This window comes from Manis javanica, chromosome 17, assembly GCF_040802235.1.
Source record: "Manis javanica isolate MJ-LG chromosome 17, MJ_LKY, whole genome shotgun sequence".
Classification (NCBI taxonomy): Eukaryota; Metazoa; Chordata; class Mammalia; order Pholidota; family Manidae; genus Manis; species Manis javanica.
Window position 1 is genome coordinate 16,871,838 of NC_133172.1, and position 72,089 is coordinate 16,943,926.

The window sequence follows — 72,089 nt, forward strand, 5'->3', positions numbered from 1 at the left end:
TATTTCTAATTTTAGCTATTCTAATGCATATTTTGGTGTCTCATTGTGGTTTTAATTTGCATTTCCATAACTAATGATGTTGAGTATCTTTTCATGGGCATATTGGTCATTCTTTTATCTTCTTTTTGAAGTTGTCTATTAAATAAGACTGAAGGTTTTTGTTGCATGTCAGTACTTACCTCAAAAAAGTAAATAGGGCCCAAAGGCCTAAGTTCTGAATGTATTGGTTATAGCAGAGAAATACTAAGTAACACTTGGGCTACTGAAGAGGTAAGAATCTGAAGGACTGTGTTCTTGAATAATGGGAAGGTAGAAGAACCCATTGTTTTAAAAATATATGACCTATAAAGACAAGATTCTTAGAGAAAGGGAACATATTTCCTTTAGCTGAGATTTGTCCTTAAGATTCATTTCAGTAAAGAGCTACACAAAAATTTAGGGAACTGATGAAAATCAGTTAAAAAGAAAATGAATATAAAATATTTAATGAATAGGCACCTACAGGTTGTTAGCTTTCATTTCCTTTTGAATGTCTTTATTCCTGCCCCTCCCACTTCAAATGAAATATAGGCAAGAAAGATTACCAACAAAATGTCCTGGGAAATGTAGTTTGTAGCACAGCAAGTAAGGAGTTTGGCTTAAATCTAAAATGGGCACTGGATGATAGGATGATCAACTTTTTAGAGAGGCAACCTTGGGCTTATCCATATAAAATAAACAAAAGCCTCTCATAATAGTATTATATATAATAATGATACACATATGTATTAATACATAAAGGGTTTATTTGAAATTGTTATTTACTTTTCTGTTACATACATACTATCATTTCAACAACATAATAGGACTAGTTAACAGTAGCAATTAGTAATAATTATTAGTAGGACTAATTAAAAGATGTCTGAAAATATAACAGCATTTTTATAGTTTCTATTGATTCAGCAATTTATTTTTAACTATTTGATGTGTAAATTTTGTAGAACATATTATGTATCCTTAAAATACCTACATGTTAGACTTTTACAAAAGAGAATGGTAATATAGTAGGACCAATTAAGCATATATTACCTATATATAATAAAAAATAACAAGTTTCTTTCTATCCCTTGGTGTAGTAGGATATCTTCCTCTTTTATTTTCCTCTTCCAATAATACAGTAGTCCCCCCCTTATCCACAGGGGATACATTCCAAGACCCCAAGTGGATGCTGGAAACCACATAGTACATAACCCTATATATACCATGTTTTTTCTTATACACATCTACGATAAAGTTTAATTTATAAATTAGGCACAGTAAGAGATTAACAACAATAACTAATAATAAAATAGAACATACTGCTATAAAAGTTTTGTGAATAACTGAGATAAAAATTATGTGATACTGAGATGGTTACTAAGTGACTAATGGGTGGGTAGTCTCTACAGCAAGGATATGGATGAAGGTATGATTCATGTCCAGGGTGGGACTGAGTGTGAGAGTGCAGAATTTCATCACACTATTCAGAATAGCACACAATTTAAAACTTATGAATTCTTTATTTATGGAATTTTCCATTTAATAGTTTCAGACCATGACTGAACATCAGTAACTGAAACTATGGAAAACAAAACCATGATAAGGGGGACTTGCTGTACTTCTTCTGAACTGCCCGCCGCCTTTAAGACATCATTTTTTCCTATAAATTGGCAAAATGGAATACAGGCAAACATAAAATTCACTTAGACTTGCAACTCTGCTCTGATTAAGCTCACATTACACTGATTCTTGGTGTCAGCCCAATGTGATAACATCAAGTTCAATATCGTCTCAAGAAAAGCATCTGAGCACAATACACAAGATCTTAATTGCAAGCAGCATGTTTTTAGACTTGCTAGTAATTTCTACACCCCTGGAATGCCCTGCCTGATAGGAGTGTCTTGGTTTGCACGGGCCACAGTTAATGATGTAATTTACAATGGGGCATTGGGAAAAATTATCAGTTCTGATTTCTGGAGGAACTGAGACTAAACGTATGAGCTTTACTTTCAAGGAACTGAAGACTAAATATCAGTTTCATGCACAGAACGTGATCAAACCCCAATAAAAACTCTTGGTGACCAAAGGCTTGAGTAAGCTTTCCCATTAGAATTGTCATGTCACAGTCAGGAGGAGGTAATGCCATCCGTGGGTCCATAGGCAGAGATGACTGGAAGCTCCACATGTGATCTCCCGCACTCTGCTCTATGCATCTCTTTCTGTAGCCAATTATACTTTGTATCTTTTCACTATAATAAAATTAATCATAAGTGTACTACTTTCCCAAATTGAGTTGTTCTAGTGAATAACTGAACCTAAGAGTGGTGATAGGAACCCCTGAATTTGTCAAGAAATCTGTATAATTTACTATATCAGAAAATTCATCGAGAAAAACATGTTCACATCAACATATGATAAAATAGCTTCCAACAAACCCTAGCAGGCAATAAATTAGGGACTAAATGAATTACTTGTATATCACAAAGACTACTCTAATCAAGATGCATTACACTACATGCTTAAATAGATATGTGATTTCCATTAGACTGGAAAAATGAGGGAAATGTCTGCTATCCCCATTAAAGCTCAATTTCATTCTGAAAATTCCAGCTACTGCAATAATGTATATAAAATAAATTATGTAAATACTGAGAGAAAATATTCCTATATTTACATATGCCATAACCATTTGGCAGGAAACATAAAAGACTAAAAAGAAATAAAGATGAGTATCTGATAAGTTGTAAATGAAACTGTATCTAAATTTAAAATGTCAGCAAAGCAATGAACACCTTAACAGAGTTATGACACAAGCCACCTTGAGAGAAAATAAGTCCAATGTTTACCAATGTGTAATCCCAGAATATTTTAAGAATCCTGAAAAACCAATCAGATAACCTAAAATAGAGAAAAATGTGTGAATAAAAAAAGCACTGTAAAGGAAACATGAATGGCCAATACATGAAAAAAAATACTTGTAACCAGGGAAATTAAATACTGAAATCCACAGAGCTAGGGAAATACAGACACTCATATTCAGTGATTGGAAGGATTCAAAATTGGTGCAGTGATGGAGCAATAATCCCCCAGTATGTGAAGCTAAAAGTACATATAGCCTACAGCAACCGTTTCACTTCTAGATATGCACCTTAGAGAGATTCATCGCTTTTTAAAGAAATCAGAAAATACACAAAATGGTATTCAATATAGCGTTTTTATTATAATGAAAAAATCATTTATGTCCTAATCACTATTTAATAGACTATTTAAGCATGTTTAATATATACATATCAAAGACCAGGCTGGAATTTTTGCAGTCTATGGAAAAGCATTAGCTCTCCATTCAGGCAGGTAGTTTTTAGAATATGGGAGCTGGAAAGAAAATTGCCCTGCCTCACCCCCTCCCAACACAATCACTCACCATAACTTCTGAAATGACATCTTTGCAGACATTCATTGTGGTTATGGTAGCATCTACCAAAGTGGCTCACTTTCTAAAGGTGTTAAAAGATATTGGGAGTGAGAATTCCATAATGAAGTAAACTTGAGACACAATGTGTTAAATAAAAATATCTTTGTATCTTTTGACAGGCTCATAATGTGTACTTGGATTTTCCCAAAGTAGATTTTTTATGCTTTGCCTCATTTACACATTTTCCCAAGAAATCCTATTTTCAAATATTATCGAGGACAATTCCCTGAAAACAAACTTGTTGAGAATGTTGGGTGAAGGCCTTATGCTATAACACAGGTCTTCCGGAGGGATCTGGTACTTGGGAAAGGCCAACACACTGACCTATGAGTAAAGACTGATTTTGTCCTACATTTTAAATACCTTATTTAGAATTATGAAGAATAAAATATTCATAAATGAAGCTGGACTAGATTTTGCTTTATAGGAATTATCTTCATCTAGTTTAGTATCAGGATTATTTCAGCTGTGCAGAATTAATTGGTAAGATCTTGTTAAGGATTATCTATTCCTTAAGGCTTTCACCTGTACAATTATATTTTTTTTCTTCAACAAGGAGTTCATACACACACATCATAGTTTTTTGGCCTATTTGGGCTTTACAGCAGTCACTCATGATAATATACTCTTACAGAAAAAAGTAATACCTCTATATTTTTACATGTACTGGAATACATTTAGTATTACCCTATAATTAAAACAAAATTTCCTTGCTAATCTAGTTATGTCACCTTTATCATTAATGCCCTAAATGTATTCATTTTCTTTTCCTATTTAGACCTGCCAAAATCTAGTCATTATTAACACTGAGTTAAGTCTATTATTGTCCAGTCTCTTAATTTCCACTTTTAACTGTACTTTGCTTCTCTTTACCAGTGTTGGTTTTATTTTGTTCCATTTCTTGATATAAATGCTTACTAATTCCTTTAACACATTTACCTATGTGATTAGTCCTTGCACTGACTGCTGTGGGTAAGTGAAGATGAACCTGGGCCCACAGGTTCCTTAATGCATTAAAGGGCATTAATTTCTTGCTGAAGAGAACTTTGGTGACAACTGTGAAGTTTAAATACGCAGGCATTAACAATCATTTCTAAGTAGTCTATAATTTTTTATTTTAAAATTTTTTATTGAACCTTTCAAACATAAAAAAGTAAAAAATTAGAACACTGAATCCCTTCAACAAACCACTCCACTTCAGTAATTATCAACATTTTGCCAGTCTACTGTCCAGCTCTCTTTGCCAATTCTTTTTATTTTGCTGGAGTATTTTAGTGCAAATCTGGATATTTTATCATTTCATAATAGGTATGTATCTGTAGCATGTAAGTTTTATTTTTTTAATAACCATGTTATCATCCCTAACAAAATTAATATTTCTAAACATCTAATACTCACTGCATATCCACATTTCTCCCACTGTCTCCAAAATGTCCTTTCATATTTTCTTCAAACTAGGTCCAACTAATGCCCACACACAGAATTTAGTTGATGCCTCTGAAGTCTCTTTTGTTAAGTTTCCCTTCTTTTTTTCATGCCACTCATTAGAAAGAATCAGGTCAATTGTTTTGTAAAACTTACATATTCTGGATCTATTTGTCTGATTCCTTATGGTGCCACTTACTTACTCTGTTCATCTACTCCCCAAATTCTTGGTTTTAAAGAATTTGATGTAGAGGTTTGGTTCCTTCAGTCCATTACTTTGACAATAAGGCTTCATAGGTAATGATGTGTACTTCCTATTGCATTATAACAGGAGATGGACATTGTCTGATACTCCCACTTATCAAAGGGCTCAGAGCTTGACAAATCTAGTATAAAGTTTTCACTAGAAAATATTTTACCAAATAGTTTTAATACTGGTTGAAGATCATTTTGTGGACCCATTGTTCCATTCAGGAACTAGAAAATAGTGATTTTTCTAATCCTATCAAAATTTCTGTATTTAATTACTTGTTAGATCTTTTAAATTAAAAAAAACTTTCATTTGAGAAGCTTCTGGTGGCCCTGAAACATGGTTCACATGGAAAAACCAAAATGTGTATTTTTTGCCCTTATTTATCAATTTTCAGAATGAGTTGTTGCCCAAGCATCTCCCATAGCTGACCAAACTGTGCAGCTGAACCAAGTAAACTATCAAACTACTAATGAGATCATGTCAAAAAACCCAATTCCCACTGGTTGGAGATGGGATAATTTAAGCATCAAAAAATGTATCAACTATACAATTCACAATCACAATGTAAGTTGGTCACAGGGACAGGAATACAGAACAAATACAGTTAATGATCCTGTAACATCTTACTATGTTGATAGTGACTGCACTAGAGGGTGTGAGGACTTAATAATATTAGTAACTGTTGAAACACTGTGTTGTATAATTGCAACCAACAAGAAATTGTATATGAATGATACTTTAACTTAAAAAAGTATAGTGACTATAATGGAAATTTTTTATACAAGGGTTTTATGCACACACACACACACACACACACACACACACACACACTATATTTCCAAGTGACTCATTTCCCTTTTGCTATCTTTTTGATAGTTTCTAATTCATCTTGAACAGTGGTCAAACAATAGGAATTGTAAAACATTTATTTTTGGAAATTTATTATGAGAAAATAATTTCACTTTGATTCCTCAACAATTGCACTCTTAACCATCACTGATGCAGCTCATGATGAACAGCCTCTCATGTAACCTCCTAGATTTTATTCAGCATAAATTATCTTGTTAAGTACTAAGTAGTGACAAGAGGCATTTCTACATGTATTCTATAGGATATCCATTCATATGAGTTCACTAATGCTAATGATAATAATTATAGATAATATATACAGAAGACATGCTATGTGGCATTTCTCCAGGTCTTAACTACTTAATCCTTAAAACAATCCTATTATACAGCTTGGCAAGCTGACTCTAATTGGCCTTCAATGATTCTTGCCTCCTGATATTCTTGTATAATCATATTCCCTTGAGTATAGGATGGCCCAGTAACTTGCTTCTAACGAGTAGAAGACAGAAAAGGTGATGAGATGGTACTAAATGAAATTTACTTTGGTGATTAGATTACACAAGATGATAACTCCTATGATGTCAGCAGATTCTACTGGCTTCTTGGCTTGCACACTTTGATGAAGCAAGCAGCCATGCTGAAGAAGCCCATGTGGCAAGGAACTGAGGTCAGCCTTCAGCCAACATCCAGATAGAAACTGAGGACCTCAGTGACTGCAGTAGCAGTAATATAAAAATTTATGCTTAGTTGTGAGCATGAAATATTCTCTCAAAAATGAATTTGTTCTGTAACATAAAAGTTTTCTTGTATTAAATTCCATTATGAATTTTCTGATGCTGAGTAAGGTGTGAATGTTGTCTAAATGCCTTCTTACATTCCTTACATTTGTAAGGTTTCTCACCAGTATGGATTCTCTGGTGTTGAGTAAGGAAATTAATTCAGCCAACAACCATGTGAGGTTGGAAGCAGATCCCTTCCCTAGAGGAGCCTTCAGATGAGACCCAACCCTGGCTGAAACCTTGATTCTAGCCTTGCGAGAGACCCTGAGGCAGAGAATCATCTAAGTTATGCCCAGATTCCTGACCTATGGGAAATGTGAGATGATAAATATGTATTATTTTAAGCTTCTATGTTTGTGATAATTTACTACAAAGCAATAAATAACTAATACACATAGGTACAATTATCACCATTTTACAAGTGAGCAAAATGAGGCGCAGAAGTGTAAGTACCTTGTCCAATAACATACTGGTAATATAATAGGGAAATGGAGATGATGATAATGCTGGATATTTTCCTATGTTCATTACATTATTCTCTTGTATGAATTTGCTGAAGATAAAACAATGTTTGAATGGTGATAGGATTTTAAAGCAAATCTTTTTTGTAATATAAAAATTTATGCTTAGTTGTGAGCATGAAATATTCTCTCAAAAATGAATTTGTTCTGTAACATAAAAGCTTTCTTGTATTAAATTCCATTATGAATTTTCTGATGCTGAGTAAGGTGTGAATGTTGTCTAAATGCCTTCTTACATTCCTTACATTTGTAAGGTTTCTCACCAGTATGGATTCTCTGGTGTTGAGTAAGAAAAGAATAAAGTCTAAAAGCCTTACCACAATCCTTACACTCATAAGGTTTCTCACCAGTATGAATACTCTGGTGCTGGGTAAGTTGTGAGAGCAGTCTAAAAGGCTTTCTACATTCTTTACATTCATAAGGTTTCTCACCAGTATGAATACTCTGATGTTGAGTAAGTTGTGAGAGCAATCTAAAGGCTTTCCCACATTCTTCACATTCATAAGGTCTCTCCCCAATATGAATGCTCTGATGTGAAATAAGCTGTGAGTAACTACTAAAAGTCTTCCAACATTCCATACATTCATAGGGCTTCTCACGAGTATGAATTCTCTGATGGCGAACAAGTTGTTGCCTTAATCTAAAAGTCTTCCCACATTCTTTACATTCATAGGGCTTCTCACCAGTATGAATACTCTGATGGACAGTAAGTTGTTGGTATATTCTAAAAGCCTTTCCACATTCCTTACATTCATAGGGTTTCTCTCCAAAATGAATTTTCTGGTGCACTCTGAGGTCTGGACCACATACAAAGGATTTTCCACATTCCTTACATTCATAGAGCTTCTCAGCAGTATGAAGTCTCTGATGTCGAGTTAGGTGTGTACACTGCCTAAAGGTCTTCCCACATGCTTTACATTCATAGGGTTTCTCACCAGTGTGAATTCTCTGATGTCGAGCAAGTTGTTGATGTACTCTAAAGGCCTTTCCACATTCCTTACATTCATAGGGCTTTTCACCAGTATGAAGTCTCTGATGTTGAGTTAGTTCTTGTAGCACTGTAAAGGCCTTCCCACATTCTTTACATTCATAGGGTTTCTCACCAGTATGAAGTTTGTGATGTCGAATAAGGTGTGCACGCTGTCTAAATGCCTGCCCACATTCCTTACATTTATAAGGTTTCTCACCAGTATGAATTCTCAGGTGTTGACTAAGTGTTGAGCGACGAATAAAGGTCTTCCTACATTCCTTACATTCATATAACTTTTCTCCATTATGCACTCTCTGATATTCAGCAAGAAAATTATGCTTTTTGTATGTGGCTATTTTTTCAGAAGTAATTTTCACTTGCCCAAAATATCCCTCTAGTGGTTCCTTTTGCCCCTCAATCTTGTTTTTGCATTCCCAATCATGTCTAAACATGGAGTCCTCAAAACTATAGCTCTTAATTCTTTCCATTATCTCCCACTGGAATGAATATATTTCATAAATGTCCTTTTCTGGAGATAACATATTGGTTCTGTATCTGGACTCCAAATCTGAAAGAAAGCAAACAAATGCTGTTTTCCTGTTTCAAGGAAGAAAACTTCTATAAAGAAATAAAGACAGCTACAATAATACCTATTACAAGTGAACAATTAAGACATCTCAAAAACAGGCATTTCTGCTACAATACCATATGTGTATTAAAAACCCTTGTCTTCTGTAAAATTACACATTACCAAATTAGTTTATGAGGAAAACAGGGCTGGAGAAGACCACCCAAAGCTATGCAACTTTATTAGCAGAGTGCAAACAAATATAATTGATATCTCATGAGATAACCCAAAAGGCAGCTCAGCTGAAGATTGAAGGTTGCTGGCTGAGGTTGCTTCATGGGTACTAAAAAAACCAAAAATAGAGTGGAAGTGCTATATTTCCAGTGCTGTGACATTGAACATGAAAATAAAGTCCTGAGCCGATGAGGCTACCATTAAAGTGGAAATAGGGTAAAATGTAACCTGTTTTTAGCTAGGAACCATGTGAGGTTGATGGTATGTATCTCTGGGGAAGGAGCTCTGGGTGCATTTGATGTTTTCTTAATACAGAGATGAAAGAGCACCTAACAAGCATCAAATTGAAGGCTTTTGCCTTTCCTGCTCAATGTTGTGGGTCTATTACTATTCTGGCTCCATTCAACTAGGAATATTATTTGTGAACCAAATAATTTCCACATTATACTGATATTATTACCTTTTTCACCATTACTATTAACCTAATTTGCATTATTGATTATTAACTATATTTTGGAACAGTCTGTATTTTCATACATTTCAAATAAAGGTAAAGGAAACAGAATAAAGAGAGCCCAGGAATGGAGCTGAGACTGATTAGGGAAATAAATTAAATCAGTGGAGGCCTGATTTAAGTGTGTATAAGAATCACCTGGAGATGTTAAAAGTATAGAGGCATTTTTAACTGACTGAAGCATAATCTACGGACTAGGCACTGGGCATGCTTTTGTTCTGTACTTATTTACAATCTTCAGCAAATTATTCTGATGCTGATCAATATTTGAGTCAAATGTTTTCAATGATTTCTCTTTATAATTAGAATATAAATACCTGAACATGGATAATAAGGTTTCTCCTTATCAGCTCCTCAGCTCACAAAATGCACTACAACTGTTGCCATTAAATAGGAGTGTTCACAGGTTGCTCCTTCTTAGAAATCCTCTGACTGTATATGGTTGGCTTCTCTTCATCTTCAGGTCTCAACTCAAAAATCACTTCAGAAAAGCTATTCCTGCTGATCCTATTTAAGTCTATGCACTTTATGCTCTATCCCAGCAACCTGTTGCTCCTTTATAATACTTTCCCCAACTTTGGAATAATGTATTTATTAATTTTCTCATTTGTTATTCTATTAGCTTCTTACCCCTAAGTTTCATAAGTGGCATAAACAAGCTCTAAGTTCATTTACCACTAAATAACAAACCCCAAATACACAATAGATGTTACTCATTTAATTCCCATAACTACATAATATGTATGTCTGTGTCTAACCTTTTAAACTACAATGTACTACAATGACTTACTTATCTCCACTAGAGTTGATACTATTACTTATCAATGTTACATTTATTTAAACTTTTGTTCCTCTACATTTTTCCTAGGTGCTCCTTTCCATTCCTACACAGCCATAGCAACTTTCTGCTTCCTAGAAAGCTATCTCAAATATTTTCCCATCATGCTAACATTGAAAGGCTTATGAAATCCTAACCAAAAAAGGCATAGATAGATATTGAGTACAGAAGAATGACTGTCAAATATGACTTGGGATCATCTGAGTGCAAGAGAAAAAAAAGGCTATGTTGGTGTGGGGAAGTTGGGGTTCCCATGGCCAGGATCCTCACTGAACTTAAACCACCTGATGATGTCATGGCCTGTTGCTAGGCTACTGCTTCCACACTTTTAGGCAATAAACCATTATTGTGCTATATAGAGAGCTCAGCCCAGTGCTCTGTGCAGGGGTAGAGATGCTAGTGCTGGACCTACCGCCGGAGAACAAGGTAATAAACTCTTTCACCCCAAAGAACGTTCTGCTATCAATTTCGTTGGTCACACTGAATCTATAACGAACTTTCCCGGGGCTGAAACCCATTGGCAAGACAACTGGCGAAAGTAGGCAGGGTTCTTGTTGACCAAGGAAAAAGACAAGCTGCCCTTATGGGAGGGGTGTTTCAGCAGCCTGCCCCTGTGAATGGGGAAAGAGTGGATCATCCCCCAATGGGTATGTGGTCTGAGGTGGCTTGCCTCCTAGTGGACTAGGCCCCACCCCAGGACTGGAGGCAAGTGGAGGTGACACCTGAGGCTGTAGGGGTGGCCCTTGGTATAGTAAGCAGATCTTTGAGAAGCAGAGTGCCTGGGAGGCAGTGGGGACTGTGGGTTGGCTGCTTCTCACAGTATTAAAAAAGTCTACAGAGGAGACCCAAGAAATGGTGGCACAAGAACACAAGCTGCAAACTTCTGTGGATGCCCTGAAGAAAGAGATGGCATTGATGTGAGAGGAGGCAAGAGGAGGCAGCACGAGAGCGCTGGCAGCAAGGTGCCACTGGAGAAGAGATGGCAGTGCTGCCAGGTGTTCTGAAGGAGGATGAGGCCATCAAGGAAAAAGATAAACTCCTGAGGGAAGCACAGGCGGAGGTGGCATGAGAACATCAGCTGTGAAGCACTGAGCTGAAGGAAAGAGACCTTCTGATGACTGAGGTAGCATTGCTGTGAGGCACTGTAGAAAAGATAAAGGTTGTAGCAGAGGGGCACTTGGGGGAGGGGAGAGAAAGGTGCCATTAGCCCCAGAAATGGAGAAGCTGGAGAAGGATGAAGGGGTGGTGCCGCAGGCACTGGCCCTCCTGTATTGAAAGCACGCCCACTGGTTGTAAAGAAAATAAAGACCCAGCAGCTGAAAGTTCCCCGAGGGGCAGCCCCTTCCCCAGGTCGTGGAGCACTCTGTGGTTCACCCCTATACTCAGGCTGAGCTGGTGGATTTGGGCTACTAGTTTAGGCAGAAGCCCTCAGAGTCAATATCAGCTTGGCTCCTGCATCTGTGGGACTTAGGTGTGGATGGGATTGTTCTGCTGGGATCACAGATGGGAAAGCTGTCTTCCCTGACAGTGCAGCCCACCTTGAGGCAGCGATTACAAAATGCACATCAGACCTGAGGGAGTCACTCCCTCCTCAATTGGCTTATGGCTGCACTTTGTGCTGTGTGCCCCAATCTGGGTGATCTACCATCCTCTCCTGTTACGCTGAACTCCAACAGGTGTTATGAGAGCTAGGCATAAGAAATGCCATCTATAGTCCAGAGAATTATGGCTCAGATGAAGAGATTTTCACTACTGGGATGAAAAATATTTTACTTCAAACAGTTCCTACATCCCTCTTTGGGTCTCTAGTGGCCATTCTTTCCCCTCACTTAGGGCAGCCCATAAGTGAGGTGACATGTACAGTAGCAGACTTAGGAGAGGCTGAAGCAATGAGAATCCAGAAATAAGACCTGTTACTCACAAGAAGAATCAACAGGGCCCCATAAAGGTTAAAAGGACCCAGATATGGGTTGATTTAATATAGGCCAGAGCAAATGTAAGGAAATTAGGTGGGAAGTCAAATAGGATCTTACTAGAGCTATGGCAACAGCTGAAACCAGAGCAGCAATTCCAGCCATTAAGACCAAAGAGGCAGAGGTCAGAGACAGAGCCACAAGTCTGGCCTGTGTATTCGCAAGACTTCCTGCTGGAGAGTGAGCCAACCTCACTTGAGCCCACAGAGGAAGGTGACTGGGGAACACAGTTTGACTGAGGGGAAGGTCAAGCTATCTGCCCTGAGGGACCAGAGGCCACATGTTGAAATAGCTATTCATTGGTCCCCACTGAACATACAACATGTCCTGGCTCTGGTGGACACTGGGGTTGAATGTTCACTGATTCATGGTAACCCTGAGTGGTTCCCCGGGATCCCCACTATCAGGTGGATGTGGGGATAAGGCTATCAGAGTGAAAAAAGCCCAAAGCCCTTTGGGAATAGGGCATCTACCCTCAAGAGTATACTATGTATAAATCTCCTATCCCTGAGTATATTTTGGGAATTGATATCCTGCAGAGTCTATGGTTGCAGACTGCTGCAGGTGAGCTCAGACTGAGAGTACATGTGGTGAAGGCAGTTCTGAGGGGATATGCTAGGCACCCACCCATAGCTTTGCCTGTGTCTCAGCAAGTGACTAATACCGAACAATACAAACTGCCTGGAGGGCATAGATTATAGAAACTCTCCAGGAGCTGGAAAAGGTGGGTATTATAAAGCCCACCCATAGTCCTTTTGATTCCCAAGTGTGGCCAGTAAAAAAGCCAGATGGCTCTTGGTGTATGACTGTGAATTACAGAGAACTGAATAAGGTCATACCCCTATACAACTGCAAGTACAAACCAAGTAAGAATCACTGAAGCTGAGGTTTGGCCACCAGAATAACATCTTGCTGCCAGCACCAACTGCACTGAACCCCGGAGACTCCATTGAGTGGGCATGAATTGGACCTTTCAACACACGGACCAATGATGGCTGGCTCTCCTGGCACCTTGGGAACAAGGCCTGGAAGCTGGCCTCATGTATTCCTGGAATAACAGCAGAGTGGCCACCAAAGGTCACAGTAGTATATCTGAATGGCCAGAAGGTAGAAGCATCTTACTGGGGAGTTTTATTTTATCATTATGGCCAGTACATGCACCTCCAGTAGCACTATATATAGACCCTTCAGTAACCCCCATGGGGAAAGGAGTAAAAGTATGGTATACTAGACCTGGATGGGACCCCCTTCCTGCTACAGTCCTATCACAGGACCACTCTCTTGCATGCATCCTACCTGATGGACAAGATTTGCCTATGTTGGTGGCATTAAAATATGTGTCTTATTGCTCCTAAAGTCTTTGTGGATTGGGAACTTCCTCTGGCTTGAGGATTATAATAATTTTGTTATTAGGAATCTCCTCTGGTTTGAGATTATAATTTTTGTTGTTATCTCTAAATTGTTGTTATCCTCTCTTGCTATTGTGGAATCTGGTTACAGTGCTCCAGTTTTCTTGCATAGGGGACCATTGCGGAAGATTGAAAATGTGTAGATTGTAAGGTGAGAATCCTGGAGGGGTGGAGTGTGGGGAAGTTGGGGTTCCTATGGCCAGGATCCTCACTGAACTTAAACCACCTGATGATGTAACTGGCCTGTTGCTAGGCTATGACTTCCACACCTTTAGGCAACAAGACATTATTGTGCTGTATAGAGAGCTCGGCCCAGTGCTCTGAGCGGAGGCAGGGATGCTAGTGCTCAACCTACCACCAGAGAACAAGCCTGGTAATAAATCCTTTCACCCCAAAGAACGTTCTGCTGTCAATTTCTCTGGTCACATTGAATCCATAATGAACTTGCCCAGGATTGAAACCTGTTGGCAAGACCTCTGGGCTTGAAGACAGTGATCCAGATGGGGGATTTGAATGAAGAAAATCTAAATGCTGAATGAAGTAAGCAAGGAGAAGAGGAAAGATGGCATAGGAAAGTTTTTTCTTTTTTGCAACACAGTATAACTATATAAAACTGTTGAAAAGATTCAAATAATAATCTTATCACTATGAAACAAAATGAGAAATAAAATCATAAAACTAAGAGACATCTTCAAATTTTAGAAATATCAAGTCAATCTAATTCAGCACTCATTTTTTTTTAAATAAAGCAGTCAAAATAATAGGTTACCTCCTTAACATAAAAAATTTTTTTCTTAGCCCAAAAGCTAGGTTTAACTTAGGAAACACTGGGAGCATTGGAGTGACTCCAAAGGGACTTTGGAACTGTTCTAAAGCTTGACTGCAGTTGTAATTACACAACTGTATCTATTTGTTTAAATTCATAAAAATAAATTTTAATTGATATAAATTATAATTAATCAATAATCTGGAATTTTAAAAAGTATTTTGAAAATGTAAACACAGAAAAAGATACCAAATCCCAGTAACTTATAAAAATAATCATCCTCAGGGAATGTCTCTGTACCTTCTGCCCAATTTTGCTGTGAACCCAAAACTGCTCTAAAAATGAGGTCTATTTTTTAAAAAAAGAATGTCTTTCCCCCATAAGTCACCCATATTTTTCTTTCTTTTTTCTTGTTCTGAAGTATTTAATTATGAACTCCAAAAGTCATAAAAAGTCTTTGTGCATACTCTGTTCCAATAATTTATAATGGCTTTCTTTAGTCACCAGATTATCACCTAGATTAGACAAAGCCTATATGTCAGAGATATAAGCAGCCTGATGCAATGCAATTGTTTGAATTAAGGATCAACACTACATTTTAAATGTATTTGTGTAAATGGTTCTTATGCTTTAAAAGACTGGGGAAATATTTTGGGGGATTTTCTAGTCACAAATATATAGAGCTACCATTTATAAACTTGGGTGGCTAACCCCCTTAATCCAGATCAGTCTTCATGAGATTAGAATGCCCAGCCCCTATTAATCAGAGTAACACCAGCTGACCCCATAATACAGAAGGTCTGAAAGACATCTCAGCAGGACAGCCAGAGAGATCAGTATATAACTCCATCTGTGCTGCAACATTCTGTGACTTCCAAAAGGAAGTGTTGCCCATTTTGCCCCTTTCAGAGGAAGTACCATCCAGTTGTCCCTCCCTGAGGAACCCCAAAAACATAGGTGGTGTGGCCACAAGCTGGCTTGTATTTTCAATAGATAACTGTGATTCTGAATCATGATGAAAAAAATTCTACTCAAAAAGAGGAAGAACATAATTTATTCTCCTCTAGAAAATTAGCCTTTTATCAGAATGTCAATCTAACGACTGATTGCTACTCTTAATGTCCCTCAGAAATGTAATTTTGCTGTAAGAGCCAACAGATGCATACTACATATAGTGGTGAAACAAAAATAATGCAATCCACATAAAAAATGCCAATGGATTTGTTTTCCCTAGAATTAGACATATTGAGTCAAAAATCCATATGAAAAAATAACAAAGAATAATTTTAAAACAAAACAAAAAGAAGTGTAATAAAAAGGGAACACACTAAAATGCTTCAATAGTTAAAATGTATGACAGTGATGACTAAATTTTCAGTGAACATACTGTTGATAACAATATTGTGTGTATGCATGTGTATTTAAATAAATTTGTAAGTATAAAATTTTAGTAGGAGCTATAATCCTTTCATGAGGAATTCAGTAAAGAATAATTAAGGGAAGAGACCTAGAAAGAAAGAAAAGTAAGTTATAATGATTGGTATGAGCACTGAATTTTTTTAAAACTCTATGACTAATATTAATACACTGTATTAAAATGTGAGGATTAGGGCTACATAACATAACTTACATGGTATTTGCTCTAAAATATAGAAATACTATAACAAAAGATTGCTAAGAAGACTTCTGTTTCTTACTGTGGTGGAGAAGCTGGTATTAGACTACCGCACCAAAAACAACTAAAAAGGTTAATTAAAATAAAAACTGTTTGATGACACTAATGAACAACCAAAGCAGCCAAGACTAGACAACCAAAGTCCTAGAGAGAAAGCAAACGTTGAATTTAGCCAATACTCTGCATGGAATTCCTCCCGAGATATCTGCTGGCTCTTAAACTGAGCACCTATTATGACCAACAAATTAAACAAAAAGTAACTTCTAAAAGGCTAAAGATCTGAATAGAGATTTTGGCAGTGTTATACCGTGCTGGGGAGAAACTGGACCAGATCTTCCTCAAAGAGGAATGGTCCTGATAATCATCCCATACTTTCAGTTGAGAATCCAAAAGGGCTATACTCAGGACTAAGAACAGTAACAGATTATTCTTGAACAGATGAAGGTGATCACCCCATACTCTATATACCTACCAGGGGCAAATTAAGTCATCTTTGAAGAAAAACAACATATTATTCAGAAACAGTATCATTCAGAGCCCTATAACTTTCTAAACATAATGTCCAGAATCTAATTATAAATAATCAGGTATAATTAAACAAGAGAAAAATTATTAAAAGTCAAGGGTTAAAACACACAACAGAAATAGACCCAAGCTATTCCAAAACTGTTTAATATTTGAAGAAAACATACAAGATGAATTTAACCAGAGAAAACAAAATTCATTAAAAATATCCAAACAGAAATCTTGTAACTGAAAAATACAATAACTGAAACTAAGAATTTAAGAGACAGTTTTAACAGATTAGACAGCAGAAGAGAAGATCAGAGAAATGGGATTATAGAAGATAATCAAGGTTGAAGCAGAGGAATAAAGCAGAGTAAGAAAAAAACATCAAAGAATATAAGAGATAAACAGGACAATTCAAAAATGTGTAACAGATGTGTAACCTAAATCCCAGTAAAAGAGAAGGGAAAAAGTGGGAAAGAAACAATATTTGACTGCATAATGACATTTTCCAAAACTGACAAAAGACATCAAGTCGAAAAATTTTTTTAAATCCCTAAAAACTTCAAACAGAATACATATACCACAATATAAAACTAGGCACATCACAGTATATCTGTGAAAACAAAAAATAAAACAAATCTAACAGCAGTCTTAGGTGAAAAAACCCTCCAAAACAATACCTCCAAAGGAGTCACAACATTACAAATTGCTACTCAACGTAAATGACAGAAACCAGAAGACAAGAAGACATCTGCTAAAATAACTGCCAACCCAGAATTCCGTACCCAACAAAATGAAGACAAAATTCCATACCCTTTAAAAATGACAAAATAAAGATATTTTCAAATAAAACCTAAGAGAATTCACTGCCAGCAGTCACAATAAAAGAAATACTAAAGAAGGTTCTTTAAAATACCAATGCCGAAAAGATGGCAGCGTGAGAGGAGAGACAGAGGCTTCCTCCTAAAACTGGATACAATTAGAAATTTTAATTGGCGCCACTAATCCTGAGACAGCAACAGGAAAGAGGACACGTCAGACTGTACATGCCTGGAGAAAAGAGCAGACCTCACGGAACAGGGTAATGTACCAGAGCTGTGGCTCCGTGGGACTCGAGACCCTCCCCCACCCCAGCTCACTGGTGGGAGGAAGAGAAATGGAGCAGGGAGGGAGTGGAAGGCTTGGGACTGCTGAATACCTAGCTCCGGAGATCTGCGCTGGGAGCACAAACCTACATTTCATGGTGCTTTCATGAGACTCGCATGACTACCGGGTTGGAAAGTTAATACAGGCAGAGTTCCTGGGGAGACTGGGATCTCGGCTGCTTGTAGAAAGCAGGGATCCATATCTGGCTGCTCTGCGACAGAAACTTATACGTGTGTGCCCAGCCCACTGGCTCAGGCAGTGGAGACAGGCACAGGAGCCAGGAGGTGGAGAACAGCTCTTTCCTACCCCCAGTACTGCTCCCTGTGATGCCTGACATTGCTTCAGGGCCTCAGCAGCTCCAGAATAGAGCTTTTGGACACTACAGGATGCCATATACAAACATAAACTGCCAAAGGAACCTTGTCCAGAGTAAAATTGTTAATACAACTCTGGAGAAAGATTTAAATGATATGGACCTTATGACTTTTCCTGAAAGGGAGTTCCAAATAAAAATCATCAACATCCTAATGGAGGTACGGAAAGACATCCAAGAACTCAGGAATGAATTCAGGTAAGAGATCCAGTCATTAAAGAATACAATGGAGGGTATTAAAAGCAGGTTGGATATGGTGGAGGAGACAATAAATGAAATAGAAACTAGAGAAGAGGAATACAAAGAAGCTGAGGCACAGAGAGAAAAAAGGATCTCTAAAAATGAAAGAATATTGAGAGAACTGTGTGACCAATCCAAGCGGAAGAATATTTGCATTATAGGGATACCAGAAGAAGAAGAGAGAGAAAAAGGGATAGAAAGTGTCTTTGAGGAGGTAGTTGCTGAAAACTCCCCCAATCTGGGGAAGGAGATAGTCTCTCAGGCCATGGAGATCCACAGATCCCCCTACACAAGGGACCCAGGGAAGACAACACCAAGACACATAGTAATTAAAATGGAAAGATCAAGGATAAGGACAGACTTTTAAAAGCAGCCAGAGGCAGAAATAAGATCACATACAAAGGAAAGCCCATCAGACTAACAACAGACTTCTCAGCAGAAACCTTACAGGCCAGAAGGGAGTGTCATGATGTATTTAATTCCATGAAGCAGAAGGGCCTGGAACCAAGATTACTTTATCTGGGAAGATTATCATTTAAATTTGAAGGGGGGATTTAACAATTTCCAGATAAGCAAAAGATGAGAGAGTTTACCTCCCACAAACCATCTCTGCAGTCTATTTTGGAGGGACTGCTATAAATGGAAGTGTTCCTAGGGTTGGATAGCTGTCACCAGAGGTAGTAAAATCATGGTAGGGAGGGTGGAGCAGCTGATAGTGAGGCAAATGCAAAATTAAATTGACTATCCTCAAAGCCAACAAGGGATAGAGAAAAAGTATAGAATCTGATACCCAATATATAAAGAATGAAGGAGGACGAAAAAGGAGGAGAAATAAAAAAGAACCTTTAGATTGTATTTGTAATAGCATACTAAGTGAGTTAAGTTAGACTCTTAGATAGTAAGGAAAGTAACATAGAACCTTTGGTAACCATGAATCTAAAGCCTGAAATGGCAATATGTACGTACCTATTGATAATCACCCTAAATGTAAATGGACTGAAGGCACCAATCAAAAGACATAGAGTCACTGAATGGATAAAAAAACAAGATCCATCTATATGCTGCTTACAAGAGACTCACCTCAAACCCAAAGACATGCACAGACTAAAAGTCAAGGGATGGAAAAAGATATTTCATGCAAACAACAGGGAGAAAAAAGCAGGTGTTGCAGTACTAGTACCAGACCAAACAGACTTCAAAATAAAGAAAGTAACAAGAGATAAAGAAGGACATTACATAATGATAAAGGCATCAGTCCAACAAGAGGATATAATCATTGTAAATATATATGCACCCAACACAGGAGCACCAGCATATGTGAAACAAATACTAACAAAACTAAAGGAGGAAACAGACTGCAATGCATTCATTTTAGGAGACTTCAACACACCATTCACTCTAAAGGACAGATCCACCAGACAGAAAATAAGTAAGGACACAGAGGCAGTGAACAACACACTAGAACAGATGGACCTAATAGACATCCACAGAACTCTACACAAGCAACAGGATACACATTCTTCTCAAGTGCACATGGAACATTCTCCAGAATAGACCACATACGAGGCCACAAAAAGAGCCTCAGTAAATTCAAAAAGACTGAAATCCTACCAACCAACTTTTCAGACCACAAAGATATAAAACTAGAAATAAATTGTACCAAGAAAGCAAAAAGGCTCACAAACATGGCTCACACATGGAGGCTTAACAGCATGCTTCTAAATAGTCAATGGATCAATGACCAAATTAAAATGGAGATCCAGCAATATATGGAAATAAATGACAACAACAACACAAAGCCCCAACTTCTGTGGGATGCAGCGAAAGCAGTCTTAAGAGGAAAATATATAGCAATCCAGGCATATTTATTTAAAGAAGGAAGAACAAACCCAAATGAATAGTCTAACATCACAGTTATCAAAATTGGAAAAAGAACAAATGAGGCCTAAATTCAGCAAAAGGAGGGACATAATAAAGATCAGAGAAGAAATAAACAAAATTGAGAAGAATAAAACAATAGAAAAAAATCAATGAAACCAAGAGCTGATTCTTTGAGAAAATAAACAAAATAGATAAGCCTCTAGGCAGACTTATTAAGAGAAAAAGAAAATCAACGCACATCAACAGAATCAGAAATGAGAAAGGAAACATCACAACAGACCCAACAGAAATACAAAGAATTATTAGAGACTACTATGAAAACCTATATGCTAAGAAGCTGGAAAACCTAGAAGAAATGGACAACTTCCCAGAAAAAGACAACCTTCCAAGACTGACCAAGGAAGAAACAAAAAATCTAAACAAACCAATCACCAGCAAAGATATTGAAGCGGTAATCAAAAAACTACCCAAGAACACAACCCTTGGGTCAGATGGATTTACCTCAGAATTTTATCAGACATACAGAGAAGATATAATACCCATTCTCCTTAAAGTTTTCCAAAAAATAGAAGAGGAGGGAATACTCCCAAACTCATTCTATGAAGCCAACATCACCCTAATACCAAAACAAGGCAAAGACCCCACCAAATAAGAAAATTACAGACCAATATCCCTGGTGAACGTAGATGCAAAACTACTCAATAAAATATTAGCAAACCGAATTCAAAAATATATCAAAAGGATCATACACCACGACCAAGTGGGATTCATCCCAGGAATGCAAGGATAGTACAACATTCGAAAATCCATCAACATCATCCAAGAACGACAAAATCCACATGATCATCTCCATAGATGTTGAAAAGGCATTCGACAAAATTCAGCATTCATTCATGATAAAAACTCTCAACAAAATGGGTATAGAGGGTAAGTACCTCAACATAATAAAGGCCATATATGATAAACCCACAGCCAACATCATACTTAACAGCGAGAAGCTGAAAGCTTTTCCTTTAAGATCGGGAACAAGACAGGGAAGCCCACTCTCCCCAGTGTTATTCAACATAGTACTGGAGGTCCTAGCCACGGCAATTAGACAAAACAAAGAAATACAAGGAATCCAGATTGGTAAAGCAGAATTTAAACTGTCACTATTTGCAGATGACATGATATTATACACAAAAATCCCTTAAGACTCCACTCCAAAACTACTAGAACTGATATCGGAATACAGCAAAGTTGCAGGATACAAAATTAACACACAGAAATCTGTGGCTTTCCTATACACTAACAATGAGCCAATAGAAAGAGAAGTCAGGAAAACAAATCCATTCACAATCACAATTGCATCAAAAAGAATAAAATACCTAGGAATAAACCTAACCAAAGTGAAAGACCTATGCCCTGAAAACTATAAGACACTCTTAAGAGAAATTAAAGAGGGCACTAACAAATGGAAACTCATCCCATGCTCTTGGCTAGGAAGAATTAATATCGTCAAAATGGCCATCCTGCCCAAAGCAATATACATGTTTGAAGCAATCCCTATCAAATTACCAACAACATTCTTCAACGAACTGGAACAAATAGTTCAAAAGTTCATATGGAAACACCAAAGACCCGAATAGCCAAAGCAATCCTGAGAAAGAAGAATAAAGTGGCGGGGATCTCACTCCCCAACTTCAAGCTCTCCTACAAAGCCACAGTAATCAAGACAATTTGGTACTGGCACAAGAACAGAGCCACAGACCAGTGTAACAGATTAGAGACTCCAGACATTAACCCAAACATATATGGTCAATTAATATTCGATAAAGGAGCCATGGACATACAATGGGGAAATGATAGTCTCTTCAACAGATGGTGCTGGCAGAACTGGACAGCTACATGTAAGAGAATGAGACTGGATCACTGTTTAACCCCATACACAAAAGTAAATTCAAAATGGATCAAAGACCTGAATGTAAGTCATGAAACCATAAAACTCTTAGAAAAAAACATAGGCAAAAAATCTCTTGGACATAAACATGAGTGACTTCTTCATGAATATATCTCCCCAGGCAAGGAAAACAAAAGCAAAAATGAACAAGTGGGACTATATCAAGCTGAAAAGCTTCTGTACAGCAAAGGACACCATCAATAGAACAAAAAGGTACCCTACAGTATGGGAGAATATATCCGTAAATGACAGATCCGATAAAGGCTTGACATCCAAAATATATAAAGAGCTCATGCACCACAGCAAACAAAAAGCAAATAATCCATTTAAAAAATGGGCAGAGAAGCCCAACCGACAGTTCTCCAAGGAAGAAATTCAGATGGCCAACAGAAACATGAAAAGATGCTCCACATCGCTACTTATCAGAGAAATGCAAATTAAAACCACAATGAGATAATTACCTCACACCAGTAAGGATGGCTAACATCCAAAAGACAAACAACAACAAATGTTGGTGAGGTTGTGGAGAAAGGGGAACCCTCCTACACTGCTGGTGGGAATGTAAATTAGTTCAACCATTGTGGAAAGCAATATGGAGGTTCCTCGAAATCCTCAAAATAGACTTGCCATTTGACCCAGGAATTCCACTTCTAGGAATTTACCCTAAGGATGCAGCACTCCAGTTTGAAAAAGACAGATGCACCCCTATGTTTATCGCAGCACTATTTACAATAGCCAAGAAATGGAAGCAACCTAAGTGTCCATCAGTAGATGAATGGATAAAGAAGATGTGGTACATATACACAATGGAATATTATTCAGCCACAAGAAAACAAATCCTACCATTTGCAACAACATGGATGGAGCTAGAGGGTATTATGCTCAGTGAAATAATCCAAGCAGAGAAAGACAAATACCAAATGATTTCACTCATCTGTGGAGTATAAGAACAAAAGAAAAACTGAAGGAACAAAACAGCAGCAGAATCACAGAACCCAAGAATGGACTAACAGTTACCAAAGGGAAAGAGACTGGGGAGAATGGGAGTGTATGGAGGGATAAGGGTGGGGAAGAAGAAAGGGGGTATTATTATTAGCATGTATAATGCGGGGGGTGGGGGAAAGGGGAGGGCTTTGCAACACAGAGAAGACAAGTAGTGATTCTACAACATCTTACTCTGCTGATGGACAGTGACTGTAATGGGGTTTGTGGGGGGGACTTGGGGTAGGGGAGAGCCTAGTTAACATGATGTTCTTCATGTAATTGTAGATTAATGATAACAAAATTAAAAAAAAAATTTTTTTAAATACCAATGCTATTTTTCAATGAACTAGAACAAATAATCCTAAAATTTATATGGAAACACAGAAGACCCAAATAGCCAAAGCAATCCTGAGAAAGAAGAACAAGGCTTGGGGTGTCATGTTCCCTGACTTCAAGCTATACTACAAAGCTACAGTAATCAAAACAGCATGGTACTGGCACAAGAACAACCATATCAATGGAACAGAATAGAGGGCCCAGACAGAAACCTGTGCATATATATGGTCAATTAACATATGCCAAAAGAGCCATGAATATACAAAGGGAAAAGACAGCCTTTTCAGTAACTGGTGTTGGGAAAACTGGACAGTTACATGCAGGAGCATGAGACTGGATTACTAATTCCAAACACAAAAATTAACTTTAAATGGATCAAAGACTTAAATGTAAGTCATAAAACCATAATAATCTTAGAAAACATAGGCAAAAATCTCTTGAATATATGCACGAGCAATTTCTTTCTGGACATGTCCCCCTGGACAAGGGAAATAAAAGCAAAAATAAACAAGGGGGACTACATTAAACTAAAAAGCTTCTGTAACCAAAGGACACCATCAACAACACAAAAAGGCAACCTACAATATGAGAAAATATATTCACAAATGATTTTTCCGATGAGGTCTTAACATCCAAATATATAAAGAACTCATATGATATAACAATACCTTTTAAATAACCTGATTTAAAAATGTGCAGAGGACCTAAATGGACATTTTTCCAAAAAAGGACTACAGATGGCCAACAGGTACATGAAAAGATGCTCTGCATCACTAATCATCAAGGAAATGCAAGTCAAAACTACAGTGAGGTATTACCTCACATCAGTTAGAACAGCCACTATCCAAAAGACAAGAAGTGTTGGTGAGGATGTGGAGAAATGGGAACACTCCTACCCTGCTGGTGGGAATATAAATTGGTGTAGCCACTATGGAAAGCACTATGGAGGTTCCTCAAAATACTAAAGTTAGAAATACTGGACAACCCAGTAATTCCACTTGTAGGAATTTACCTGAAGAAAACAACTCTGATTCAAAAAGATATATGCACCCCTAAATTTACTGTGTCATGAACCTGATTAATCCAAAAGAGGCAGGAGCGGGGAAACAAAGGAAAACACATTGAACAAAGAAAAAATTAGGAAGACAGATTTAAGCCTGAATATGTAAGAAAATTACTTAAATGTAGATGAATAAAATGTGTCAACTAAAGAAAAAGATGCTTCTTATCCACACTTGCGAAACAGGCAGTGTGAGGAGTCCAAGGGGGGTAAAAAGGATATCCACTCTTGGGGGCAGCCCTGTGCAGGTTGTTGAAGTCCAATCAAGGTGAGGAGACTATCCAGAAGGGAACACCCAGCATGCACTGGGCAATCTACCATGAATCTAACATCTCTCTGCCTCCCACCACTACTCTCTTAATCAATCTTCATCTTCAATAGGGATGAAATAAATAGCCTCCTAACTGGTCTTCCTTCTACCCATTTTGCCCCTATTCAATCTATTCTCCATAGAGTGATAATTATAAGACTCATTTCGCTCTCCTGCTCAAAAATCTACAACAGCTTTCCATCACATTTAAAATAAAAGTCACAAGACTGCCCCTATGATATATAAAGCTTTACATGATCTAGCCCTTGCCTTTCATATTTCACCTTGTTACTCTACTTGTCATTTAGCTTTTGAATAATCATCTGACCTTCTTGCTGTTCCTCAAACATACAAATCTTCCATTTCCCAACCCAAGGCCTCTGCATCTGCTGTTCTCTATAGAAACAGCTCTTGCTTTAGATATTCATAGTCTGAGCTATTTTCTCATGTCTCCACTCAAATATCACCTCCTCAAAAGACCTTGACCACCTCAAACAAATCTGTCTACACCCACCTATTTCCTTGCTCTTCTCACTTTTGTTAATAATACTGTCACTACCTAATATTTATTCATTTACTTGTTTGCTTAATGCCTTTATTCCTATTAAAATGTAAGCAACATGACTGCTGGAACCCACCACTCTTGTTCACAATTATTCCACTGGTGTCTAGCACAGTGCTTTATTCAGACTAGGAAATCAAGTATATTCTGAATAAGTGAATGAGTATATTTTTAGTCAATGAAAGATATATATATACAAGATATATAAATCAAAATAGAAGCTGGTAAGAAACTGGATCCTATATAGATACATATTGCTATGGACTGAATCGTGTCCCTCCAAAATTATATGTTGAAGCCCTAACCTCCCAGGTGAATGTATTTGGAGAGAATGCTTTTAGGAGGTAATTAAGGTTAAATGAAGTCATATGGGTGAGTCCTAATCCAATAGGATTGGTGGCCTTTTAAGAGGTAGAGAGAGAGTTCTCCCTCTTTCCTGCGCAGGGACAGTGTGAGGAGGGGGCCATCTGCAAGCCAGGATGAGCCGTCCTCAGAACCCAAAACTGTTAATCTTGGACTTCTAGCCTCCAGAAATGCAAGAAAATAAATTTTATTGTTTAAGTCACTCAGTCTGTTATTTTGCTATGGCAGCTGGAGCTAATACAGATTTAGGTATAGATTATAGTCACTGATGAAGAAAAAGAGCAGCCCCTCTCTTTGTTCAAGTATTTTACCCATCACCCACAATGGGACATTTTTGTTTACTGTTTATTTTGAACCAGTTGTGGATTCACAGAAGGTTGCAAAGCACAGGAACATCTCATGCACCCTTTGCCCTGCCTCTCTCAACATTAACATCTTACACAACTACAGTATAATATTCAAACTGAGAATTTGATGTACAATCCAGAGCTTATTTAAGATTCCATCAATTATTCATGCCCTTGTATGTGTATATCTACATAGTTTTAAACAACTTTATCATGTTTAGCCCTGCATAACCACCACAACAATCAAAGAAACTTAACTACATTATAACCATATGGCCCCCCTGTGTTACTTATTTATATCCCTAATCATCTCCTCCCCTCCCCACATCCCTAAGCCCTGGAAACCACAAATTCATTTTCCATCTCTATTATTTTGTCATTTTATAAATATTACATAATTAGAATCGTGTTATGTAACCTTTTATGATTGGTTTTTCTTAGCATAATTTCCTTGAGGTTCATCCAAGTTATGTGTATTGACAGTTTATTCATTTTTGTTGTTGGAATATTATTCCATGGTATGAATGTAACTTTTACCACTTTAAACTGGGTTATCTTTATTGTGTTGAGTTTAGTGTATATACCAGATACAGATTCTTTGTCAGGTATGTTTTACTTCTATTTTCTCTCAGTCTGTGACTTACCTATTCATTTTTATTGGTATATTTTGATGAGACAAAGTTTTTAATTTGAATAAAGTCTGACTTTTTTTATTTTTAGTTACTGTTTTTACCCAAGAAATGCTTGCTTACTACCAAGTCATTCCCGTTTTCCTCTAAAAGCTTTACATTGAGCTTTTCTATTTTTTTAACAAATTTATATTTAATTTTCTAATTTTATTTTTTACATTTATTTGTTATATTAGGCTTTTTATATTTCTTATGTTTAGTTTTTATATTTAGGTCTAAAATTCATCTCAAATTAATTTTGGTATAACACAGGGGTTGAGATTTTTTTCCAGTTATTCCAGCACCATTTGCTTAGAAGTCTCCTTTCCCCATTGAAATGCTTTGGTACCTTTGCCAACATATTAATGACCCTTTACGAGTACATAAGGTCTACATACAAGTATATAAGGTCTCTATTTTCTTCTGTTTGTTCATCCTTATCCAATGCCACAATGTCTTGTTTATTGTAGTTTTATAATAAATCTTGAAGTATCCTGAAGTCATATAGTCTAAGTCCTATAATCTGTTCCTTTTTCAAGACTGTTTTAGACATGCAAGTCCACTGCTTTTCCATATAAGTTTTAGAATTGGCTTAATTTTTACAAAAAAAAAGCATTCCTAGGATTATGATTGGAATTGTGTTCAATCTATAAAACTGACATTTCTACAACAGTAAGGATTCCATCCCCCAAATGGTATCTCTCTATTTATTCAGGTCTTCTTTAATTTCTCTTAGCAATGTTCCAGGGTACTTAGTGTAGAGGTCTTGCATGTTTTGTGGAATTTATTCCTTAGTATTTTGGGTTTTTTGACATTATTGTACTTAATTTTCTTAAGTGACTTAATTTATTTTAACTTTAAATTTTCAATTTTTTCACTCCTAATATACAAAAAACACAATTGATTTTTGTATATTAACCTTATATCCTGTGATCTTATTGTGATCTTCACTTTAGAGTAGTTTTTGTTCAGATTCCTTAGGATTTTCTATGTATACAATCATGCTATCGCCAAGTAATTTTACTGCTTTATGGTCTTTATGCCTCTTATTTTTTTTAATTGCCTTATTGGAATGCTAGGGACCTTCAATTCAATGTTAAATATATATGGGGAGAGTGGCTTATCCTTGTCTTGTTCCCAATCTTAGGGAGAAATTCTTCAAACAGGTATGATAAAGTTTATGATACAGTATTTTTTTTTTAGCAGATGTCCTATATCAGGTTGAGGAAGTTCCCTTCAATTTCTAGTTTCCTGAGAGTTTTTAGCATAACTGGATGTCGAATTTTGTCATATGCTATTTTTACTTCTATGGGGACAATAATGGTTTCTCTCATTTCTGGTAATATGGTGCATTACACTGATTAATTTTTGAACATTACACCACACTGGCATTCCTGGGATAAACCCTACTTATCATTTTTATATATTTCTGTATTTGATTCAGTAATATTTTATTAAGGATTTTACATCTATGTTCATGAAGGAAATGAGTCTATAATTTTTTTTCCCTTTGGTAGTTTCTTTGTCAGGTCATAGTGTAAGAGTTATGTTAGTCTCATAAAATGAGGTGGAAGATGTTCTTTCCTTTTCTGAAGGAATTTATGTAACATTGCTGCTATTACTTTCTGAAATGCTTAATAGAATTCACCAGTGAAACCATGTGGGATTGACATTTTCTTGTGGGAAGATTTCTGATAATGAATTCAATTACTTTAACTCATATAAGGTTATTCATATTTTCTTTTTTATCTTGGGCCAGTTCTATAAGTTGTATTTTCCAAGGAGTTTTTCCATTTCATTTAAATTGTCAAACTTACTGGGATGAAATTATTCACAGTAATCTCTTATTCTCGTAATGGCTTTAGGATGTGAAGTAAAAACCCCTCTTTCATTCCTAGCACTAGTAATTTCTGTTGTCCTTTTTTTCTTGATTAGTCAAGCTAGGTATTACCAAGTTATTTGATCTTTTCAATCAACTTTGGCTTTATTAATTTTCTCAACTTCTTTTTCTATTCTGTTGATTTCAGCTCTTATATTTACTATCATTTTTTTCTTATAATAAGAATAGTTCTTTCCTATGAAATGGGAGAGAAAGCTGAGAGATGAGAAGCAGAATAATAACTGAGGGCAACAGGAAGCCCCTTTGCTAGTCCAAGCTTAGAAGACTTTAATTTGCTTCCCAGGTCTCAGGCCTTTCCTCCACAGGCCATGGGCTTTTGAAGAGATCCCCAGTATGTTAAGGGTGTGACTCTACCCTAGCAGGCTGGACTATTCACATGCCTGCTCAGCCCTCACTCACCAGGGTATTGTCTTCTTGTCCCTTCCCTCACAACCATCCAGGGCTCCTTCCCTTCATCCAATAGGGTAATCACATCTGGCTTAGAAATGGAAGGTCCTGCTTCAAAGATAATGTGAAATGACATTATAAGACCAAAAATCACTAAGATCAGATTTGCTTAAGTTCATAAGAAATTTAGGTTAAATTGGGCTTCATAAAGCCTCAGAGCAAAGAAATGCAAAGGAGTTGAAGAATACTCATTAGGGTAACCTTGGGATCACAAGGAATAGATACCAGATGGTTAAGAACAGGCCCTAATGTAATTTAAACTCATACAAGCTCTGTTAAGAGGCAGTCTTGTGTAGTAGCTGAGGACACAGAATCTGGATCCAGACCGCAGGGTTTAAATCCTGCCTTTGTTGTTGTGTTACCTCAGCAAATTATTAACCTCTTGGGCCTAAATTTTCTCATCTCAACTGAAGATAATAACAGTATATTTCTCATAGAGTTGTTGTGGGGATTAAGGACACAATGTACAATACTCAGAATACTACCTAAGCACAAATATATACAGTTATATGTATACATATATACACATAATATATGTGTGTATTAGCTATTAATTTTTATTGTCATCAGTCTGCTGAGAGGAGAATAAGAGGCTAAGACATCCTGCAGATTCATCCAATTATTAATAGCAAAGTTCTTAGATTTAACTTTCACCCAAAAAGCAAGTAGAACTAATATGTCTATTATAGGAAATAGGATGCATTTATTTGAGTTTTAAATGAACCTTGTGGATCCATCTCATACTATGTCAGTTTCACAGGCTGTCTGGTTTTTAGAGACCCTTGTGTCTAAGTATCTTCCTTGCAGGTGCATTACAAATGAGGGTTAGGCATCTACACCAATTCTGAGCTCAAATACAACATGTAGTCTGGTATCTTGGGCAATGCTTCTTTTGTAAGCAACCCAGAATTCAAACCCAGCACCATGGACACTAAGGAGCAAGGAAATTACAGAGCCTAGAGAAAGCCTGAAGGGCATAGCAGGATGGGAGTGATGAAGCGTTAAATGGAGGGGCCTATTTCCACTCAAACAAAGCCTAAATCATTCCGTGGGAACAGAGAGAAAAGGTTATCTAGTTTCTCAAACATAGTCCTGTACTGACAGAAAAGAAAGGCAATATAATTTGGGATATATAGCCTTACCCAGTGAGATGAAGTTGTTATAATTCTCCCACATCACATCCCTATATAAGTCCCTCTGAGCTGAGTCCAGGAATTCCCATTCCTCCTGTGAGAAGTCTATGGCCACATCCCTGAATGTCACTGAACCCTGAAAAAATAAAATTCATGTATTACTTGTGAAAATAAATGAAATATTTTTAAAATGGAAAGACAGGAGGTTGAGGATTACATTGCAGAATGGGGCCGCACAGCAAGCAAAGAGGGTAGGGCTGAACATGCTATGCACAGGGTACAGAAAGAAAACCACTGTCACTGAAGCAGACTATCGTCCTGTAGCTGCACATAAGATTAAATTTTTATCCAAATATCTGGAAATGAATAAACTAACCAAAAAAATGTCCTGGCTAAATGAAACAGTGTACTAAGCCTTCTGCAAACTATGTAACTCCACCACAAATTCTTAAAAAATATGAAATCTTCTACCTTCTTTTTCCTTTGTTCTTTTAGTCTTCTGTTGAACACAGACAAAAGCTCTACCTTCTTCTCCCTCTTTTAAGATTGATAAAAATTTCTCCCAAATATACTACAAATCTCTAAAAAAACAGGCAACTTCATCATAAAGTCGTTTTATTATAAATGTTTATGTTCATCAAAATGTTTATAATGCATCCAATGTTTGTAATGTTTAGACATAGTGTTCCAATATTTATATACAATGTTATAACCAATTCTTTAGTAAACTTTTTAAAATTTGCTAAATGATAGTCCATACTTTGAATATATTAGACTCAATCTTTTTTTTCCAATTTAGATGCTTTAATTCAATACAATCTCAAAAATTTCCTCAACTCTTATAATCTACATTCTGTACTACTTATGTGTCTTGATGGCATTTTTACTCTTTATCATCCACTGCTCCTTACTGAACACCTTTCCTCGTGCCGGAGTTAGGGGATACTGAATCATGACGTGTCACTCTGAACCAGTGGGTTTTCAAAGAAGAGTGATTTTACCCCCCAGAAGACATTGGCCAATTCTGGGTATGACAGAGGTGGGGTGTGTGTGTGTGTGTGTGTGTATATATGTGTGTTACAGGCATCTAATTGGTAGAGGCCGGAATAGATGATGACAGACATACTACAGTGCAGATAGCACCCCACAGTAAAAGATTCTTTGCCTCAAAATACTAATAGTTCCAAAGTTGAGAAACCCTGCTCTTAACAAGCACATCCTGCCGAACTACACAATGGACTTTACTCCTGGTATTCTTCTCTCAGGGTTTCCTGGAGATGATCCAGGGTACTGAGTGTAGAGGTCTTTCCCCAGAAGGAGAATTACAGGACACGTGGGTCCGTGCACTCACCGTATCTTCGGCTGCAGTATTTCCATTCTCTCTTTTATAGAACTTATTTTTCTCACTTGCTTTGTTTGTTTCTCCACAATTTTCTTCAATGCTTTTCCAACTTTTTTAAGAACTCATTTTACACCACACAAGAAGAAGGGCTACATGTGAAATGCACTAGAAAGTGAGTTTCCAACAAGAATAACAATGGCAGGAACAGCTCACACTCAGTATGATGCTCTGATGCCTTCTCCAGCACCAGCAGCTCCACAGAGTCACATCCCCTTTAATGAAACTTCATGAATTTTAAAACCTCTGCACATAGTTCTGATGATCTAGCAATTATATTTGGAGTATAATAAAATTCTTCCTGCACATTGTTTTTCATTAAAAAATGTTGCCTTCAACTATACAGTTTTGCTTATATAAAGTTATAAAAATAGGCAAAATTAATTTGTGGTGTTCAAAGTCAGGATAGTGGTTACTTTTGGACTGGGTGGGTAGGGATTGACTGAAAGGAGGGCATGGGAGGTGCTAGTAATTCTCTTTTCTGACCTGAATGCTGATAAAATGAAGGTACTCAATTTATGAATATTCATTCAGCCATAAGTTTATAATTTGTGTACTTTTTTCTCTATGTATTATATGCCATAGAAAGTTCAAAAACCTTTTAAATGTCAAATTGTATATTGGGGACATAAATTTTTCCTATGTAAAACTAGACCAAATATCACTGTATTCAGAGAAATAAACTTTCTCTTAAGTTTAAATATTAAAATCAAAAGCTGTTCCTCTGGAACATGTTAACAGTGGGGACATTCTCCAGAGAACGCCTGCCTCATTCTCAAGGCATTTCTTTTGTTCCCTTGAGGTTCTTCACAGAAAATTTTGTAGACAAGAGATGCTCCACATTAGTGAAAAAAAGGGAAGGGCACATACGGAGAACACTGGGCTATTACCTGTCTCCAGCCCTCATAGCAATGAGAGGAACTTCCTGGATGGGAGCTTGTTAAACAGGAAGTTTCAGGAATGAGTATGTACACATGTCCTAGAAATAGACAGTATTTCAAAAAGGAGAAAGAAACATCAACTTACATGGGCCATGGTTTCAAAACACAAGAACTGGTCAGTCCTTTTCAAGATTTCTCTGTTGGAGAACTCTAGTCCAGATAAGCCAAATCTGGAAGAAGAAAAAGCAGCCATGAAACCACATGTGCATCAGATGTCGCAAAATGACTTGTTAATATGAGCTCTCTTTTCGTTTCAATTCCTTGCTTCCAAACTATCTCTACCGCTATACCCACACTGATCCCACACCCTAACACACTGGAGGAGAGCATAGGGATTCTGAAGATATCCAACAAAGCGCTGAAGAAACGCAGGTGCACAATGAGGGACTTGGTGTAGAAGCCCAGCTAGTTCTGCATCTGGCAGTTCCCCATCTGGCAGAGTGGATCTGGTGCTGACACTGGATTCCTCCTACTTATCCTGAACAGCTTCTCCTCCCTCCAGTACAACTTTCCAGGCCTAAGAGAGGGCCATACCACCCCCCACAGAGCCTCTTTTGAGCCCATCTGAACTTCCTAAACACCAAGACTGCAAAGCACACAGATTAAGCCTGGCAGCTCCTGCCACTAAAAAGCCACACTAGCCTCTCTCCAGCCAAAACAACTCACTACTCTGTTTTCCAGTCATAACTGTTCATAACATGACATCCTTTGTGGCCCCACCCCCAACCCCTTTCAGTATCCAAGCTGGGGAGGAGATTCATGATGGCCGCAGCTAGGCAACAGCAAACATTCATTGAGAACTTTTATGTGTTAGGTGCATACACCACCTGTGGATCCTCAGCACTTCTCTGCAATGTAGTTCTTCCCTCCTTTCAGCAGTTGGCAAACTGATGCTCAGAGATCAAATCACTGACCCAAATTCACAATTATAAAATGGCAGAAGGCATCTTTTGACTTTGGTTTTGCCTCTGAAATCTAGATTTCTAGTTCACTGAGAAAAACCTGAGCAATGACAATTCACTACAAAAGAGTTATCACCTTTCAAAAGATACTAAACCTCACTACTAATTAAGGAGACGTGTGGTGAGCAATCAAATAACCCCACAAAATCTCTTTTTACAGTGATTAGGCTGGGAAATCTAAAAGACAGATGATGTCCCTTATTAGTAAGGTCATGGAGAAATGGACACTAGTTTGGTTCAGATTTACAACTATGTGAAGCAGCAGTTAAACCTTGTAACCCGGTAGAGCTTGTAAACCAGAAACTCCACTTCTGGGGCTAAAGGAACTATTATACATGCACATAAAGATGTTTGTAGAGGTATATTGACAGATATGGTTTATAATGGAAAGCAGCTGAAAATAATCTAATTGGGGAAATGAGTATAGTGCAGCTATACCATTAAAAATCATCAAATATTAAAGTAATGATGTCACTCTAATTTTGAGGAAATGAGTGAAGCCAGATTGTTAAAAAAAAAAAAAAAAAGTGTTAATTTAAGCTATTTTGACCTGGAAGAAAATCCCATGTATGCCTACAAGGACCAGCTAAAATGTTTACAGTGATAGCCAGTGACACTCACTACCATATTAAAGATAGAATGAACCTAAAGGACACAAATACTTAAATAACGTAAAGATTTTCCCAGTGCCAAGTTTTCTTCCAGCCTTCTATTGAACTGAGGGAAAAAAAGCTTAGCATACTCTAAAAAAATCAACTGTTGTTTTCCCTGAGTGACTTTCTTTTTTACTTCAGCCTCTAATTCATGAGCCCACTCTACTCTGATTTAATATGCACATGCATGTGGGAGTTTTATCTAAAAAGAATGGCAAAAGTCCCTGATAGATGACTTTAAGCATTGACAGCAGTGTCAAGTCTGTCATGACAAATGGGTCCATTTTGCTTCTGAGCCAATGCTTTGGGCTAAGATGCCCACGAACTCTCTGATGGCTGTTAGACCTTCTTGTTTTACTAGTCACACTTGGCATAAAAAAATCATTAAAATAAAAACTGCAGGGCATACATCTTACAGCGTAAGATCCATTTACCTCCAGAGACCCCATAGCTTCAGTATAATCTGGACATAACTTGACAATGCTTGCTGACATCAGAGTAACATCCCCTCCCTCTTTCATGATGGATTACTGAGTAAGGCAGGAAGGATCTTTTTTTAAGTTTACATAATGATGAGACTTGGCACACTGTTGTACTAATACAGGCTTTGCTGTCAAACTTCCAGGATATCTCAGCTCACTTAGTTATTAACTGTGTGATCTTGGACATACTACTTAACTTTTCAGGCTTAGTTTCCTTCTATATAATATGGTGATAATGATATATTGTATCTCGAAGGGTTGTTCTGACGATTAAATAAGACACTACAGATAAGGAAGCACTTAAAGTAGCAAATAAACATTTAATGAAAGTCAGCTGTATCACTAATGATGAAGAATGCCATGTACTCTTCTTTCCATAATTATTAAAGAAAATGTTCTTCTTAGTCTGTTTTCTTCCATAAAAAATTTGAGCTTCTTAGCTCTGCTCTTTCTTATAGGCTAACAATCAATTTCAAAGCTTCACTTGGATAAGAAGTTCCTCCTGATTAACAACTTACCAAGGGGCATATGTGGATGGATGAGGCAAACATGGCAAAATCCTCACAATTTTTGGATTTGGGTTTTGACAAAAATATGGAATACAGCATAACAGTAACAATTAATTTGCTGATAATATGTGTCAAGCATATCTGAGGACTTTACATATATTAATTCATCTATTGATAGCAATCCTATTTAGTAGGTTCCATCATTATCCTCTTATCATATTCCTACTCCACATGAAGGAACTGTGGCACAAAGGGATGAAATAAATTATCCTAAATTCGCCTAGCTCTAAGTGGCAAATTTAGGATTAGAACACTGGTAATTTAGCTCCCATAACCCATACTATTGTCACTATACTACACTGCATAAAACCACATAAATATGTGGCCTGAAACAACTCATGCTGTCAAAAACATCAAACCACTCCTCAAATTTCTAATGTCTTCCTTTCCTTTCCCTTGTTAACAAAGACCTCCCTGTTAAAAACCCTGTCACATCACCACTTCTTAAAAGCAGAAGATCTTCTCACCAATCTCCTATCTTTCCCTGCTTTTGAACTTAGGACAGTTAAGATCAAAGACTCCTACTGTATGATTCCAACTAAACAGGTAAGTGTCTCAACAAATCGTAGCCTAAAATAACGCTCTGCAGTTGACTACCATTCAGGTTTACTTGCAGAGCACTTAAATTATTAAAAAGCAGCAGCTCACAAGAGGAATTAAATGATTGCCAAATGTTTCTGTGAAGGCCCACGGGAGGGTGTAACCTCAACAACCCTATCATTCACTGAAAGAAAAGAAAGCAACAGGTCAATGGACTGGATATTTCCAGGGTTAAAGCCTACCTAACCAGCTAAAGATTACCTGGAACAAGCCTGTATAGTCGGACAAAATCAATTTTTTGACTCGAGCGAGACGAAATTCCACATGAATGCTTGGAATGCGATGGGTGGGGGGAGCTCTTTTGCAAAGGGTTGAGTTCCAACTGAAAGATTTTGAAGATCTAGGCAAGCGGGGAAAAATTCTGGAATGGTTGCTGTTTCTGAGATGAGATCTGGTGAGCCGGGGATTAATCGGAGACTGAGTGCTACCATGAAAGGAGGGTTGCCTAGCAATTGGGCATCCCCAGTAATAAATAAAAATAGCAAAGTGGGCCTGGCCATTGGTAAAAAGCTGCAATCTCTCAAAGAAGACGTTATGGCATTATACAATTGCTGCATGAATTGGGGAGAAATAATATTTTCTATTAACTTTGCAGCTGGTTTTCTCGGTCTCTTCTCTCACTGCCTGATTAATGGCAAGGCTGCTTTCTCTTCTCAATCTGAAGTGATTTTCACTTTCCCAGGAGAAGCAAATGTTCCCATGCCCGGAAAAATTAAAATTACATGTCATGGAACAAAGAGGAAACACAAACACATCTATCTGTGTATCTATCTATCTAGTCACTAGTTAATTTCTTCCTTTCTCTCCTTCCCAAAGATCAGCAGGATTGGGGAAGGAGACAGGAATCTTGAGATCTTGATCCCTTTTTTGGTGCTCAGCCCGGCCTGGCTAACTCCGGACACACCCCGCTCCCGCACTTGCTCCCACCATCCAACACACAGAACCCGAGGGAACAAACAAGGATCCTGGGAGAAAGCTGACCCTTCCCAGTATGAAAGAAAGGCCAGAATACAAAGGCCTGAACCTTAATCTGTCTCCGAGTTCACGGCAGTTTCCTTGGGAGGGAGCTCTGGTTAAGATGTGGTTCTGGGATTTGCAAATTGTTCTTCTGAAAACTGCGTCTTTTTTGTTGGGGGCCTTCACTCGGGGTTCATACGCTTAACTCGCAGCCATTCTGGGCCTCTGGATATGTGCGGCCCTGAAGCGGGAAGAGGAAACTTCAGGGTGCCCAACGCTCAGTCACAAACTCCAGTCACTGCAACCGGGTTCATTCAGAGGCCCGCACCGCCCCCGCGCCTCCCCCGGCTATCCCCGGCCACCCCCGCGCCCATTTCCTCAATGCACGCCACCAACTCACCTCTCGTAGCCGACACCAACGAGGAAGCCGGAAGGAACCCAGGCGTAGAGGCCTGTGGGAAATGTAGTCCGCAGTAGGAAGAGCCCCGTCACCGCCCCAATGGGCTTCGCGAGTGCGCAAGCGCGAGCGCTACTCCCCGAGTGCGCGCGGAGGCCTGTCGGGTTTGAAGGTGAGCTTCTCACCGGCGACTCGGGGGCTTCGGGAGACTGAACGAGGCGCGCCCTGTGAGGTCAGGTTTGTGTCTATCGCCGAGAAACCTGTAACAGTGCTTGGAAGTCTTGGAACCAGCAGAAGCCTAGTATACTTGCTAGGCGTACAGCAGGTGCTTGGTATATATACCCAAGCAGGATGTGGGTATTCATCAAGTACTCAATGAAAATATCCCCTAATCCCTGGCGGAACCTGGAGCAAGACCTTGACGCAAAAAAGTCGCTCTGCTTGCTCGGGCTCTTGCTCTCTCCCTCCCTTCTGGTATTTTTCTCTCTCCTTCCTGTGGTCGTGAACACACTGTTCTATAAAAGCTGTTCGGTTAAGGTGGTGGTTATAGAAGGCTCCCGTACCTACGGTTTCCCTTTCCCGGTGTCAACCAAGGTTGTGAACGTGCTGATCCTCCTGACATATCATCAGGTCAATGGTAGCCTGACACTGGGTAATTCAGCCTAGGCCATTCACCTCACTTCACCTCATCACATAGGCGTTTATCATCTAGCGTCATCACGAGAAGGGTGAGTACAGTAGAATCAGACATTTTGAGAGCGAGAGCGAGCACATTCACATAATTTATTACAGTATATTGTTATAATTGTTCTATTTTATTACCGTTGTTGTTAATCTCTACTTTGCCTAATTTATAAATTAGGCTTTATCCTAAGAATGTATACATAGGAAAAAAGCATAGTGTGTATAGAGTTGGGTACAGTCCACAGTTTTAAGCATCCACTGGGGATGGGGAAAGGGCTTGGAAATGAGAGGACTACCATATTGTCATTCAGATTTTTTTTTCCTTATGATTTTTTAAAATCTCGTAGTAATTATTACAAGAGGTGTGTCTATTTCTATTTTTCGTTTAGTTCTATCAGCTTTTGCTTCAAGTTTTTTCAGGCACATTCATTAATAATTGTTTGTCTTCCTGATGAGGAAGATTGAAAAGTAAGCATTAGGCAGAATATCTTCAGAAGTCTTTCTCAGGTGAGTAATCATTGAATTTGTCATTGTCCTGGGTTCATTCAGGAAAGAAATGGGGTAAACCTGTAACCTCTAATGTTGGGTTCTGCTGACTCCTGAGACAGTATCCAGCAAAGGAAGAGGTTTATTCAACAAGGCAGCAGGTTGGAAGGTGGGAGGACTCTTCTTAAAGACCCAACTTGTTAGCCTGCTACAGTGGACAGTTTATATAAGATGGGGGAGAAGGGATATTTTCAGCTGTCTTGTAGCTTGCAGATTTGATGGTGTATGTCTAGTTTTTAGTTTTTGCAATCCAGGGTATGACACACATTCCTGAATTGTTTCATGGTCACCAGGAACAGTTATTTTTGCAAATCTAAAAGCGACTGTCAATTAAGGGTCTTGTGGCAATTTTCAGTTCCCTTCCCTGGTTTGTCTTTGAACTATTTCTCTCTCTAAACTCCAGGAACAAAACGGACACATAAAGAATGTTGCCCCATCCACTAGGTTATCCTTACCTTGTTACTGGCAGCCTGCAAGGAGTTAGAGACCAGCTTGTAACTCCTTCAGGTCTGTTTACAAGCCCACTGGGGACCACACTGCAGCACCTTACCCATCTCAAATTCTTTGTTGTATTACAAATTATTTGAAAATGTTTAAGCTAATCTTGTTAAGTCTCATTTTGCATTGTAGAATATATATGAAGGAGATACATGAAAACTATGATGATGGATTTGTCAATTTCTCCCTTTTGTTCATTCAGTTTTTGTTTTATATATTTTGAAGCTCTAGTATATTGTGTATAGACTTTTACGATTGTGGGTCTTCCCAATGAATTGACAGTTGTATTATGAAACATTTCTCTATGTCTCTTGTCTTAACATTTATTTTGTATAATATTAGTATAGTCACTAGTTTTCTTTCACTTGTTATTTGGATGGTATGTCTTTTTCCATCTTCCTTGAATCTATCTGTGGGTTTATATTTAAAATACATTTTTGTTAAGTATCATGTAGTTTGAGTTTCACATTTTATTAATCCAGTATGATAGTTTATGGATTTTTATTGAAATGTTTAGTCAACTTACATATATTGGTTGGATTTATGTTTACTATTTTGTTGATTTTTCTCTGCCACATTTGAAAAAATTAACTACTTCTCCTTTCCTGTCTCTTTTTTTGGTGGGGGATGTTGCTCAGTTTTTTCTGATATATTTGACTTATGTTGTCGCTTCAGCTATATCTGTATCTATTTAGAGATAAGAACCTTGTAACAATATGATTTCATTTACACTTATTCTTTGTCCTACTATTAACATACATATTTCAGCCAAATACATTGTAATTCCTATCATACACTGTTGCAATATTTTCTTTTAACAGTCATATATTTTAGTAACATTTAGAAAAGAAAACATTTTGTATTTACACACATATTTATCATTTCTGATGCTCTTCCTGCCTGTCCTTCATCTAATGTCAATTCCCTTCAACCTGAAGAATTTCCTTTAGCATTTTCTATACTGCATTTCTGCTAGTTATGATCTAAAGTTTCATTTCATTTATCTGAAAATATCTTTATTTCACCTTTAAAAGGATATTTTCTCTAGAGATAGAATTCTGAGTTGACTTTTTCTTTAGTACTTTAAAGATGGTATTCCATTGTTCTTTAGCTTGTTTCTGATTAAGTCAGCCATATTCATATTTTTGTATCCCACTATGTTGTGTATTATTTTTTCTCAATCTGATTACAAGATTTTCTATTTATCAAATTTGAGAGATTTTGGTGGTTTTGATCATAGTTTTTGTTCTACCACATTCTATCATTCCTCTCATTTTAGGGCTCTTATTTACAAGTACAAGTCACTTAATATTTTTCCATAAGTACTTTTGTTCCTTTTTTCAATCCTTTTCCTTTTTGTACTTCAGATTGGATAATTATTACTGATCCGCATGGAGATCACCGACCCTTTCTTCTGATGCTTCCCACCTGCTCTTATGCTCATTCAGTGAAATTTTCATTTCTGCTTTTTCACCTTTAAACGCATTCCCAGTTCTGTTTTATACTTTCCATTTTTCTGTTGAGGTTCCTGTCCATTTATTCATTATGAATATATTTTCCTTTAATTTAATAAACATATTTGTTTATTAAATTGCCTTCTAATTCTACTATCTAGGTAATCTCAAATTCTGTTTAATTGGTTGCTTTTTCCAACATATGGGTCACATTTTCCTGATTTTTTGAATGCCTAATCATTATAATCCTATAATGCCTCTTTATCTCCCTCTCCTTCCCCCTTGGTGACCACTGGTCACTGCTCAGTGACTATGAATCTACTGCTTCTTCTGTTCCCTCTGTTTTGTTTTGTTTTTATATCCCAAAAATAAGGGATACTATGCTGAGAGTTTAGATTTTGTTATCTTGCTTTGAAGAGTATTGTTTTTTTTTATAACAACCTGTTAATTTACTGGAAGATCAGTTTGATCTCTTCAAGACCTTTTTTAAAGCTTTCTCCTGGTATTGCTAGAGTAGCCTTTGATTTAGGCTTCTAGAGTAGCCTTTGATTTTTCTTGAATCCAATCAAGTAGATGCTGAGCACTGTAATAAAAGCATTGTATTCCTAACTGCTAGAGAGGTCTTAACGCTCCTATTAATGTGTGGTCTTTATAGAGTGTCAGCCGGCTACTAGGGTGTTTAGAAGTGTCTGCTCTGAGTGTTCAGAATTTCCTATTTCCCAGCACTGTGTGACTTCTAAAATCTCTGTTCAGCCCACAGCTCTCCAGCCACTGTTCTCTGTTACACTTTGTGGAGTCTTACCCTGAACATATGCAGTTTAGTATTGACTAAAAATTTAAGGAGATATCTATGCACAGTTCTGGAGCTCCTTTGCAGAAAAGCATTCTCTCGACCTTACCCTACAAATTCCAGACACCCTAGCATCCCCAAACTCTTTTCTTGGCCTACAAGATCAGTGAGACTCTGAACTTACTTGAGCTATACTCCCCATATTCCAGAAAGTGGCTCTAGGCAGAAAGCAGAGGCAATTATGGGCCTACTTCGTGTTTTCCTCTTCAACAGTGATCATAGTCTTACGTTGCTTATTCTCCAATGTTTGAAAACCATTGCTTCATATATTTTGCCTAATTTTGTGATTGTTTTGGCAAGAAGCCTAGACTAATACCAGTTACACCATCATAGTCAGGAGCCATTTTTAATTCTTTAATTCCTGGAACCCATACCTCTCTTGTCTTTCTAGTTTGCTAGAATAGTTTGTTGGAGACTGAAGCACCATCCTATGCTAGCTCACAGTCTTAATTATGCAAATTAATTAAGTTTTTAATGTACTTGACCTCTCTAGCAGTTAGGAATACAATGCTTTTATTACAGTGCTCAGCATGTATTTGATTGGATTCAAGAAAAAGAATCTATAAGTTCAAGACATCTCAGTGGAAAATGGTAGGCTGTCTTGTGATGACTGTATTTTATTTTTGTGAATCTAAGATAGCTTAGGAGTTTTTTTTTTGGCTTTAATATGATTGGGCTTTTGGTACTTAGGTGTTACATTTAAAAAGCTAATATTTTTCTCTTAGTCACATTTAACTGAAACAAAAGTCCTTTATAGTTTATCTGCAAAATATTTATTATATTCATAACCAGGCATTATTATTCATCAACAATATTAATTCATAAGTAAAAACACCCACCCCCAAAATAGCTACTACCTTCAATGAGCTCACAGCCAAGAACTGAAGAATGATCATTTTAATTCAATGTGTTAAATACAAAATTGGACTGATGAGACTGGCTTATCTGGACACTTTTAGTCATTCAAAATGATACTACCATTTCATCAGTAGTATCTCACCTAGTTGGCATATTTCAAGTGCTCAAACATAAAAAAATAAGTGAATGGAAACATTGGGGTGTAAAAATCTCCTTAAAAGATTTGAGTACAGTGTAGCCAACTACCAGGTGAGAACGTCTTTTTTAAATTGAAGTAGTGTTGATATACAATCTTTTATTGGTTTCAAATGTACAACACAGTGGTTCAACAATTACCCATAATATTAAATCCTCACTCCTCTAGTGAGGCTACTATCTATCAACGTAGAAAAATGTTACAGAATCACTGACTAAATTCTCCCTGCTGTACTACTGTCCTGGGACCAACTTACATTGTGATTGTAAATTATTGTGCCTCTTTATCTCCCTCTCCTTCCCCCTTGGTGACCACTGGTCACTGCTCAGTGACTATGAATCTACTGCTTCTTCTGTTCCCTCTGTTTTGTTTTGTTTTTATATCCCAAAAATAAGTGAAATGATATGGTATTTGTCTGTCTCCATCTGGTTTATTTCACTGAGCATAATACCCTCTAGATCCATCTATGTTGTTGCAAATGGCAGGATTTCTTTTCTTTTTATGGATGAGTAACATTCCATTCTGTATAGGTACTACATCTTATTTATCCATTCACCTATTGATGAACACTTAGGTTGCTTCCATATCTTGGCTATTGAACATAGGGAGGCAATAAACATAGGGGTACATGTACCTTTTTGAATCAGGGATTTTGTTTTCTTTGGGTAAATTCCTGTAAGTGGAATTACTGATCAAATGGTATTTCAATTTTTAGTTTTTTGAGGAACCTCCATGCTGCTTTCCACAGCCGTTGAACTAATTTACTTTCCCAACAGCAGTGTAGGAGGGTTCCCATATCTCCACATACTTGCCCACATTTGTTGTTTCTTGTCTTTTGAACAGTTGTTGATTGTCTTTTGAACACACCTCTAACTGATGTGAGGTGATACCTCATTTTTGTTTTGATTTCTATTTCCCTGATGATTAGCAATGTGGAGCATCTTTTCAGGTTCCCGTTGGCCATTGTATTTCTTCTTGACAGAGATGTCTGTTCAGATCCTCTGCCCATTTTTTAATCGAGTTATTTGTTCTCTGGCTGTTGAGGCATATGAGTTATTTATATATTTTAGATGTTAACCCCTTATCAGATGAGTCATTTACAAATATATGGGTGAGACTGTCTTATACACAATTTAGATATCAGCTTGTTGCATTAAGTATAGCAGGTATTTCTTGATTACCTAATTTGATAAGACTGATAGATTCTGGGCATAAAAAATATAGGAGATTATATTCACATAACAATAAATGCAATAAAGTAAGTAAAAGATGCAGTAGGAATTCAATTGATGGATAAATCTCAAGAGCTTATTTTGAACTAAATCTTAAAGGACAAGTATAATTAATTCAAGAAACATACATGTTCCAAACAAAAGAATGGGGTAAAAAAGATAATGTTTGAAGAACCCACACTCCTGGATTGAAGACATTCCAAACAAAAGAATGGGGTAAAAAAGATAATGCTTGACCCACACTCCTGGATCGAAGACATTAATACCACTGCAATCAAAACAGCATATTGATGAATGAATAGATAGCATATATCAGTGGGACAGAGAAGAGCGTCCAACAAGAGACCCACACAAATATAATCACCTGCTCTTTAACAAAGGAGCAAAGAAAATTCAATGGGGAAAGGACAGTCTTTCAACAAATGGTGCAGAACAACTGGATGCCCATATGCAAAAAGGAAAAAAAACCACAAAACCTTGACATAGTTCTTACACCTTACACAGAAATAATCTCAAAGTGGATCATGAAAAGAATGTATAACACAAAACTATAAAACTTCTAGGAAAAAACATGAAGAAAATCTGTGTGATTTGGGGATAGTTAATGGATTTTTAGATACAAAACCAAAAGTAAGATCCACTAAAGAAAAAAATTTATGTTAGAATTTATTAAAAACTTAAAACTTTTGGAGGATCATGAGAAGATGGCAGTGTGAGCAGTTCAGGGGAAATCTCCCAAAAACATACTTATTTATGAAAATACAATAAATACAACTATTCCTAAAAGAGACACCAGTGGATGCAGTACAACAGCCAGGATAAATCTACATCTGCGAGAACTCAACATCACACAAAGGGGGTAAGATACAAGCCGCAGCCAGGTGGGACCCGAACACTCCCCCAACCCCAGAACCTGGCGGGAAGAAAGGAGTCTGAATGGGGAGGGAGTGAAACCCAGGACTGCTAAACAAACAGCTCTAGAAATCCTCACCTGGAGCACAGACACAAGGTGCACGGGGTGCTGGATATTAAAGAAACAGAAAAGCAAAACCTGCAGGCGGGTCCCTGCAACCGGTGCCCCTGAGACAAAAGAAAAGCAAGTGCTTTTTGCAAGTTTTAAAGAGACAGGGACCCCACAGCTGGACAAAGTCGTCCCGGCACACTTAGCCAGCAGCTGGAAATCCCAGGGAACTTTAGGTGCCCTAAACCCCCCTGGGTGGCAGCGCAGCTCTGAAGCCCCTCATGCCACTAAGCAGCCTGCCAGTCATTCCCCCAACTGATGCAGACCCCAACACACTGGCCCAGTAGTGGGAGAGTGGCACTGCTTACTGGGGGCGGCAGTGCCAGAGGGGACCGGGACCAGCCTGCGTGCACTGGCGGCGCCAGAGGGAACGGGGAAGCAGCTCATGCGAGCCCGCCACCGTGGTGACCAAGCAGCCCGGGAGCAGCCCGTGTGCACTGGCAGCAGTGGCGCCAGAGGATCCTGGGAGAGGTCTGTGTGAGCCCACAGTGGCGGCATTAGAAGGGCACAGGAGAGGCCCGTGCACACCTGCAGCGGTGCCAGAGGGAGCAGCCGCACTCCCAGCAGCCGACCGGAATCCCAGCCCAACACACAGCCATCCGGGCCAGACCCAAAGGCCACGCTGGCACACAGCTGCCCGGCATAGGCACTGCTATCACGGAGGGGCGCACCTGGCATGCCAGCGACTCCCTGCAGGACTCTGTACTGCTCTGAGACCCCGCCCACAGCATCTTGGGGGATTAACCCCGTGGCTGCTCCAGGAGTGCGGGTAACCGACACAGGCAGCAGAAAAGGGCAAGGCATCCAGCAAACAGGAAAGGATTTTCTTCTCCCAGCTGACACACCCACAACCTTCCTACAACCACCGCTATCACCATAAAAGGGCAGAAAAATTTAGTCCAGCCCAAAATAGTTCAGACAAACCCTGAGAGAGGATCTGCAGAGACAGACCTAACCAGTCCCCCTTAAAAAGAATTCAAAATAAAAATCATAAACATGCTGACAGAGCTGCAGAGAAATATACAAGAGCTCAGGGATGATGTCTGGAGGGAGATTACAGAAATGAAACAATCTCTGGAAGGATTTATGAGCAGAATGGATAAGATGCAAGAGGCCATTGATGGAATAGAAACCAGAGAACAGGAACACATAGAAGCTGATGCAGAGAGAGATAAAAGGATCTCCACGAATGAAACAATATTGAGAACTGTGTGACCAAACCAAAAGGAACAATATCTGCATTATAGGGATACCAGAAGAAGAAGAGAGACAAAAAGGGATAGAAAGTATCTTTGAAGAAATAATTGCTGAGAACTTCCCAAAACTGGGGGAGGAAATAGTTGCTCAGACTATGGAAGTACACAAAACTCCCGAGAGAAAAGACCCAAAGAGGACAACACCAAGACACATAATTAAAATGGCAAAGATCAAGGACAAGGACAGTATTAAAGGCAGCCAGAGAGAGAAAAAAGGTCACCTACAAAGGAAAACTCATCAGGCTATCATCAGACTTCTCAACAGAAACCTTACAGGCCAGAAGAGAAAGACATGAAATGTTTAATTCAATGAAACAGAGGGCCTTGAACCAAGGATACTGTATCCAGCACAATTATCATTTAAATATGAAGGAGGGACTAAACAATTCCCAGACAAGCAAAACTAGTGGGAATATACCTCCCACAAACCACCTATGCAGGGTATTTTAGAGGGACTGCTCTAGGTGGGAGCACTACTAAAAAGAGCACAGAACAAAACACCCAATATATGAAGAATGGAGGAGGATGAATAAGAAGGGAGAGAAATAATCATCAGACTGTGTTTATAGAAGCTCAATAAGTGAGTTAAGTTAGACAATAAGGTAGTAAAGAAGTCAAACTTGAACCTTTGGTAACCACGAATCTAAAGCCTGAAATGGCAATAAGTACGTACCTATCGAAAGTCACCCTAAATGTAAATGGACTGAAGGCACCAATCAAAAGACATAGAGTCACTGAATGGATAAAAAAACAAGATCCATCTATATGCTGCTTACAAGAGACTCACCTCAAACCCAAAGACAAGCACAGACTAAAAGTCAAGGAATGGAAAAAGATATTTCATGCAAACAATAGGGAGAAAAAAGCAGGTGTTGCAGTACTAGTACCAGACCTAACAGACTTCAAAATAAAGAAAGTAACAAGAGATAAAGAAGGACATTACATAATGATAAAGGGCTCAGTCCAACAAGAGGATATAATCATTGTAAATATATATGTACCCAACACAGGAGCACCAGCATATGTGAAACAAATACTAACAGAACTAAAGGAGGAAACAGACTTCAATGCATTCATTTTAGGAGACTTCAACACACCATTCCTTCCAAAGGACAGATCCACCAGACAGAAAATAAGTAAGGACACAGAGGCACTGAACAACACACTAGAAAAGATGGACCTAATAGACATCTATAGAATTCTACATCCAAAAGCAACAGCATACACATTCTTCTCAAGTACACATGGAACATTCTCCAGAATACACCATGTACTAGGCCACAAAAAGAGCCTCAGTCAATTCCAAAAGATTGAAATCCTACCAACCAACTTTTCAGACCACAAAAGTTTAAAACTAGAAATCAATTGTACAAAGAATGCAAAAAGGATCACAAACACATGGAGGCTTAACAACATGCTCCTAAGTAAGCAATGGATCAATGACCAAATTTAAATGGAGAGCCAGCAATATATGGAAACAAATGACAACAACAACACAAAGCCTCAACTTCTGTGGAGGCAGCAAAAGCAGACTTAAGAGGGAAGTATATAGCAATCCAGGCATATTTAAAGAAGGAAGAACAATCCCAAATGAATAGTCTAATGTCACAATTATCAAAATTGGAAAAAGAAGAACAAATGAGGCCTAAGGTCAGCAGGAGGGACACAATAAAGATCAGAGAAGAAATAAATAAAATTGAGAGGAATAAAATAGAAATCAATGAAACCAAGAGCTGGTTCTTTGAGAAAATAAACAAAATAGATAAGCATCTAGGCAGACATTAAGAGAAAAAGAGAGTCAACACACATCAACAGAATCAGAAACGAGAAAGGAAAAATCATGACGGACCCCACAGAAATACAAAGAATTATTAGAGAAGACTATGGAAACCTATATGCTAACAAGGTGGAAAACCTAGGAGAAATGGACTACTTCTTAGAAAAATACAAACTTCCAAGACTGACCCAGAAAGAAACAGAAAATCTAAAGACAAATTACCAGCAATGAAACTGAAGCAGTAATCAAAAAACTACCCAAGAACAAAACCCCCAGGCCAGATGGATGTACCTCAGAATTTTATCAGACATGCACAGAAGATATAATGTCCATTTTCCTTAAAGTTTTCCAAAAAATAGAAGAGGAGGGAATACTCCCAAACTCCTTCTATGAAGCCAACATCACCCTAATACCGAAACCAGGCAGACCCCACCAAAAAAGAAAGCTACAGACCAATATCCTTAATGAATGTAGGTGCAAAAATACTCAATAAAATATTAGCAAACCGAATTCAAAAATACAAAAGGATCATACACCATGACCAAATGGGATTCATCCGAGGGATGCAAGGATGATACGACATTCAAAAAATCCATCAACATCATCCACCACATAAACAAAAAGAAGCACAAAAGCCACAAAATCATCTCCATAAATGCTGAAAAAGCATTCGACAAAATTCAACATCCATTCATGATAAAACTCTTAACAAAATGGGCATACAGGGCAAGTACCTCAACATAATAAAGGCCATATATGATAAACCCACAACTAACATCATACTGAACAGCGAGAGGTTGAAAGCTTTTCCTCTGAGAACAGGAACAAGACAGGGATGCCCACTCTCCCCACTGTTATTCAACATAGTACTGGAGGTCCGAGCCACAGCAATCAGACAAAACAAAGAAATATAAGGAATCCAGATTGGTAAAGAAGAAGTCAAGCTGTCACTATTTGCAGATAACATGATATTGTACATAAAAAACCCTAAAGACTCCACTCCAAAACTACTAGAACTAATATCAGAGTTCAGCAAAGTTGCAGGATACATAATTAACACACAAAAATCTTTGGCTTTCCTATACACTAACAATGAATTAATAGAAAGAGAAATCAGGAAAACAATTCCATTCACAATAGCATCCAAAAGAATAAAATACCTAGGAATAAACCTAACCAAGGAAGTGAAAGATATATACCCTGAAAACTACAAGACTCTCTTAAGAGAAATTAAAGAGGTCACTAACAAATGGAAACTCATCCCATACTCCTGGCTAGGAACAATGAATATCGTCAAAATGGCCATCCTGCCCAAAGCAATATACAAACAATTTGATGCAATCCCTATCAAATTACCAACAACATTCTTCAATGAACTGGAAGAAATAGTTCAAAAATTCATATGGAACCACCAAAGACCCCGAATAGCCAAAGCAATCCTGAGAAAGAAGAATAAAGTGGGGGGGGGGGGGAATCTCACTCCCCAACTTCAAGCTCTACTACAAAGCCAAAGTAATCAAGACCATTTGGTACTGGCACAAGAACAGAGCCACAGACCAGCGGAACAGAATAGAGACTCCAAACATTAACCCAAACATATATGGTCAATTAATATATGATAAAGGAGCCATGGACATACAATGGGGAAATGACAGTCTCTTCAACAGATGGTGCTGGCAAAACTGGACAGCTACATGCAAGAGAAAGAAACTGGATCACTGACTAACGCCACACACAAAAGTAAATTCGAAATGGATCAAAGACCTAAATGTAAGTCATGAAACCATAAAACTCTTAGAAGAAAACATAGGCAAAAAATCTCATGGACATAAACATGAGTGACTTCTTCATGAACATATCTCCCTGGGCAAGGGAAACAAAAGCAAAAATGAACAAGTAGGACTATATCAAGCTAAAAAGCTTCTGTACAGCAAAGGACACCATCAATAGAATCAAAGGTGTCCTACAGTATGGGAGAACATATTCATAAATGACAGATCTGACAAAAGGGTTGACATCCAAAATATATAAAGAGCTAACACACCTCAACAAACAAAAAGCAAATAATCCAATTAAGAAATGGGCAGAGGAGCTGAATAGACAGTTCTCTAAAGAAGAAATTCAGATGGCCAACAGACACATGAAAAGATGCTCCACATCGCTTGTCATCAGAGAAATGCAAATTAGAACCACAATGAGATGTCACCTCACCCCAGTAAGGATCACCACCATCCAAAAGACAAAGAACAACAAATGTTGGCATGGTTGTGGAGAAAGGGGAACCCTCCTACACTGCTGGTGGGAATGTAAATTTGTTCAACCATTGTGGAACGCAGTATGGAGGTTCCTCAAAATGCTCAAAATAGACATACCATTTGACCCAGGAATTCCACTTCTGGGAATTTACCCTAAAAATACAGCATCCCAGTTTGAAAAAGACAGATGCACCCCTATATTTATCACTGCACTATTTATAATAGCCAAGATATGGAAGCAACCTAAATGTTCATCAGTAGATGAATGGATAAAGAAGATATGGTACATATACACAATGGAATATTACTCAGCCATAAGAAAAAAAAGAGATCCTACCATTTGCAACAACATGGATGGAGCTAGAGGGTATTATGCTCAGTGAAATAAGCCAGGCAGAAAAAGACAAGTACCAAATGATTTCACTCATATGTGGAGTATAAGAACAAAGGAAAACTGAAGGAACAAAACAGTAGCAGAATCGCAGAACCCAAGAATGGACTAACAGTTACCAAAGAGAAAGGGACTGTGGAGGATGGGTGGGAAGGGAGGGATATGGGTGGGGAAAAAGAAAGGGGGCATTATGATTAGCATGTATAGTGTGGGGGGGCACAGGGAGGGCTGTGCAACACAGAGAAGACAAGTAGTGATTTTACAGCATCTTACTACGCTGATGGACAGTGACTGTGAAGGGGTATGTGGGGGGAACTTGGTGAAGGGGGGAGCCTAGTAAACATAATGTTCTTCATGTAATTGTAGATTAATGATAACAAAATAAAAATAAGAAAACTCAAAACTTTTTCTCTGTGAAAAACACTAAAAAAATTGAAGACAAGTCATATACTGGAAGATCATGTTTGCATATCTCAAGAAAGATTTGTCTCCAGCATATATAAAGAAATCTTAAAATTCAGTAAGAAAATTAACCCAATTTAGGAAAAAAGATCCTATGAGGTGGTATGAGAAGTAAGGTAGAAATCTCCTCTCAAAACCAAATATAACATGAAAACACAGCAAATACAACTGATCCTGAAAGAGTGACCAGAAAGAAACTACAAAAGACAGCTTACATTTGGGGAAAAGAGAAGACCTCCTGGAAAAGTGTAAAGTAACAAAGCCTTGAGCAGGTGAGGCCCAAGCCTTCATCTCAACCCCAACAAATCATCAGGAGGAAGACAATGGAGAGGAGAGAGCATAGAAGCCCAAGAATACTAAATACCCAGCTCTGGAGATCTACCTTGGGAGCATAAACCAACATTACATGGTGCTCTGGAGATTACATGAGTTGGAAAGAAATGACAGGTGGAATACTCAGAGAGACTGAGATTCCAGCCAATGTGGAGAACAGGTATCCACAACTGGCCACTCCAGGACAAAAGAAAGGTGGGCGCTTTGAAAGACTTCCAAATAGTGAGAGGGCTGCTAAAAGGGCAAGGATTACACAGCTCAGGAGAAAGGACAGGTGGAAAAAATCATTCCAGCACACTCAGCCCAGCAGGTTGGGAACATTCAGGAGATTCAGGTGCTCCATCCCACTAGCTGGGAATGCAGCCCTGAGGCCCCCATGCCCATGGTAATACATAGCCTGCCATTCCTTCCTGTACCTACTCACAAACCCGCTGCACCTGCCATCCCAACAGGCCAGCCAGAGGGCAAACCCGCCTATGGCAGCTACAGTAGAATAATACAGAGGTTGCTTCCTGCATACTCAGCCCACTTGGCAGTGAAGGCAGGCTCTATGGCTGAAAATAGGAAAGAACTCTGTCCTCCCAGCAGGCACCAGTGCCACTCGCCTGTGGCACCTGCCATGGCTTCAGGGCTGGGCAGCTCCAGAGAGCAGATCTTCTGGGCACTAGAGGGCACTGCCTACACAAAGCTATCATTCCATATTATTTAAGTAGGAATGAAACATCAAAAAAATGTTGTTCAATCTAAAATCACTCAAACACCAGAAAGAGGGCATAGTGAAATTGAAATCGCCCATCTTATTCATAAAGATTTAAAAATAAAAATTATAAACATGCTCACAGAGGTACAGAAAAGTAGTCAAGATCTCAGGAATGACTTCAAGAAAGAGATAGAGACTTTGAAAAATACAGTAGCTGAAATAAAACATACAATGGAGGGATTTAAAAGCCTATTAGTAGAGGTTGAAGAGGGTCAATGGAATAGAAATTAAAGAACAGGAATACAAAACTGAGGCACAGAGAGAAAAAAGGATCTCTAGGAATGAAAGAAAATGAGACAGCTCTGCAACCAACCCAAACTGAACAATATTTACATTACAGGGGAACCAGAAGAAGAGAAAGAATGGGGTTAGAAAGTGTCTTTGAGGAAATAATTGCTGAAAACTCCCCCAATCTGGGGAAACAAAAAGTTTCTCAAGCCATGGAAGTGCACAGATCTCCCAATACAAGGGATCCAAGGAAGATAACACCAAGACATATAATAATTAAAATGGCAAAGATCAAGGGCAAGAACAGAGTATTAAAAGCAGCCAGAGAGAGAAAAAATATCACATACAAAAGAACACCAGGCTATATCATCAGACTTCTCAGCAGAAACCTTACAGGCCAGAAGGCAGTGGCATGATATATTTAATGCAATGCAACATAAGGGCCTCAAACCAAGAATACTCTATCTGGCAAGATTATCATTTAAATTTGAAGCAGGGATTAAACAATTTCCAGATAAGCAAAAGTTGACAGAATTAACTTCCTACAAATTGTCTCTAGAGTGTATTTTGGAGGGACTGCTATAGATGGAAGTGCTCCTAAGATTAAATATCTGTCACCAGAGAAAATAAAACCACAGTAAAGGAAGTAGGCCAATTAATTACTAACCAAATGCAAAATTAAGTCAGCTATCCAAAAAGTCAGTCAAGGAATACACAAATAATACAGAATGTGATACTTAATATGGTGGTGGAGGAAGAAAAAGAAGGGAGAAAAAAACCTATTCATTGTGTTTGTAACAGCATAATAAATGAGTTACATTAGACTCTTAGATAGTAAAGAAGCTGCCCTTGATGAACCTTTGGTAACCACGAATCCAAAGCCTGCAATGGGCAGTAAGTAAATATCTATCATAATCACTCTAAATGTAAATAGGTTGAATATGCTAATCAAAAGACATAGAGTTACAGTATGGATTAGAAAAACAATACCGAAGATGGCGGCATGAGAGGTGAGATAGAAAACTCCTCCCAAAACCACATAGTGTGAAAATATAGTTAATATAACTAATATTAAAACAGCAACAAGAAAAAGGGCTGCACCAGATAAGACACAGACCTCATGAACAGAGCAGCCCTCACAAAACAGGGTTACATATGAAAGCCTTGATCCGGCAGGACCAAACCCCTCCCCCACCCCAGCTCACCTGTGGGAGGAAGAGAAACAGAGCAGGGGAGAGGGTGGAAGCCTGGGACTGCTGAACACCTGGCCCTGGAGATATGCTTTGCCAGCGAAACCTACATTGTGTGGTGCTCTGGAGCATGGGGAGCTGGGACAGGTGGAGTGCTTGAGAGACAGATTCCAGCTGTTTGTGGAGGACAGAATCCACACCCGGCTGTTCTGGCACAAGGGAAAGGCAGGCTCCCTAGCTCCTACAGGGTGGCTGAAGGGGTGGGGTTTGCATGGAGCTTGCTGCACAAGAGAAGGGATGGGGGACAAGGTTGTCTGGGCATGTTCTGCCCAGCAGATTGGGAACTTTGAGGAGCTTCAGACACTCCATCCCCCTGGCTGGTTACTCAGCTCTGAGGCCCCCCACTGTGATATGCAGCCTCCCAAGCCTTCCTCCTAGCCTGACAGCACTGGCCCACAAACTGGCAATCACTGCTTTGGCATCTGGCCAGCCAGAGGGAGGCCCCAACTACAACAGCTAGAGACACCAAGCACAGAGGTTTAGACCTGTGTACTCAGCCCACTGGCTCTGATACAGGAGACAGGCCAGACAGATGGGAATCAGGAAACAGCTCTTTCCTCCCCACAAGCATCAGTTCCACTCTCTGCGACACCTGACCTCACTCTAGGGGCTAAGCAGCTCCAGAAACTGGAGCTTCTGGTCAATAGAGGGCACCACACAGAAATATGAAATGTCAAAAGAACATGGTTCAGACCAAAATCTCAGAAACCCCAGAAAAAGGCCCAAATAAAATGGAGCTCACTAAACTTGCTGAAAGAGAGTTCAAAATAAAAATCATAAACATGCTTATGGAGGTACAGAAAAATATTTAAGAACTCAGTAACAAATTTAAGATGCAGATTCAATCATTAAAAAATTCCATATCTGAAATGAAACATACAATGTAGGGATTTAAAAGCAGATTAGATGTAGTAGAAGAGACGGTAAGTGGAATAGAAAGTAGAGAAGAGGAATACAAAGAAGCTGAGGCACAGAGATAAAAAAATAAGAATGAAAAAATGCTGAGAGAACTGTGTGACCAATCCAAAAAGAATGATATTCACATTATAGGGATACCAGAAGAAGAACAGAGATAAAAAGGGATAGAAAGTGTCACTGAGGAGGTAATTTCTGAAAACTTCCCCAATCTGGGGAAGGAGAGAGTGTCTCAAGCCATCAAGATGCACAGATCTCCCAACACAAGGGACCCAAGGAAGACATCAAGACATATAATAATTAAAATGGCAAAGATTAAGGATGAAGACAGACTTTTAAAAGCAGAGAAAAAAGATCACACAAAGGAAAACCCATGAGGCTATCATCAGATTTCTCAACAGAAACCTTACAGGTCAGAAGAGAGTGGCATGATATATTTAATGCAATGAAGCAGAAGAGCCTCAAACCGAGAATACCCTACTCAGCAAGGTTATCATTTAAACTTGAAGGAGGGATTAAATAATTTTCAGATAAGCAAAAGCTGAGAGAATTTACCTCTGACAAACCACATCTACAGTACATTTTGGAGGGACTCCTATAAATGGAAGTATTTCTAAGGCTAAATAGATGTCACCCAAGGGATAGACAAAGTAGAGAAGAGGAATTGATTATGATCATATGTACAGCATATGATTCATAACATACAAAGAATGGAGGAGGAAAAAAAAGAGGCAAAATAATCTTTAGGTGGTGTTTGTAATACCATAAAAATTGAGTTAAATTACACTGTTAGAAACAGAAAGAGTAAGGAAAAATCACTAAGGACACCATAGAAATACAAAGAATTATTAGAGAATACTATGAAAAATTATATGCTAACAACCTGGATAACATAGAAAAAATGGACAACTTTCTAGAAAAGTACAACCTTCCAAAGGTGACCCAGGAAGAAACAGAAAACGTGAATAGATGAATTATCAGCAAGGAAATTGAATTGGTAATTTAAAAAAAACTACCTAAAAACAAAATCCCTACACCAGATAGGTTCATTCCCGAGTTTTATCAAACATTTAGTGAAGACCTAATACCCACCCTCCTTAAAGTTTTCCAAAAAGAAAAAGAGGAGGGAATACTCCCAGACTCATTCTACGAGGCCAACATCACTCTAATACCAAAACCAAGCAAAGACACCACAAAAAAGAAAATTACACACCAATATCCCTGATGAACAAAGATGCAAAAATACTCAACAGAATATTAGCAAACCGAATTCAAAAATATATTTAAAAAATCATACTTCATGATCAAGGAGGATTCATCCCAGGAATGCAAGGATACAACAACATTTGAAAACCCATCAACATCATCTACCACATCAACAAAAAGGACAAAAACCACATGATCATCTCCATACATGCTGAAAAATCATTTGACAAAATTCAACATCCATTCATGATAAAAACTCTCAACAAAATGGGTATAGAGGGCAAATACCTCAACAGAATAAAGGCCATATATGATAAACCCACAGCCAACATTATACTTAACAGCTAGAAACTGAAAGCTTTTCCTTTAAGATCAGGAACAAGACAAAGATGCCCAGTCTTCCCACTTCTATTCAACATAGTACTGGAGGTCCTAGCCATGGCAATCAGACAACACAAAGAAATAAAAGGCATCCAGATTGCAAGGAAGAAGTTAAACTGTCACTATTTGCAGATGACATGATATTGTACATAAAAAATCCTAAAGAAACCACTCCAAAACTACTGGATCTAATATCTTAATTCAGTAAGGTTATGGGATACAAAATTAAAACACAGAAATCTGTTGCATTCCTATACATTAATGATGAACTAGCAGAAAGAGAAATCAGGAAAACAATTATATTCACAATTGCATCCAAAAGAATAAAATACCTAGTAATAAACCTAACCAAGGAAGTGAAAGACTTATACTCTGAAAACTGCAAGACACTCATAAGAGAAATTAAAGAAAATAGCAATAAATGGAAACACATCCTATGCTCATGGATAGGAAGAATTAATATTCTCAAAATGGCAATCCTGCCTAAAGCAATTTACAGATTCAATGCAATCCCTATCAAAATACCAACAGCATTCTTCAATGAACTAGGGAAAATGGTTCTAAAATTCATATGTAACCACAAAAGACCCCAAATAGCCAAAGCAGTCCTGAGAAGGAAGAATAAAGTGGGAGGAACTAGACTCCCTGACTTCAGACTGTACTACAAAACCACAGTAATCAAGAAAATTTGGTACTGGCACAAGAACAGACCCATAGACCAATGGAACACACTAGAGAACCAGATATAAATGCAAGCATGTATGGACAATTAATATACGAAAAAGAAGCCATGAATATACGAGGGGGAAATGACAGCCTCTTCAACAACTGATGTTGGCAAAACTGGACAGTTACATGTAAGAGAACAAAACTGGATTATTGTCTAACCCCATACACAAAAGTAAACTCAAAATAGATCAAAGGCCTGAATGTAAGTGATGAAACCATAGAGCTCTCAGAAAAAAATACAGGCAAAAATCTCTTGGACATAAATATGAGCAACTACTTCATGAACACATCTTCCCTGGCAAGGGAAACAAAAGCACAAATGAACAAGTGGGACTATATCAAACTAAAAAGCTTCTGTACAGCAAAGGACACCATCAATAGAACAAAAAGGCATCCTGTATTATGGGAGAATATATTCATAAATGACATATCCAATAAGGGGTTGACATCCAAATTATATAAATAGCTCATGCACCTCAACAAACAAAAAGCAAGGAAGCCAACTAAAAAATGGGCAGAGGAGCTGAACAGACAGTTCTCCAAAGAAGAAATTCAGGTGGCCAACAAGCACATGAAAAGATGCTGATCCACATCGCTAATCATCAGAGAAATGCAAATTAAAACCACAGTGAGATAACATCTCACACCAGTTAGGATGGCCACCATCCAAAAGACAAACAACAGCAAATGTTGGTGAGGATGTGGAGAAAGGGGAACCCTCCTACACTGCTGGTGGGAATGTAAACTAGTTCAACCTTTGTGGAAAGCAGTATGGAGGATCCTCAAAAGACTCAAAATAGAAATACCACTTAACCCAGGAATTCTACTTCTAGGAATTTACTCTAAGAATGCAGCAGCCCAGTTTGAAAAAGACATATGTACCCCTATGTTTATCGCAGCACTATTTACAATAGCCAAGAAATGAAAGCAACCTAAGTGTCCATCAGTAGATGAATGGATAAAGAAGTGTGGTACATATACACAATGGAATATTATTCAGCCATAAGAAGAAAACAAATCCTACCATTTGCAACAACATGGATGGAGCTAGAGGGTATTATACTCAGTGAAATAAGCCAGGCAGAGAAAGACAAGTATCAAATGATTTCACTTCTCTATGGAGTATAAGAACAAAGAAAAACCTGAAGGAACAAAACAGCAGCAGACTCACAGAACCCAACAATGGACTAATAGTTACCGGAGGGAAAGGAACTGGGGAAGTTCGGTGGGAAGGGAGGTATAAAGTGGAAAAAGCAGTATTACGATTAGCAGACATAATGTAGCATGGGGGTGATAGAGGGTAGGCAGTACAACACAGAGGAGACAAGTAGTGATTCTATACCATCTTACTACACTGATGGACAGTGACTATAATGGGGTATGTGGTGGGGATGTGAAAATAGGGGGAGTCTAGTAACCATAATATTGCTCATGTAATGGTACATTAATAATAGTAATATAAAAAAAGAAAAAAAACAATACCCATCTCTGTTCTGCATACAAAAGACTCACTTCAAACCCAAAGACACACAAAGACTAAAAGTGAAGGGATGGAAATAGATTTTTCATGCAAAGAATAGGGAGAAAAAGGAGTTATGGTACTTGTATCATAAAATAGACTTCAAGAGAAAGAAACGAGACAAAGAAGGACATTTTAAAATGATAAACAGGTCAGTCCAACTAAGGATATATATAACCAGTACAGATATCAATGCACCCAACATAGGAGCACCCAAATACGTGAAACAAATATGAACAGAATTCAATGGGGAAATAAGATGCAAAGCACTTACATTCAGACACTTCAACACACCACATGCTCAAAAGGACAGATGAGCCCGATAAAAAATAAGTAAGGAGACAGAGGCACTGAACAACACATTAGAACAGATGAACCTGACAGACATCTACAGAACATTACACAAAAAAACAACAGGATACACATTCTTAATTGTACATGGAACATTTTTTCTTTTCTGTTTTTAATTTTTTATTAAGGTATTATTGATATACACTTTTATGAAGGTTTCACATAAAAAAACAATGAAGCTGGGGGCAGAGCCAAGATGGCAGCATGAGGAGAACAATGGAAATCTGCCAAAACCATATATATTTTTGAAAATTCAATGAATACAACTATCCCTAAAAGAGAGACCAGAAGACACAGGACAACAGCCAGGCTACATCTACACCTGCAAGAAGCCAGCACCTCATGAAGGGGGTAAGATACAAGCTGCAGCCTGGCGGGACCAGAGCACCCCTCACCTCAGCTCCCTGTGGGAGGAGAGGAGTCAGAGTGGGGAGGAAGAGGGTGTCCAGGACTACTAAAAACCGAGCCCTAACCATCCATACTGGACCACAGTCACACAGTCCGTGGGGTGCTGAATACTAGGGGAATGGGGCAGTAACACCTCTGAACAGCTACCTGTAACCAGTGCTCCTGGGACAAAGAAAAGAGAGTGCTTTTTGAAAGACTTAATGGGACAGGGACCCCACAGCTGGACAGAAACATCCTGGGACACGTAGCCCGGCGACTTGGAATCCTAGGAAACTCTGGGCACCCTAACACCCTGGGCAGCAGGACAGCTTAGAGGCCACTCATGGAGATAAACACCCGCCTGCCCGTTTCCCCTCTGACGCCACTCCGCCATAGTGGATCAGCAGCGTGATGTAGCAGGGCAGAGCTTTCACAGTGGCCAAGAATTACCCTGTCTACATGTAGCTACCCAGCACAAGCTGCTAGGGGTTGCTGTTCTCCAAGGAGACGAAGAATGCAACTAGCAAGAAGGGATGTCCTCCCAGCCAACACATATGCCAGCTCCTCACAACTACCTCTATCGCCATGAAAAGGCAGAAGAATTTGATACAGACCAGACTAACCCAGACATCCTCCCCTGAGAGGGAATCTGGAGAGATAGACCTAACCAATCTCCCTGAAAAAGAATTCAAAATAAAGGTCATAACCATGCAGATGGAACTGCAGAGAAATATGCAAGAGCTAAGGGATGACGTCTGGAAGGAGATTACAGAAATGAAACAATCTCTGGAAGGCTTTATAAGCAGAATGGATAAGATGTAAGAGGCCATTGATGGAATAGAAACCAGACAATCGGAATGCATAGAAGGTGACACAGAGAGAGATGAAAGGATCTCCAGAAATGAATCAATATTAAGAGAACTGTGTGACCAATCCAAACGGAACAATATTCGCATTATAGGGGTACCAGAAGACGAAGAGAGAAAAAAAGGGATAGAAAATGTATTTGAAGAAATAATTGCTGAAAACTTCCCCAAACTGGGGAAGGAAATAGTCTCTCAGACCAAAGAAGCCCACAGAACTCCCAACACAAGGGACGCAAGGAGGACAACATCAAGACACATAATAATTAACATGGTAAATATTAAGGACAAGGACAGAGTTTTAAAGGCAGCTAGAGAGAAGAAAAAGGCCACCTATAAAGGAAAACCCATCAGGTTATCATCATATTTCTCAACAGATACCTTACAGGCCAGAAGAGAATGGCATTATATAGTTAATGCAATGAATCAGAAGAGCCTTGAACCAAAAATACTGTGCCCAGCACAAATATCATTTTAATATGAAGGAGGAATTTAAAAATTCCCAGACAAGCAAAAGTTGAGGGAATTTACCTCCCACAAACCAACTCTACAGGGGGACTGCTCTATATGGGAGCACTCCTAAGGCTAAATAGATGTCACAAGAGAAAATAAAATCACAGCAAAGAAAGCAGATCAACCAAATACTAACTTAAGGCAAAAAATAAAATCAACTACCCACGAAAGCAGTTAAAGGAAACACAAAAGAGCACAGAATAAAACACTCCATATGAAGAATGGAGCAGGAATAATAAGAATGGAGAGAAATAAAGAATCACCAGGCAGTGTCTATAATAGCTCAATAAATGAGTTAAGTTAGGCAGTAAGATACTAAAGAAGCTAACCTTGAACCTTTGGTACCCATGAATGGTAACCATGAAAGCCTGCAATGGCAATAAGTACATATCTTTCAATAATCACCCTAAATGTAAATGGACTGAAGGCACCAATCAAAAGACACAGAATAACAGAATGGATAAAAAAGCAAGACCCATCTATATGCTCCTTACAAGAGACCCACATCAAACCGAAAGACATGCACAGACTAAAAGTCAAGGGATGGAAAAAGATATTCCATGCAAACAACAGGAAGAAAAAAGCAGGTGTTGCAATGCTAGTATCAGACAAAACAGACTTCAAAACAAAGAAAGTCACAAGAGACAAAGAAGGACATTACATAATGATAAAGGGCTCAGTCCCAAAAGACGATATAACCATTGTAAACATATATGCACCCAATACAGGAGCACCAGCATATGTGAAACAAATACTAACAGAACTAAAGGAGGAAATAAAATGCAATGCATTCATTCTAGGGGACTTCAACACATCACTCAGCCCAAAGGATAGATTCACCAGACAGAAAATAAGTAACGACACAGAGGCACTGAACAACACACTAGAACATATAGACCTAATAGACATCTATAGAACTCTCCATCCAAAAGCAACAGGATACACATTCTTCTCAAGTGCACATGGAACATTCTCCAGAATACACCACATACTAGGCCACAAAAAGAGACTCAGTAAATTCAAAAAGATTGAAATCCTACCAGCCAACTTTTCAGACCAGAAAGGTATAAAACTAGAAATCAATTGTACCAAGAATGCAAAAAGGCTCACAAACACATGGCGCTTAACAACATGCTCCTAAGTAATCAATGGATCAACGACCAAATTAAAATGGAGATCCAGCAATATATGGAAACAAATAACAACAACAACACAAAGCCCCAACTTCTGTGGGATGCAGTGAAAGCAGTCTTAAGAGGAAAGTATATAGCAATCCAGGCATATTTAAAGAAGGAAGAACAATCCGAAATGAATAGTCTAATGTCACAATTATCAAAATTGGAAAAAGAAGAACAAATGAGGCCTAAAGTCAGCAGAAGGCAGGACACAATAAAGATCAGAGAAGAAATAAATAAAATTGAGAAGAATACAATAGAAAATATCAATGAAACCAAGAGCTGGTTCTTTGAGAAAATAAACAAAATAGATAAGCCTCTAGTCAGACTAAGAGAAAAAGAGAATCAACACACATCAACAGAATCAGAAATGAGAAAGGAAAAATCATGATGGACCCCATAGAAATACAAAGAAATATTAGAGAATACTATGAAAACATATCCTAACAAGCTGGAAAACCTAGAAGAAATGGACAACTTCTTAGAAAAATACAACTTTACAAGACTAACCAAGGAAGAAACACAAAATCTAAACAAACCAATTACCAGCAAAGAAATTGAAGCAGTAATTAAAAAACTACCCAAGGACAAAACCCCCAGGGCAGATGGATTTACCTCGGAATTTTACCAGACATACAGAGAAGGCCTAATACCCATTCTCCTTAAAGTTTTCCAAAAAATAGAAGAGGAGGAAATATTCCCAAACTCATTCTATGAAGCCAATATTACCCTAATACCAAACCAAGCAAAGACCCCACCAAAAAAAAAAAAATTACAGACCAATATCCCTGATGAATGTAGACGCAAAAATACTCAGCAAAATATTAGCAAACTGAATTCAAAAATACATAAAAATGATCATACACCATGACCAAGTGGGATTCATCCCAGGGATGCAAGGATGGTACAACATTTGAAAATCCATCACAACATCCACCACATAAACAAAAAGAAAGACAAAAACCACATGATCATCTCCACAGATGCTAAAAAAGCATTTGACAAAATTCAACATCCATACATGATAAAAACTCTCAGCAAAATGGGCATAGAGTGCAAGTACCTCAACATAATAAAGGCCATATATGATAAGCGCACATCCAAGATCATACTGAACAGCAAGAAGCTGAAAGCTTTTCCTCAGATATCAGGAACAAGACAGGACTGCCCACTCTCCCACTGTTATTTAACATAGTACTGGAGGTCCTAGCCATGGCAATAAGACACAACAAAGAAATACAACCAATCCAAATTGGTAAAGAAGAAGTTAAACTCACTATTTGCAGATGACATGATACTGTACATTAAAAACCCTAAATACTCCACTCCAAAACTACTAGATCTGATATCAGAGTACAGCAAAGTTGCAGGATACAAAACTAACACACGGAAATCTGTGGCTTTACTATACACTGACTATGAACTAATAGAAAGAGAAATCAGGAAAACAATTCCATTCACACTTGCATCAACAAGAATAAAATACCTAGGAATAAACCTAACCAAGGAAGTGAAAGACCTATACCCTGAAAACTATAAGACACTCTTAAGAGAAATTAAAAAGGACACTAGTAAATGAAATTCATCCCATGCTCTTGGCTAGGAAGAATTAATATAATCAAAATGGCCATCCTGCCCAAAGCAATATACAGATTTGATGCAATCCCTATCAAATTACCAACAACATTCTTCAACAAACTGGAACAAATAGTTCAAATATTCATATGGAAACAACAAAGACCTCAAATAGCCAAAGCAATCCTGAGAAGGAAGAATAAAGTGGGGGAGGGATTTCACTCCCCAGCTTCAATATCTACTACAAAGCCACAGTAATCAAGACAATTTGGTACTGGCACAAGAACAGAGCCACAGACCAGTGGAACAGAATAGAGCCTCTAGACATTAACGCAAACATATATGGTCAATTAATATACGAAAAAGGAGCCATGGACATACAATGGGGAAATGACAGCCTCTTCAACAGATGTTGCTGGCAAAACTGGACAGCTACATGTAAGAGAATGAAAGTGGATCACTGGCTAACCCCATATGTAAAAGCAAATTTGAAAAGGATCAAAGACCTGAATGTAAGTCATGAAACCATAAAACAAGTAGTGATTCTACAGCATCTTACTGTGCTGATGGACAGTGACTTTAATGGGATGTGGAGGGGGGACTTGGTGAAGGGGAGAGCCTAGTAAACATAATGTTCTTCATGTAATTGTAGATTAATGATAACAAAACAAATACTGCAGAAAGAAAATAAAATGTGGTTAGTACATTTACCCATATTATCAAGTCCCCACCCATACTGAAAGGAAAGGAGTGACACACAGCAGCAATTCACCGGAGAATTCTGCTTTATTAGGGAAATGTGCTGGGTTATATAGGAAGGGGCATGAGCTGATTGAGGTGTCACTTCTAGGGGGCTGGTGGCTATTGGCTAGGTGCTGGGATTAGGGGGGTGATGGGTGAGTTCACCATCTTATGGGTGGGGGCCCTTCATTCCCCCCTTTCTCCTCTATGGGGTTGTGGATGTTGCTTTCTCTCTGACTGCTTCCTGCTGAATGGGGGCGGAGAAGGGAGTGAGGGCTTGAGGACTGGGAGGAAAGGGTTGATAGGACTCCCCACAGTAAGGACGAGTAGATGTGGACTTCTTCAGGTTGGAAATCAATGAAGGTTCCCTGTAACCATAGGTCGAGGACTTGTTGATTCTAATAGTACCAAGAGGATACAGGTGCCAGAAGCCAGGCCATTGTTTCCAGGAACAGTTTCCAGCAGAGAGAGGGGACCATCTCAGCCTGTGGTGAGGAGGCTACGTGAGGGTGAGGGATCTTCTGTGGCTAAAAGCTGGTAGTTCCTGAGTAAAAGCTGGTTTAAAGTTTGATTAGAGATTTTTCTGACTTGGGACATTGATGAACTTTATTGTACAGGGTAAGAAGAGACAGGCAAGAAGAATGATTATTATGGGGCCTGCAATGGGCCAGAGCCAGGTAAGGAGGGGGTTTGTTAGTATTGAAGAGAATGGGTTGGAATTGGAAGCAGAGTGGAGGCTGGAGGCAAGGTCGGTGAGTTTGGTAATGTCAGTTTCTACAATGCCGGATTCGTTGATGTAATAGCAGCACTCTTCCCAGAGGAAGACACAGGTGCTGCCCTTTTCGGCTGTAAGCAGATCTAAGGCCCAACGGTTTTGAAGGCCCTTAGCTAGCAAAGTGACCTGTCTTTGGAGAGATGCCAGGGAATCAGCAGTGGATGTCAGGGCTCCCTCTAGTTTGGCATTGAGATCTCTAATTGCTTATAGAGAGTGAACCAAGGCTCTCCCTGAAAACCCTGCCCCAATGGCTGAGGTGGTCAAAGAGATACCGACCATGATGGGAAGGAAAGCAGCCCTTTTTGTGCGTGAGGGCAAGCGAGGTTGGAGCTCAAGAAATTCTGCCATGCTGTAAAATGTAAGCTGTGGGATTAGGGTGACGAGAATGCAGGGTGTGCTGGAGTTGGGAGGCAGTGAGTTGAAAAGACTGCCATTACACTAAAAGAAGTGTCCCGGTTGCATAAAAGTCTTAGAGCCAGAGGTAGGGGTGTAGATAGAGAGGCAGTGAAGTGCGCTGGAGGGGGGTGGAGTTGGGCCTACACAGTGGTGGATGGTGAGATTATCTGCGCATTCTGGTTCCCATAGGGGTATGTCTGCCAGTGGGCAGAGGGGTTGTCCTTCTGCATGGAAGGAATAGTTGGAAATATTAAGGGACACGGCGGCCAGCAGTGGGCGCTGTAGTGATGCACACAAGAAACAATTGGCGGTGTTGAGGGTGTGGTTGAGAAAGATGGTGGTGTCTTGAATGAGCTGTAACTAAGGGTAGGAGAAATTGGAAGAGGGGGCAGGGATAAGAAGATGAAGAGGCGCTGTCAAGAGTTTGGATAATGACTTTTTCGGAATGTCCGATATCTGATGCAACTTGAGAGATCTGGGAATGAGAGGGAGCATAGTTTCGCGAGATAAGAAGGGTACCGTGGGGGGTCGAGGACCCCCCCATAGTAAACTGAGGCTGTGACTCCGGTGGCCCGTCAAGAGTCCCAGGGATCTGGGATTGATAAGGAGAATGAGCTGTTGGGATATTTTATGAAATGGTTGGAGGACTAATACTGTGGGTACTGGGAGTTACCCATGTAGTGAATGGCGCAAGACCAGTAGGGACATCCCCCATAGGTGTCTGGCCATTTCCTGCAACAGGCCTTTTTTTGTTCATAGAGGAAGCAGAGGTAGGGAGAATAAAGGTAGCTGCTAGTGAACAATTCAGTGGAGGGAGGAAAGTGGAGGTGTAAAGGCTCGGAGCAGCCTTTCAGAGGGCAGTCTGATGTGGCAATGAGGGCAGTAATTTTTGTTTGATGCTGTGTGTAAGTCTGTCTGACTTTGAATCACCATACAAAGGAGGCTGGGATGGCGGGAAAGACAATAGGACTGAGGGAAAAAAGCGAGAGAGAAGTAAAGGAGTAAAAAGTCATGATTCGGGTATGGATGGCAAAGGGGGTGAACGAGATTTTGGAGGAAAGAGGACAGTAAGGTCAGGAGTCTGGAGGGAGGGAGAGTCTGTAAACTTTTGTAGGTTAAGAGATCTTTTAGGTGATGTGGGGACAGAATGGTAAGGGGCGCCCTCAATGTCAGTTTATGAGCTTCCTTCTGCAAGAGCTGTCCAGCGGCTAATGCCCTTAGGCAGGGGGCCCATCCCAGAACTGTGGGGTCTAATTGCTTGGAGAGATAAGCTACTGGGGAGAAGGATGGGCCATAATATTGGCCTAGGACTCCTAGAGTTTGACTGGACCTCTCATGAATGTATAATGAGAAGGGCTTCGAGAAAGCAGGAAGATGGAGAGCTGGGGCTTCCACAAGGGCATGACAGAGGTTAATGAAGGAGTGTCAGGGTGAGGATGATAATGGTTCTTCAGGGGGGCCCTTGCTGAGGTCATATAGAGGTCTTGCCAACAGGGAGAAGTTAGGGATCCACGCTCTAAAATACCCAGCCAGGCCTAGAAAGGAAAGGATTTCTGTCTTGGTTTTGGGAACAGGCAGGTCAGAAAGGAGCTGTTTTCTGGCTAAGGTAATGGACTTTCTTTGTTGAGACAGAAGGAATCCGAGGTAAGTGACAGACGGGGAAGAGGTTTGAGCTTTGACGGGGGATACCCGGTAACCTCTGGAAGCTAGAAGGTTAAGTAGGGAGGCAGTGTCAAGTTGAGACTGTTCCCACGAGGGACTGCAGAGTAGAAGATCGTCCACGTATTGTAATAAGGTGGACTCAGAGTGATTATGATGAAACTGTTTGAGGTCCTGAGCTAGGACCTGTCCAAAAATATGGGGACTATCTTGGAAGCCTTGTGGCAAAACTGTCCAAGTGAGTTGTTCAGAATGTCTTGTGTATGGGTCCGTCCAGGTGAAGGCGAAAAAATCTTGGGAGGAGGGGTCCAGAGGGATAGAAAAAATGCATCCTTGAGATCTAGGACTGAGAAGTGGGATGCTGAGGCAGGGATCTGCGATAAAAGGGTGTATGGATTTGGAACTAAGGGATGGATAGAGACAACGGCCATGTTGATGAGGCGAAGGTCTTGGACAAGGCGGAAAGATCCATTGGTTTTTTTTAACAGCTAATATGGGGGTATTAAATGGGGAGTGAGTGGGTCTGAGGTAATTTTTGTTTAAGAGATCTTGAATGATGGGTTGGAGGCCTATGAGGGCTGAAGTGGTTAGGGGGTATTGGGCCTGACAGATATACTGAGAGGGGTCACGTAATTTGATAAGGGCAGGAGGACGTAGAGCCATGGAGGGGCTTGTAATGTCCCAAACTTTGGGATTTACAGGGTGTATGAGGGCGGAACTGGAGCTTTCATTGGGTAGAGGGGGTCGTCGGCTATGAGGGCCATCAGAAAGGGAGTACTGGGGGCTGTGGGAGTGGATATAGTTATGGAAACATGGAGGAGAGAAAGGATGTCCCATCCTAGTAAAGGGATGGGACACTGGGGCATAACCAGGAAGGAGTGGGAGAAAGGTATGGGATTGTCTTGGATTGTGCATAAAAGGGGGGCGGTTTAATGGGAAAATCTGTTTACTTCCTACCCTGACTACAGGAGTAATGGCAGGCATGGTAGTGCCCCAGTATTCTCGCAGGACTGAGAAGGTAGCTCCTGTATCTAGGAGGAAGGAGATGGGGCAACCATCTACTATTAAAGTAACCCTGGGCTCCTGTTTGGTGATGGAAATGGTCGGGTGAGAAGCCCCCAGGCCCCGTCAATCTTCTTCTGCCAGCTCCACTATGGCGGGCTTAGGATGGGGGTTGTTCCTCCAGCCTCCCCTTCGGGTGGCTGGGCAATCAGACCCCCAGTGGCCCTTTTTGTGGCATCTGGGGCATGGGGTGGTAGGAGATCTGGGGGAGGGGCACGCCCTTTAGCAATGTCGTTCTTGTCCACACTTGAAAGAAGCTCCTGGGGGGGCTTGTTTGTAGAAGGGCGCCCAGGTTGTGGTTTTATCAGCTGGGCCAACATTTGGAAATTGTCCTGATCAGCCTTTTGTTTACGGCATTCTTTCTCCTCCTCCTGGTTATGGAAGACTTTAAAGGCCACTGTTAGGATCTCAGTCTGTGTGGTAGCAGGGCCCTGGTCTAACTTTTTGAGTTTAGCTTTAATGTTGGGGTAGCTTTGAGCTAGGAAGTATGTCATAAAGACATGTCTTCTGTCAGGCATTTCTGGGTCCAGGCTGGTATACTGTAATAGGGCTTGAGTGAGTCTGTCTAAGAACTCTGAGGGAGTTTCCTCCCTCTGAATTATGTCTTGAAGCTTTTGAAAATTGACTACTTTACGAGCTGCCTTTTTCAGACCTGCTATTAGGCAGGAGGTGAAAATATCTCGAGAGTGGAGACCCATGGCGGTGTTATAATCCCAGTGTGGGTCTTGTTTGGGGACAGCGGTAGGTGGGGTCAGTCCTGTCAGTTTCAGTAGCGTGCGTTTGGGCAAAGTCCCAAACTCATCTACACTCTTCAGGAAGGAGGGTATTGGCCAGGAGCATGAAAATGTCATGATGTGTGAGGCTGTAAGACTGGAGGGTCAATTGAAACTCCCTGATATATGTTGTGGGATCAGTGGAAAAGGAACCTAGGGTTTCTCACGTTGGGCTAAATCTCCTAAGGAGAAAGGGACGTGAACGCGCACGATGCCTTTGGATCCTGCTACCTCCCGGAGGGGGGCGATAATTTTGGGAGGCCCTCGGGACTGAGTCTGAGGGGGACTGAAGGGTTCTGGCTCAGTCTGTGGGGAAGAAACAGGTGATGAGGGCAAAGACGGAGGAGTCCCCCGGGACCTAGTTAAAGGGGGGCTGAAAGGCTCAGGCTCAATCAGCGGGGGAGGGGCAGGTGAGAGGGACGAAGGCAGAGGAGGTGAGATGGCGGAGGAGATGGTGGGGGAGGAAGGGAGAAGGGCTGTTGTAGGAGAAGAAGAAAGGGAGTGAACGGGAGGCTTCTGCAGGGGTGGAGGCGGTGGCAACGGCAGCAGTGGTGGTGGAGGAAGGGGGAGGGGCTGTTTTAGGAGAGGAGAGGGAAGGGGGTGGGCGGGAGGCTTCTGGGGGAGAGATGGCTTGCAGGCTCAGAGAACTTGGGGGTGGTGGGGGGAGGAGGAGGCAGTGGCAGTGAGGGAGGTGGAAGGAGGAGGGGAAAGGGAGTGAACGGGAGGCTTCTGCAGGGGAGATGGCTTGCAGACTAGGAGAACTTGGGGGGAGGCGGGGGGAGGAGGAGGAGGCGGTGGCGAGGGAGGTGGGAGGAAGAGATGAAAAGCTTCAATATAGGGAATCTCCTTCCATTTTTTCAGGCCCTGGCAGTAGTTAAAGAGATCGCGAGTGATGTTAGGATCAAGAGTCCCCCTGTGGGCCATCGGTTGTTATTGTCTAGGGGGTATGTCAGCCAATCTTGGGAGCAGTATTTATGGATAAGTTTTGGTTTTATATCAGGTGTCAGGGAGAGGGTGGCTAGATACTTGAGCAGGCATTCAAGAGGTGAATCGTTAGGGAGGGATGAGGAGGCCCCCATGGATAAAGGACAGAGGAGACAAACAGGGGAAGATGAACGGAGATCCTCAGACTGGGAGCAGACCACCAGGAGACAAAGGGCGTCCCCGATGATCCTTGGTGGTCTGCGAAAACTCGTATACAAGTCAGAATTTCTTGGGAAGTGTGGGTCATCACCCAGACTTCTCTAAGAAGGCAGAGTGCCAGAGTCACGAGGAACCTAGTACTAGGAATTTTTGGCGGAAGGAATTTTCAGTGGAAGGAACAGAAGGAGGAGGGGGGAAAAGGGAGCGTTCTCATCCACAAAGGAGTCACCTAATTTATAGCTGTTGGAGGAGGGGCCTCAGGGTCTGCCACAGCCGTGAAGGCCTAAGGCGGGGAGAGCAAAGGAGTCACCTCGTTTATGGCTGTTGGAGGAGGGGCCTGAGGGTCCGCCGCAGCCGTGAAGGCCTGAAGCAGGGAGAGTTCTCTCCTTGTCCCCGAGCATCAGGGCCTTGCTGGACGATCATGGTCAATGGCGCTGCGATAGCTCGGGGAAGAGCGGCCCGCTCTGTGGGAAAACTTACCCAAAGGCCAAAGAGGAGTGGTGAGTGTGAGGAGCCAGCGCCGGAAAAAGAGGACGAGGGCAAGCTGCTGCTGGTGTCGGGGGGAAGACGGGGCCCAGTTGGGATGTCCCGTCTCCCAGGTTTCAGCACCAATGAAAGGAAAGGAGCGACACACAGCAGCAATTCACTGGAGAATTCCACTTTATTAGGGAAAGGTGCTGGGTTATATAGGAAGGGGCATGAGCTGATTGAGGTGTCACTTCTACTGGGCTGGTGGCTATTGGCTAGGTGCTGGGATTAGGGGGGGCGAGGGGTGAGTTCGCCATCTTATGGGTGGGGGCCCTTCACATACCCCAATCTAATCACTGTCCATCAGTGTAGTAAGATGCCACAGATCCACTATGTACTTTGTCCTACAGTGTTCTCCCCATGATCCCCCACACCATGCATACTAAACATAATACCCCTCAATCCCCTTCTCCCTCCCTCCCCACCCACACCTCTCCTCTTTGGTAACAGCTAGTCCCTTCTTGGATTCTCTGCGTCTGCTGCTATTTTGTTCATTCAGTTTTGCTTCGTTGTTATACTCCACAAATGAGGGAAATCATTTGGCATTTGTCTTTCTCTGCCTGGCTTATTTCACTGAGCATATTATCCTCCAGCTGCACATGGAACATTTTCATGAATAGCTCACATACTAGTCCACAGAAAGAGCCTCAGTAAATTCAAAAAGATTGAAATTCTACCAACCAACTTCTCAGACCACAAAGGTATGAAACTAGAAACAAATTGTGCAAAGAAAACAAAAAAGCCCACAAACACATGGAGGTTTAAAAACATGCTCCTAAATAATCAGTAGATCAATGACCAAATAAAAGCAGTGATCAAGCAATATATGGAGACCAATAAAAACAACAGCACAGTGTCCCAAATTCTGTGGAACACAGTGAAGGCAATTCTAAGATGAAAGTAGATAGCCATACAGGCCTATCTCAAGAAAGAGAATACCAAATGAACAGTCAAAACTAACAGTTAATGAACCTAGAAAAAGAAGAACAAAAGAGTTCCAAAGTCAGTAGGAGGGACATAATAAAGATCAGAGAAAAAATTTTTTCATTGAGAAGAATAAAAAAATGGAAAGAATCAGTGAAAGCAGGAGCTGTTTTTTGAGAAAATAAACAAAACAGATAAACCCCTAGCCAGACTCATCAAGAAAAAAGGGAGTTTATACACATAAACAGAAGCAGAAATGAGAAAGGAAAAATCTCTATGGACACAACCAAAATACAAAAAATTATTAGAGAATACTATGAAAAATTATATGCTAAGTTGGATAAACTAGAAGAAATGGAAAACTTTCTAAAAAAATACAACCTTCCAAGACTGACCCTGGAAGAAACAGAAAATCTGAACAGACCAATTACCAGTAATAAATTGAATTGGTAAACAAAAAACTACCAAAGAACAAAACACCTGGACCAGATGGCTTTACAACTGTATTTTATCGAATATTTAGTGAAGACCTAATACCCACCCTCCTTAAAGTTTTCCAAAAAGTAGAAGAGAAGGGCATACTTCCAAACTCATTCTATGGGGCAAGCATCACTGTAATATCAAAACCAAGGACACCACAAAAAAAGAAACTTACACACCAATATCCCTGACGAACGCAGATGGAAAAATTCTCAACAATATATTAGCAAATTGAATTCAGAAATACATCAAAAAGATCATCCATCATGATCAAGTAGGATTTATTCCATGGATGCAAGGATGATACAATATTAGAAAATATATCAACATCATACACCACATCAACAAAAAGCAGGATGAAAAATCACATGATCATCTCAATAGATTCCAAAAAACCCTTTGACAAAATTCAATGTCCATTCATGATAAAAACTCTCAGCAAAGTGTGCATAGAGGGCAAGAACCTCAACATAATAAAGGCCATATATGACAAACTCACAGCCAACATCATACTTAATGG

The 72,089-nt window shown here is 39.4% G+C and overlaps 1 protein-coding gene across 5 annotated transcripts; it reads right to left on the minus strand.

Moving 5' to 3' along the window:
- Nucleotides 1–765: 765 nt before the first annotated feature.
- On the minus strand, nucleotides 766–37,531 carry ZFP14 (ZFP14 zinc finger protein). 5 transcript variants are annotated; one of them, XM_037013843.2, is made up of 5 exons: nucleotides 37,427–37,531; nucleotides 32,889–32,973; nucleotides 30,473–30,599; nucleotides 29,283–29,378; nucleotides 766–8,855 (listed from the first exon to the last, which is right to left on the minus strand). In XM_037013843.2, the coding sequence occupies exons 2-5, from the start codon at nucleotides 32,895–32,897 to the stop codon at nucleotides 7,489–7,491; spliced, it is 1,599 nt and encodes a 532-aa protein (XP_036869738.1). In that variant the 5' UTR covers nucleotides 32,898–32,973; nucleotides 37,427–37,531; the 3' UTR covers nucleotides 766–7,488. The 5 variants fall into 5 exon arrangements, with proteins under 5 accessions (XP_036869738.1, XP_036869736.1, XP_073082362.1 ...); XM_037013841.2 differs by having other exon boundaries at nucleotides 29,283–29,381; XM_073226261.1 differs by lacking the exon at nucleotides 37,427–37,531 and adding an exon at nucleotides 37,094–37,357 and having other exon boundaries at nucleotides 29,283–29,381.
- Between the last annotated feature and the right edge of the window lie 34,558 nt (nucleotides 37,532–72,089).

Bases quoted from the DNA above. Each gene is read 5' to 3' on its own strand.
- ZFP14 (XM_037013841.2), bottom strand. The intron at 29,382-30,472 runs GTAAGGCTATAT...TTATCTTTGAAG, and splicing joins TAACAACTTCATCTCACTGG to CAGGACCTTCCATTTCTAAG. The intron at 8,856-29,282 runs GTGAGTGAGGGC...GCTTTCTTTCAG, and splicing joins GACAAGAAGACAATACCCTG to ATTTGGAGTCCAGATACAGA.